This window comes from Schistocerca cancellata, chromosome 12 (genome assembly GCF_023864275.1).
Source record: "Schistocerca cancellata isolate TAMUIC-IGC-003103 chromosome 12, iqSchCanc2.1, whole genome shotgun sequence".
NCBI lineage: Eukaryota > Metazoa > Arthropoda > Insecta > Orthoptera > Acrididae > Schistocerca > Schistocerca cancellata.
The window spans coordinates 90,605,615-90,677,703 of NC_064637.1; positions in this window are offsets into that span (position 1 = coordinate 90,605,615).

The following is a 72,089-nucleotide window of genomic DNA, read 5'->3' on the forward strand; positions in this document are numbered from 1 at the left end:
GAACCTTGCAGAACTAGCACTCCTGAAAGAAAGGGTACTGCGGAGACATGGCTTAGCCACAGCCTGGGGGATGTTTCCAGAGTGAGATTTTCACTCTGCAGCGGAGTGTGCACTGATATGAAACTTCCTGGCAGATTACAACTGTGTGCCCGACCGAGACTCGAACTCGGGACCTTTGCCTTTTCTTACTTTTGTTATTGTGACTTTGAGAACTCGACTAGGATACTCTGCTTTTCTTTAATCAGTTGTTCCTGTTAACTTCGTCATGTTGTAGTCTGTATCAGCATTTTGGTCTCGTTTTTGTCCCTTTACTGATGAAAAATGAAAAATAAAGGAGCTGTTTCACCCTAACCTAGTGTGTCACGAGATCACTCTTCCCTCCCGGCCATTACTCACTCCTTTCGAAACCGGGACGGCTACTTCTACATCAAGCAGAATTTCATTTATCCTAGCCTGATTCCGTTGACTCCGCTCCATTCCTGACACCGCCTAAAACAATTATTAACACTTCTGGGATACAGTTACTCGGTTTTTCAAGAGTCGTGATAAATTTAGTTATCTCGTTTATTAGTACTCTTCGACAGCTAAGTGGTGAGAATATTAGTGTGGCACAACGAGGACCCCGATTAGAAGCACTATCAATGACTTTTTCCTTTTTTTCCACGCTGTATTTAGACAAATCGTGCCTGATGCTGGAGTTTTACTGCATGAAATGCGAAAAGTGCAGTGTGTGATTTTTTCTTTTCATATCACCTCCTCCCCCGCCCTCATTCCAAAATATATATATATAAGCATATGATTCTATTGATAGACCAACTCTGATTAACACATTAGAAGAATTTGGGATTGATGATAAAAGCAGAAGTCTAATCCAGGAAACCCTTACGGGAACAAAATCGCAAGTGAAGTTTTTGGGTAGATTGTCACAACCGTTTGTAATTGGAACAGGTGTTAGACAAGGGGATGGGCTCTCCCCACTGTTGTTTAACATTGTCCTTGAAAAAGTGGTCAGGGAATGGAGAAAGAAGATGGCAGAAGCTGGAGTGAAAAATGGGATAACGTTAGGAAGAAATAAAACAAAAATTGAATGTCTGGCATTTGCTGATGACATGGCAATATTGGCAGATGACATCGAAACAGCAAAGATTCAGATAGAAATGCTGCATGAGATCGCTGAGAAGACAGGTCTACAAATATCGTATGAAAAGACAGAACTGATGATACAGGACAAAACAGACCCAACACAGACATTGCAAACTAAATATGGAATAATTAAGAGAGTTCATAAATTTAAGTATCTAGGGGAATGGATTACACCGACAGGGTTACCAAATGTTTCACTACAGGAAAGAGCAATAAAGATGGAAACGGCATACCAGCTATGCCGAAATGTATACAATAAAAAGTCGATCTCCATCAATGCCAAGCTCAGGCACTACAATGCGGTAATAAAACCAGAAAGTTTGTATGCGATTGAATGCATCCCACTGAACAGAAAACGTCTGTTGGAGAAATTGGAAATAAAAGAGAGAAAAATATTGAGAAAGATCTTAGGACCTAAAAAGGATGGACAAGAATATAAATTGCGATCCAATAAAGAGTTATACGAGAAAATTGAAAAACTGACAACATCCTTTAAAAAGAGAAGACTGAGTTTCTATGGGCATGTCAAAAGAATGGCACCAGAAAGAACGGCAAAGAAAATCCTGGAATACATGGAAAGCAGAAAGACACAAATTAACTGGCTGAAAGAAGTAAAAGAAGACATTGCAGAAATGAACATTATACCAGAGACAGTTTACAACAGAATGGAATATAGGAATGCCATCAACAAAATACAGGGATTCAAAGACCGAACGCAATCAAAGAAGACGGGAACAACCTGGTCGCAAGAACGTAAAGAAGCCCACTCAGAAAAAATGAAGAAGTACTGGGAAGAACGCAAGAAAAAGCACAAGAAATGACTGATGCTTAGCGTAGTCCAAAGTTGACTGTAACGAATAATAATAATAATATATATATATATATATATATATATATATATATATATTGGAATGAGGGCGGGGGAGGAGGTGTGGGGGAGGGCGGTGGGGTAAGGATGTGAGGGGGGGGGGGGCTATGAGACAGAAAAAAAAAAATTCGAAGTGGTTTGAAATTATCTGTAAAATTCGTTGGAAGTTGCTACGTGGTCTCATTTTCGAATACTGGATGAGTATTGTCAGGGTAAATTGCTTACGTTGCTTCGACATCTACTCGGTTCCTAACTATAATACCCGAATTATTGTGTTAGAGTGTTAATGTAAAACTATACTTCTTAGTCAATATTGTGTGCGTATTGTGTATTGAACCGGGGACCTAAATCGACGGAGAGGCTTCGCCTCGCCATAGGCCTCGGTTGTTGACAACCCCCACAACAGGTCACAGCAGTCCACCCACCCCACCCCCACCGCACACCGACACAGGACGTCACAACAGTACCAGTTAGGACCATATTTCTTCGAAATGTGCGTATATGGAAATCCTCGTTTAGACATGTGACAGACGTGGTTAACACGTAACTTGATGACTCGTGTGTCTTGATTGGTTACAGCAGTACAGTGCTCTAGCAAAGGTTCGTGAGTTTCTTAATGAACAATTTGCAAGGCTGTTGTTAGGACACTGTTCAACAACATATGTATTCAGCCCCATTGAAACGGTGCTCAGGCAACGCCAGGCAACTGATTATGCGGAATAATAAAGTACCGTGGTCAGTTTCACTACAAGACTAACGAAGTAGTCCACAAATGCATCAAGGAAACCTTTTGAAGTATAATTCCTGAGACGCTGGTACTCCAGTACACAAAATGTAAAAAATGTTCAAATGTGTGTGAAATCTTATTGGACTTAACTGCTAAGGTCATCAGTCCCTAAGCTTACACACTACTTAACCTAAATTACCCTAAGGACAAACACACACACACACACACACACACACACACACACACACACACACACACACACGCCCAAGGGAGGACTCGGACGTCCGCCAGGACCACAAAATATAATTTTGACCAAAGAGTAAGAGGACCTCACGGACAGACTGTACATTAATGTTACCATCATTATCATCATCATCATCATCATCATCATCATCTTCTTCTTCTTCTTCTTCTTCTTCTTTTCTTCCAGCGATTTGGCCAACTGCCTGTTCCATACCAAAGGGTTATCCTTTAGCCCATCTCGCTTTGAACCTAACAGGGGTTCGTCTTCCTATCGGGTTGTATCTGACAATTGTTTCGCCAGTCTTTCTTTTCTTTTGGCATTCTGCTCACATGGTCTTTCTGCCTGTTTCTGAATTCAGCTATCGTGTTTAACATTCAATTCTTTCCTAATTTCCTCATTGTTAATGTGGTCTAGTTCCTAGCAACCTCATTTCAGGTGTCTGTATTTCGCTCTTATTCCTATTTGTGAGAACCTAGGTTTCACTCCCATACACCAGAGACTTCACAGACGTAGTCTAATAAAACCGTATTTTTGTTTTCTTCCTAACATTGTTATATGAGTTTCTGTCAATAGGCCGCATATACCGGCTGTGCTTCCTAAGAGTCGTCAGACGCATTTTATCTTCTGTTTCGGCAGATTTGTAATTTCTTTTTTTTGCGATATGTTGCTGAAATCAGGCCTAATAAGTACTGCTCATCATGTATTTCATGCAACGTCCAATGCAAAGCTTCAGTTTGTTTTCTCTCACAAACAAAATTATTTTTTGGGGAATTTTACGTTCTCATTCGACAGAGCGTTTCGAAATTAGTCTGGTGTGATATTAATTTTATCTTTTGTGTTAACAGGTACAGTGAATAAGAAGAGTGAGCTCTACCCCAGCAGCTACAGAGCAGCGTTGCTGCATGGCGGTAACACTCAGTGTTCGTTAGGGCGAAGCTCTCGCTGCTGAAGTATTAGTTATTCTTTGTGATTTACTGTCCCTGTTAATACATATCGATAAAACAAGTATCGTACTAGCCTAATTTGGAGTCGCTCTGTCGAATGGGCACGTAAAATCACGCATTAAAAATAATTTTGTTTGTGGCGGGAAACAAACCGAAGCTTTGCGTCGAGGCTGGGTGTCGCATTAAAGACGTGGTGAGCAGTATTGGTTTGTTTGTAACTCCACTTGTACATCGAAAATACGGAATTGCAAATATTTGCCGAAACACAAGAGAAAATGTACCTGACGGCTCTTTAGAGGGACATCCAGTATACTGAAACTGATGGAGTTCGTTGTTTGTGTCTCTACCAGAATGAAAAACGTTCCTACTGTAGCACAATAAAATGCGAATATGTTGCAACGTGCTCGTGGGGCACACATTACTCATTAAAGCCTGTACTATGGTAAGTGAGCGGGGTTCACCTTACGAGACAGGATTTTCGTATAGATATTGACCGCGTGTACCTGAATGGTGGCAAATCAGACTTACACCCACTCTGTAATAACAATGATCCGTCAAGTAAGTTCAAAAAGCAATTACACGTCAGTATGTACCAAAAGCAACACTGAAGACGCTACCAATTTGATAATAATACGGTCGCCAGCCTAATTAGGCATTAACTGAGTTTCTTCCCTGTACAAGTTGGTGTATATTCATGCAAAATAACAAGTAGTAACACTGCATAATATAGTAGAACTTTAGAACCAGAAAACTATTGAACTGATAGTTTCACGTTCTGTACTGATATGGAAAAACCATGAATACATAACGCTACACTATAATGTATACTACAAAGCTTCGTACTGTCTATTGATCTGATTAAAATCGGGCATAGGTTACCCTAGAAATAGCACTTTCAAGCCACACACAAAATGTCAATTTTGATAAAGATAAAACACTGATAAATTTTGACTTATATATTGACTTTAACTTTTGCTGGTCAAACCAATGTGGAACACTTCAGAATTCAAATGAATAAAGGGGGGGGGGGGGGGGGAGAGGGGACCCTGAAACTGTTAAGATCACTATATTTAAAAAATTGATTACTGAAATTATCATGCGTTCAAGATTTCCAGTATATGAGTTACTACTCTTTTTATCTTATTTACTTCTCATTTAAATACCTTTATATCTGTCTCGAAATAATTAAACTTCATTACTATATCAATATTAAAGTTACCTTTCAACTTCGTTAGACCTTCGTTATTCATTTACTGGTTCATTAACAAAACAGTTCTTTAAACACCATTCTAACATAACTAGGTCTGCAAGTAATTATTATTAACAAAAAATTTAATTTTTCATTTCGGGACACTCGGATTGCACAATATTTGGGAAGGACCCTGCCTGGGTTAGTTGTAAGGATAATTAAATGAGGGGAAAGTTCTGGTAAAATTTAGGTTATTATTGAACAGTTCACTCTATGGTCCATACGCATACAGTACTAAAAGTTTCAACCTGCTTGTACCGATGCGGCGGTTGGCGGGCGGCGAGATGGCGAGGCACAGAGCACACATACAACCACAGCTATGGCTCTTGACGTATCGGCACTTTAATTCTTCTTAGCGTCGCAATACTTTTCCATTTAGTGCCTATGGAATATTGCCATGCTGTGTGGTCGTTGGAACAGCATACCCGAGGCTCAGTGAAACTACGTCTTCCAGGAGAGCCTTCTCGCTCCAGAAGGTGTTGCTCACACCAGTGACCAACTCCGACTACCACTGCTGAGCCCGTTGTGCCGTGCAGTGCCCGTGCGCATTTTCCCGCGCTCGCCTGCCATCCACCTCTTACCGCTCCCTTACAGACAGGGTATTTACCCGAGGTTTTGCATTCTACATATCCTAACACATTGCCTACGTATGGACCAGACGCATAGTTACAATTTTAAACATCTTAGAACAGTCTCAACATTTGTTACATTTCAATTCTATTACAATATTGCTTGACATTTGACATAAACATTAATATTCACATTGAAAATTGTTTACAGTTTTCTTAACACAATGGCATGAAACAAAAAAGAAATGAAATCAGAACATCAATTACACTGATTTATCGAAAAATCAGATGGAAAAAAAATTACTTATATGTACAATAGTACAGCGTCATTGTTGTTACAATGTCCCGGGCAGAGTTAAGGATTTAAAGGAAGGGAATTAGCTCTTCAACTTACCTGGAAGCGTCAAAGACATTTAAATCAAGACATTCTGACATATCTGCCCTTTACTTGTTATTGTTAGTACCAAAGTCATGCAATATAATGCATCGTGTCAAGTAAAGTAACATGATACTTGATGTCATGTCGTATAACATGACACATATCATGTCATCCGCATGGCGTTTATCATGCTGTGCAATATGACTCCGGGATACTTCCTATTATAAATGCAAAATCACTCTCGATTACGTCGTATTGTAGAAGTATCCTGCTCTCTAGAAGCACATCAAGTTCAGTCTATCTGTTCTTACACCCTTCACCATACACTTAACGTGGGGTGGACCTAATACAGCTCACTGCGCTGTAGAAGTAGGGTTAACTTTTAAAATAGCGCGATCATATCAAGATGTTCTGATGTAAATGCGTATTTGATTTAAATATGTATGGCACATTGTAATTTTATTTCCGTGTCAGATGCAGTAAACTGATCGTTAGTAAGATAGCAGGTGTTTATGGTTCCATACTGTGGTATCTGCAACCCGGGATGGGTTTCTCGTTTCCATATTCATAAGATGTCAACAACTTATACATTTAATAATGCCGGTGGTAAGCTGCAGCCTCATATGGCACCCTGATTCACAAGTATTATACCTGAAATTCTTGCACTTGTTTCAATCATTGTTCTAGTGATTATGTGCATACTTTTCGGAACATTTATATTGTATTTAGGATATCCTCGTTTCTCTGGTACACTCCGGCGTACAAGTATGCCAGCCTATAAGACATGCAGTACAAAGATTGTCAAGAAACGGCTGGTTATAAACAAAACACATTATTGTTTTTCTGCTCTAGATTTAAATATATCGGTACGAAATACCAACGGAGGACGTAAATCGATTCTTTATATCTCTGGTTAAGTGGTGAAAAATTTCTGTTGCAGCATCGTGCATCCATTTTGGCTAAGGACAACGTTAATGTGGAGTAATGAATGTCATTTTTACGTCTGATACCGTAATTATGTACGTCATTATTCCTTTTGAACTGCAGTGGATTATTTACATCCTACATTTGGAAGGAATAAATATACTCTGAAGCAGTACTCAGAATTCCCAACTCCTTAAACAGAGTCTGCAAGGTGATCGTGGGTGAGCACCACATATGATTCTCACAACACGTTTTGCGCAATGAAGACTTTCTTTCTTAAAGAAGAACTACCCCAGTTCCTTATTCCATATAATATTATTGAATGGAAATGTACAAAAATGTCAACTTACAGATTTCGCTCTACTCAAGATTTGCAATGATTGTAAGTGCAAATGTGACAAAACTAAGTTGTTTTAAGAGTTCCAAAATGTGCATTTCCTGTTTAAATTCCCATCAATATGGACACCTAAAAATTTTGAAGTGTCCACTCTGTTTATTTTCTCGCCATGTGTTACACTTCTCATTGGTGTAGTACCCCTGGATGTGCAGAATGGCGTATTTTGTGTCTTTTTATAATTGAGGGTGATACCATTTGCAGAAAACCAGTCAATTACACTTTTAAGAACTCTGTTTAGCATTTCTTCAGTTTCTGTGTTTATGCTTGGACTGATTACAATATTCATGTTATGAACTTGTGAAAGTACTAACAACAGCCATAAAGCTGTTGTCCAGTGCACTCTCGATGGGTGAATACAACATTCCATTTCTGATAATGCTTCCATTTATGACATGTGAATGCTTATATTAAATGAATGAAATACCCAAGACGCATTGTGAAAGTACTAACAGTGAATTCTGCTTCTTGCATGTAAGACAGAAGATCGTTTACATCTATGAGGAACAATAGTGGACCTAAGATTGAGCCTTGGGGATGCCTATACGTGATTTCTCCCCAGTCAGAATTATGTCCCCAGACTATAATGGTTGAATTATTAAGTACAATTTTCTGCATTCTTTTGGTTAGATATGACATTCATTTGTTAACTATACCATCGGCCTCGTAAAACTGTACGAGACCGTGTCCCAAAGTGCAGGTGGATGTATATCTGGGCGCCGGTATCTGGCAGATCTCTGGGAAGCTCCCTGTGCTGAAGATTCCGTGCGCTGGCCAGGTCACTCTGGGTTATATAAATATCACGTACAGGTACAGTGGGACCAGACGGGACCGGGAGAAGGCCAGAACACGGAGCAGCCGCCTGGCGGACTGCGCTGATTTATGGCTGCCCGTAATGGAACATATAACGCGTGATAAATAATGCCTCGTTCCGTTCTCTCTGGCCTAGCCGCCGCCGCCAAGTTTTCGGGCCCAGGAAAGAGAGAACTTTGATTTAGAAGGCGTGCGTGCCGCGCCTTGGAAAGCCCGCGCCTCGGCGGTTCGTCTTTGTGGCGGTTGTGGAGGGGGCATGGCGGCTGGCGGGGTAGTGGGGGGGGGGAGGGTGGAGGAGAGCGTGCGACGTGCCCATGGTTGTACGAGGGTGCGGGTTGGGGGTGAGGGGGATGGGGAGCAGGTGAATAGAACAACGTAAGTCGGAGTTCGCGAGCGCTGTTTCATGCGTGAGATTACTTAGTAATCGATGTTCTGTAGGGATCAGTTCTGGGACCATTCTATTTTCGGTGACTCAAATCTAATGCTTCCCAAGAAAGATCAGGGCTTAGCTTCTGGTCGGCGACGTTGTGCTTAGAGACTGAGTACAAACTGGATTTTTTTGGGGGGGGGGATGAAGAGGACATTGGCTGTGTCTTTTCCATAGGAATCAGCCCAGCATTTGCAGTAAGCGGTTTTGAGAAAAAATATACAACGTTAATGATGATGGCTAGACATGGATCTCGACCGCTGCCATCCCAAATGCTAGTCCAGAGTGTTAACCAGTGTGCCAACTCATTCGATAACATATATTTCTAGTCAGGCAGGTGACAAAACATGTAAAGAACCTGATGTTCTACTTGCGCCAGTTCTGTGACCCTTACACTTTATTCGATTAATATTTAAAATATTTCTGATGTGGAGCAAATGCAAGCGGATTATACCATTAAAAGACCGCATTGTGGCACTGGAGGTACTAACTACTCCACTATTAATGATATATATCGTGTTTGAGAATATTAATATAATTTCTCGTATCTCCATTTCTGTAATGACTTTCTTTTTCTCATAGGACCGATACAACGTTATCACGCAATCGTGGCACATACAACTACTCCTACATTAAGTGAATAATAATAAGAGATAAACAGAGTGACAATATTTAACTACTCTTAAATAGATTCCTGGTGGTGAAAAGAAGACGGTTGCACATGGAAAGTCTTAAAACTGCAGTTTTCCTTACAGTTATCCAATACATGATCAGCATCTAGAGCGCGAATGAAAATTAAATAGCTTATAACTGAGACACTACCTCCAGGATTTTTGTCACTAGCTATTCCTGGTCCCCCACTTACGTTTTCGTCTCGGACGACGAGGTAGACGTACACGTACGGGCAGATGACCTCACTGCCCCGTAGGGAGCAGATGATTCTGGATAGTTTGCTTTTCGTTATCCAGCGGTAATTTGGTGCACTTCGGTCTGTATATACGCCGTTATAACCCGCGCTAGATGATGGTGACATATGTCGCCAAGACACGATTTCTCAGGGCAGCTGGCCGGCCGGAGTGGCCGAGCGGTTCTAGGCGCTACAGTCTGGAGCCGCACGACCGCTACGGTCGCAGGTTCGAATCCTGCCTCAGGCATGGATGTGTGTGGTGTCCTTAGGTTAGTTAGGTTTAAGTAGTTCTAAGTTCAAGGGGACTGCTGACCACAGCAGTTAAGTCCCATAGTGCTCAGAGCCATTTGAACCATTTCTCAGGGCAGCTGACTGGGAGAGGTGGTTTTGTCCGAGTCGAGATAGGACCTCTTCACCGCCCCCCCCTCCACCCCCACCCACATAACGTCACCGTATAGATTGAATACGATGCCACACAGGAAGCCCCAATATAGTAAGTTCACAGTGGTGACAGAAACGCTTTCTCTTAAACACAAAAGAGAACTGAGTAGTCTAAACTAGATTGCACTGGACGCTTAAGGTCCGAAGCTGCAACGTCTCCCTTGACAAGAGCAGCACGCAGCCACCTGAAAATTCCAGTACAGCTGCCACTTACGTATTGGCCGCGGAAGGAATCCAGCCCTTTCTCTCTCAAATGCCAAATAACTTAAGAATGACTCCAGCTAAATTGGTCATGAGTTTCTAACATGATGTCACAGTACTGTGGACCACTCGAAAATCGAAAATCAATCACATTTTATTTCGATAGAGCCTTGTACGATAGCAAGTAAACCACAATTAAAATTGTTTTATGTGTAACATTTAAAAAATTGTAAACTTGTGGTAAGATCTTATGGGACCAAGCTGCTTAGGTCATCGGTCCCTAAGCTTACACACTCCGTAATTTAACAAAATACTAACTTATGCTAAGGACAACACACACATCCATGCCCGAGGGAGGACTCGAAACTCCGACGGGGGGAGGTGGCGCAGTGGTTAGCACACTGGACTCGCATTCGGGAGGACGACGGTTCAATCCCGTCTCCGGCCATCCTGATTTAGGTTTTCCGTGATTTCCCCAAATCGCTTCAGGCAAATGCCGGGATGGTTCCTTTGAAAGGGCAGGGCCGATTTCCTTCCCCATCCTTCCCTCACCCGAGCTTGCGCTCCGTCTCTAATGACCTCGTTGTCGACGGGACGTTAAACACTAACCTCCTCCTCCTCCTCCTTCGACGGAGGGATCCGCGCAGTCGGTGACAAGACGCCTCTGACTGCGCGGCTACCTCGCACGGCTGCAACATTTAGGTACACCTTCCAGCTACTTCTTTACGTAGTCGCTTTTGCGACTTAGATATTTTTCTTAGCGTTCTGTCAAGTTTCCAACACCCTCGTGTATTCCTCCAATTCGCTATGCTAGTCTGCAGCTCGTTATCTGTGCAAAGTACTGTCGTCATTGCCAGCAGGTCATTTGGGCCAGGAGATGAATATCAGTCGGAGTCAAACCCAGGCTGTACGGTGGGTCATAAAAACCCTTCCCATCGAAAATGCTGCAGAAGCGTCTTTGTTGTAGCTGCAGTGTCCGGCCGAGTATTGTCCGTCTCTTCGCTTCTTATGAGCTGCTCTTCGTAGACGATGTTCTCGAATTCCCTGATCATTTGTTGATACTGTCTTCCATCTCTGACCACCTGCATCATCAAGGTCTGCACGTCCTACTTCAAAGTGCCTGCACCACTGCTGCACTTCGCTGTTATACACCATAGTTACGTTATTTGGGCTGCATGAAATCAAGGGGAACTCCTTCGTATGAAGACATTTTACGACAGCACGCATTTCATATTCAGCGGGAGACTGTTGTCTTAGGCTTCTTTACGCGCTCACTGGGCTTCAGAGCGCATCTGCGCAGTGTTTCATCGGATTTTCAATGTGGTTTTGATTTAGTAACCGATCGGAAGTAGCGAAAAAAAAGGGGAGTCTGAGAGAGAGAGAGAGATGACCTCATAGTTTGGTAGTTAGCAGTATTATGACATCTAATCGCTGAGTTACCTCGAACACTATGGTCTCCTTTGTGGCAACCAGCATAAATACAGAAAACGTCGATTACGCAAAACGCAGCTAGCGCTTTTCTCAAATGACGTCCTCGAACCCATGGGTCAAGAAAATTGGTTAGCGCGGTATTCCTTGACTTTCGAAAACCATTTTACTCTGTACCACACCACTGAATATAATTCTTAACGGAAGTACAACCATGTAGGCATGAGACGAAGTTGGTGACTTATTGGGTCTTTCTTGGTGGGGACCGCTTCATGTTATTTTGGATGGAGAGTCATCGACAAAATTAGAAGTAACTTCAGGTGCGCCGTAAGGATGTGTACTAGGGCCCTTGTTGTTCATGTTCTGTATTGAAGACCTTTCAGACAGTATTAACAGCAACCTCAGACTTTCAGCAGTTTATGCCGATACCGGTAACGAAGTAATATCTTGATAAGCTGTAGAACTTACGCAAGTGTGGCACGTTTGCTTCAGATGGGCACTATGTCAGTTTCTGAACTAAACAAAAACATACAGTATAAAGCTATAGCCTATAACAACGATATCAGTGAATCGAGGATGAAGCGAGTTAATTTAGACAAAAAGCGGAGTGTAAAAATTTATGGCGCTATGTAATGAAAAGATCATGTAGCCTCAGTTACGTGCAAACAACATAGCACAATTCGATTCACTGTCAGGTGTTCAATCTACATGGAAGATCGTGTTACCCATCTTAGAATACTGCTCAAGTGTATGGGACCTGTACTAAATAAGCCTAACACGGGGCACTGAATGTATTCAAGGGATAGTCACAGGTTTGTTTGACTCGCGGCAGGGAATCGCGGAAGTGATCTAAAAAAACTGATAGAATCCGTATTAACTAATGCTTCTGGGAATGTGTTACAATCATTCTTCGCATGCTCCATACCTGAATTACTGATACAGTGGGAAGTACCCATAGCCATACACTTCAGATTGTTTCAGAGTATGTGTGTGAATGGAGATACAGAATAGTGTGACGAGTAGATTTTCATATGATCTACACTCCTGCCATTTTCGTTGAATGTTGTAGCAACAAGCACAGTATGATCTACACTCCTGCCATTTTCGTTGAATGTTGTAGCAACAAGCACAGTATGCTACTGATAACCTTATAATAAGAGTCATTCATATTTATCAGTTTTATTATGTTCTACACTACTGGCCATTAAAATGGCTACACCACGAAGTTGACGTGCTACAGACGCGAAATTTGACCGACAGGAAGAAGATGCTGTGATATGCAAATGATTAGCTTTTCAGAGCATTTACACAAGGTTGGCGCCGGTGGCGACACCTACAACGTGATGACATGAGGAAAGTTTCCAACCGATTTCTCATACACAATCAGCAGTTGACTAGCGTTGCCTGGTGAAACGTTGTTGTGATGCCTCGTGTAAGGAGGAGAAATGCGTACCGTCACGTTTCCGACTTTGATAAACGTCGGATTGTAGCCTGAGCGATTGCGGTTTATCGTATCGCGACATTGCTGCTCGCATTGGTCGGGATCCAATGACTGTTAGCAGAATACGGAATCGGCGGGTTCAGGAGGGTAATACGGAACGCCGTGCTGGATCCCAGCGGCCTCGTATCACTAGCAGTCGAGATGACAGGCATCTTATCCGCATGGCTGTAACGCATCGTACAGCCACGTCTCGATCCTCTGAGTCAACAAATGGGGACGTTTGCAAGACAACAACCATCTGCACGAACAGATCGATGACGTTTGCAGCAGCATGGACTATCAGCTCTGAGACCATGGCTACGGTTACCGTTGACGCTACATCAGAGACAGGAGCGCCTGCGATGGTGTACTCAACGTCGAACCTGAGTGCACGAATGGCAAAACGTCATTTTTTCGGATGAATCCAGGTTCTGTTTACGGAATCATCATGGTCGCATCCGTGTTTGGCGACATCACGGTGAACGCACATTGGAAACGTGTATTCGTCATCGCCATACTGGCGTATCACCCGGGGTGATGGTATGGGGTGCCATTGGTTACACGTCTCTGTCACCTTTTGTTCGCATTGACGGCACTTTGAACAGTGGACGTGAAACGTCCCCTTTGAAAGATTATACAAGACTATGCTTAAACTGACACACAATATTTTTAGCGCAACGCAATCTGACTTTCAGAAATCTCTGCAAAAGAATGGCCCTGACTAACATTAACTTGTACCTTTCACAAATCACTTACCTCACCAAAAATCTTCGTTACTCCAACTACTGCAATACAGCGAGCGCCACTACTGCCAGCTAAATAAAAGATTCAAACTACTGAAGGCACTAACTACTGATAGGCATAGTTAGCAAAGGAAAGATTTTGATAGAGAACAAACAATGTATTTACCTTAATATTCATCACTGACATCCAGTCTTACAAATTTCAAAACTGCGCCATCTCTCTCCCCACATTCACCACTGCTGGCGGCTCACCTCCAACTGCGCAACGCTGCGCGCTGTTAACATCCAGCTGCCCAACACTACAATGGCAGACAACAATGCAACAATGCAAAACTAGCCACAGACTGCACACAGCACAGCCAGTGATTTTCATACAGAGCGCTACGTAACGTTGCCAATAAGAAAACAGAAACAGCCTACTTACAGACGTTACATTTCAGATGTGTTACGACCCGTGGTTCTACCCTTCATTCGATTCCTACGAAACCGTCCATTTCAGCAGGATAATGCACTACCGCATGTTGCAGGTCCTCTACGGGCGTTTCTGGATACAGGAAATGTTCGACTGCTGCGCTGGCCAGCACATTCTCCAGATCTCTCACCAATTGATAACGTCTGGTCACTGGTGGCCGAGCAACTGGCTCGTCACAATACGCCAGTCACTACTCCTGATGAACTGTGGTATGGCGATGAAGCTGCATGGGCAGCTGTACCTGTACACGCCATCCAAGCTCTGTTTGACTCAAAGCCCAGGCGTATCAAGGCCGTTATTACGGCTAGAGGTAGTTGTAAATAGTGCCAATTTTAAACAACGGGTCGTTGTGTCTTTGTCTCTGGGTTTGTCACACGTTATCAAGGACGACGGATTGTTCGAGTGGACGCCTGTGGTGTACGTCGCGCTGTGAACAGGAGACGGGCAAAACAGTTCCGTTTCGGTGTTTTATTTGGCATCTTCGCGCATCCCTGAGGCGCCGCGTGTCATATGCAAATAGCCGCGGGCCGGGAGGAGCCGCTTGGCTGGCTATTCACGCGAGGCGGCGGCCCTTTGATGGATGGCGCGTACCTGCGACCAGAGCTACATACCGGCGGGGCGGCGGGGCGTGTTCCTGACGATGCGCTCAAGGCAGAAACGTCGCACTCACACACACGGGCAGTCCGGCACCTCGCTCCGCACATACAGAGTGCTTGGCGGCTGTCTTGCGGTGTGTGTGTGTGTGTGTGTGTGTGTGTGTGTGTGTGTGTGTGCGTGCGTGCGTGTGCGGGTGTGAGCGCTGGCCCGCGCGCGCCTATGCATGCATAGGTGTTCCGGCTGCAGGTCGGATCGCCGTGTTGCCTTTCAAGATAATTTACGAGGCTACTTGTGTATTATTCCTTTACGGCGGCGCCCTGTTCCTCGCGCGCCCCTCCCCCCCTCCCCACTCCCTCTCCTGTGTCTGCCACGCCTTGCTCACATCCGTCGCCTCTCTTTTCTATGTACTTTTTTTTATATTTTTATTTGTCCGTCTTCCTTTTTTTTTTTCCTCCCACGGTTTCGGCCGGTCGTAGATTTATGTCGGCCTTATCTGGCGGCGCCCTACTCAGCTCATTTGTATGTTCATCTGCGAGCCGCGTTGCCAGTAGGGGGTGGGGGGGTGGGGGTGGGGAGAGAGATTCAGATGTTGCGAGATCGTATTACGCCGTCCGAAGGCCCGGCAGATAAATTAACCCCGGTGACCGGCGACGGGCGGCGAGTTATTCCCTCGGCCCGACTGACGGCGGTCGTGATGAATGCGAGAATTAGGCGTGATTTATGCAGCTGTCGGCGGACGCGCCGAATTTGGGGGAATCCCGTGACCCTTTTACGTTGCTCTCTTGTTGTTTGTGATGTTTTCTAGCATACGTGGGTGCTGGTAAGGCGAGTGTCAATGTGTGCTCATCATCTCACCGCGTCAGCGCTTATACTTTTATTGGAAGGACAATGTCACCTATATTACGTGGCGTTCAGTAAGTAATGAGACACATTTTTTTTATGTAGGATTCCAATACACCATATTATTCCTCAATCTTTCGGCTACAAAGTACTAGCTTTACAACATAATTTCCGTTCAGTGCGAAGCCCTAATGCCACTTGTCCAGGAATGCCTGTAGCCTGCGTGGTAGCACTATGCTGGTTCACGTCGGAGCCGATGCCTTTCTGTGTCAATAACCTCCCTATCATCCATGTACTGTTTCCTGCTGAGTGCAACCTTCATTTAGCCAAACAAGTTGGCAGCTGCGAGAGCCGGGCTGTAGTGTACAGTGTGTTAACTGTAAGACGGCAGAGTTGTGAGGGGAGTGCGGGCAGAGGAGGAAGCAACCATAGGATGGCGAGGGGTGAGGAGCCGTTGGAGAGAGGGGGGGGGGAGACAAGGCACGCCTACTAGTTACAGTGCTGGCACTGCAAATTTCCCGTCATGCTTACACGAAAGCAGGCGAAAGGCTTGGAAGTAAAACTCGCTTTAAATGTTGTTCGTAAACGAAACTGAAATCATCATGTACATTAAAATCTATAAATGAATGTATGTATGTTTGTCTACTATGCGCTCACAAACCATTCATCCGTTAATTTTGCGAGCATCGCTACGTAATACTCGTTTCCTTCTAACCGTAGGCCTACCGGTAGGGGTTGTTGGCGACTCCCGAGATGGGCCAGCAACTGCCTCTTCACTCATTTTGATAATATTTAGCACAACTGCACAATAAAAACACGCAGAACAGTACAGCGCAAAACAATAACGAAGCAGACGACAATGACTACCTTGTAAAACACAGTCAGCTACGTAATATTGGCAGCAGTCGAAACTGCGTGCCTACCGAAGCCTCCCGACGTTTACCGACTTCTACCGATTCAGGACTAGGGAGACGTCTGCCATCTAAAAGTTTACACACTGTAGATGAGGAAGAGGAGTCCAGTGAAGTTTTGTGAGCTCCTCACAGGTGCACTGCCAACAGAGACGTCCAAGTCGGGAGCGACGTGTTTGTGATACACTGGTCAGCTCGAATGAGAGTGTCCGCACGTTCCAACATTGCAGGAGTCACAGCCGTGTGCAGCATGCTGGAAGCCTCGGACATGGATGTGTGTGTTGTCCTTAGGTTAGTTAGGTTTAAGTAATTCTAAGTTCTAGGCAACTGATGACCTCAGAAGTTAAGTCCCATAGTGCTCAGAGCCATTTGAACCACACTCTCGAACACGGCGCGGAAGAAAAGAACATCTGTATCTTTCCATGCGAGCTCTGATTTCCGTTATTCTAATACGATGATCGTTTGTTCCTTCTTAGGGGGCCATTAGCAAAATATTTTCACATTCGGAGGAGAAAGTTGGTGATTGAAATTACGAGGCAAGATAGCGCCGAAAAGAAAAATCCCTTTGTTTTAACGATTTCCACCCCAATTCCTGTGTCATGTCGGTGACATTCTCTCCCCTGTTCCTCGATAATATAAAACGTGTTGCCCTTCTTTGAACTTTGTGGATGTACTACGTTTATCGTATCTGGTGAGGAACCCACACCATGCAGTACCACTTCAAAAGAGGATGGACAAGCGTTGTGCACGCTGTCCCTCTAGTAGATGTGTTACACCTATTAAGTGTCCTGCCAAGAAGTTGCAGTGTTCCGTTCACCATCCACTCAACACTTTGTGTTGTTCGTAATTTTCAGTTGTTCGTAATCGTAGGATAATCAACTAGTTCCAGGTTGTGGACACGCTGTAAGTGAAATCGACGTAACAATTGCTCTCGCAGGACTGTTCTTACATTCGTCTGATTTGTCCCCATGTTACGTGCAATTGCACGAGTGCTGATTGAAGGATCCCGCCTCACATCCTGCAAGACAGCTTCCTGAAATTGCAGCGTTCTTACCGTGCGACGGCGTCCCTGTCTAGGTAATCTGATAAATGACGCGGTCTCACGCAGACGTTGGTACACAGCAGCAAAGGTCGTATGATGCGGGATACGGCGATTAGGATATTGTTGTTCATAAACCCGCTGTGCAGCTCGTCCGTTGTGGTGCGCTACGTAGTGCGCACCAACCATATCAGTGTACTCACTCCAGGTGTATCGCTCCATTAGTAAACACAGACAATGCACTACTACACTGGTGGACAGCAGTTGCCTACAACTGAAGAGCGTAATACGGTCTCCACCGGTTTAAATAATTCTCATAGGAAAAAATGACATTAGGGGAAAATATTTGTTTTGATGTCCCCTACAACCTCCCAGAGTTTGTCGGTTTAAATACTTTTCACCTTGTATTATGACACTTCCTCCAAGAGAAAGTCCCTGTTTTTAGTTGTGTTCCCTTCCGTCGATTAGGCTTAATGAGTAGTCGCTTTTAAATCCATTTTCGTGTTCGTGCTCTACAATTCCGCGTGGTAGCACTATGCTGGTTCACGTCGGAGCCGATGCCTTTCTGTGTCAATAACCTCCCTGTCATCCACGTACTGTTTCCTGCTGAGTGCAACCTTCATTTAGCCAAACAAGTCGGCAGCTGCGAGATCCGGGCTGTAGCGTAGATGAGGAAGAGGAGTCCAGTGAAGTTTTGTGAGCTCCTCACAGGTGCACTGCCAACAGAGACGTCCAAGTCGGGAGCGACGTGTTTGTGATACACTGGTCTACTCGAATGAGAGTGTCCGCACGTTCCAACACTGCAGGAGTCACAGCCGTGTGCAGCATGCTGGAGACCGGACGGGTTTGTGCGACCTTGTTGCGATGAAGCCAGACGTCTTGCCCAACGATTCACCGTACTTTTGTTACCAGCCTGGTCTCCGCAGACATGCTGAAATATCTGCGATGCTCAGTTTTTCCGTAAAAAATAAGCTCTGCTTGGAGCGTACCTCCGTTACAGACGCCACTTCGAAGGCTACGTACTGCGCCGCCACCTATCGTAACTTAAAAAAGCTATAGGGGCTGAAGCTGGAATATTCCACAATATCATACAACAAACGCCCGTCCTATATGGGGTACGGGCGAAATTGCATTGTAATCCTATCGTCTCTTCATGCCTCTTTTAGTGGCTTCCAGTAACTATTTTGCAGCTGCGTGGAATGTTCACTAAGCAGAAGTGATTTATGCACCTTGGGTGTAAGCCAGATACAAAAACGTAAGGGCACATGTTACGGAGAAGCGGAGGGAAATTTTCAGGATGAGCAGAGAAAATCAAGGAGCTTAATCGAAGACACACATTTTGTTTATAACTCACTGTAAATGTTACTGAAACAGCCACAGCTGTATTTCAGGTACGTTTATTATACGACAACCGGTTTCCTTCTAAATGAACGTCCTCAGGTGACACCCAAAGGTCACAAACAGTTGTAAGCTTCCTGTGTAGTTCTGGAAGCAGATTACCTACAAAAGTAAGTCCGAAAATATGTGCGGAAGTGAAGTGCTCTCTCACATACAAAATTCATACCCACGAACCTATACAGTACTGTGAAGTGGCAGCAGCATGTAGAAAACATGATCTGGAAATGGAAATCCGTACTTGACGCCAACGTATCTATAACGGATATAGCAAATAGTTGATTTGCTTGAGCCTGACAATTCGTATCAAGGTACGAAATTTACATGAAAAACGTGTAAACATCAGTGCTTATACGAGTACCGCCGTTGCGTGCGTTGGTCATGGTTTACGCAGACTGTTATCGTAGCTCAGAAATATAAGACGTAAAATGTTTAAATTTCATGCGGACTGATGAACTACCACTCCACCAACTCCTTCAACTCCGTCTGGAAAGAATGACGATGCGCATTGTTCACCGTGACTGCTAAATACTTAGATGTTGATCCTACAAATAATTTAATAGCATACCGATCCCTGCAACGACATGTAACAACACTAACTCTATCCTACTGTATATGTAATAAATTTTTGTCTTCTGAATTTCGATAAATTAGTATAATCGATATCCTGGTTTCATTTCTTTTTTGTTTCATGCCATTATGTTGAAGAAGCTATAAACAATTTTCGATGTAAATTTTAATATTTATGTCAAATTTCAAGCAATGTTGTAATCGAAGGGAAGTGTACCTAATGTTGAAACTATTGTAAGATGTGAAAGTTGTATTTGTACGCCTGGTCCATACGTAGGCAATGTATTAGATTATGTGGAATGTAAAACCTTTGGCGAATACCCTGTCTGTAGGGCAGCGGTAAAAGGTGGAGGCAGGCGAGCGCGGGAAAATGCACACGGGCGCTGCACGGCACAACGGGCTCAGCAGCCGAAGTAGTCGGAGTTGGACATCGATCTGAGAAACACGTGCTGGATCGAGGAGGCTCTCCTGGAAAAAGTGGTTTCGTTGAGCCTCGGATGCGCTGTTTCTGACGTCCATACAGCATGGCAATATTCCATAGGCACTAAATGGAAAAGAATTGCGACGCTATGAAGAAGTAAAGTGCCGATATTTCATGAGCCGTTGCTGTAATTGCATGTGTGCTTTGTGCCTCGCCATCTCGCCGCCTGCCGACCGCTTCATCGATACGAACAGGTTGAAACTTTCAGTACTGTATTCGTGTGGACCAGTGTCACTTTTGCTACATACTGTTCAATAATAACTTAAATTTTACCTGAACTGTCCTATCAATTAATTATCCTCACAACTAACCTAGACAGGGTCCTTTCCGCATGTTGTGCAATCCGAGTGTCCCAAGATGAAGATTTAAAGTTTATGTTAATAATAATTACCTGCAGACCTATCTATGTTAGAATGATGTTTAAAGAACTTTGTTGTTAATGAAATACCGGACGAATAATATAGGTCTGACCAAGTTGGAACATAATATTGAAATTGGTTTAGTAATGAAGTTTATTTAAATTGAGACAAAAATAACGGTAGTTAAATGAGCAGGAAATAAGACAAAAAGAGTGGTAAATCATATATTGGAAACCTAGAATGCTTAAGGCTCTCAGTGATCAAACTTTCACTACAGTGATCATAACAGTTTCAGGGTCCCCCTCCCTTCTCCTTTCTTTCTTTTCTATTCATTTGAATCCCGAAGTGTACTGAACTGCTTTGACCAGCAAAGTTAAAGTCAATATAAAACCTAAATTTATCAGTGTTTTACCCTTCTTAAAATTGACATTGTATGTGCTATTTCTAGGGTAACCTATGCCCGATTTCAGTCGGATCAATAGACAAAACGCAGGTTGTAGTAAACATTATAGTGTATTGTTGTGTATTTATGGTGTGTCCATATTAGTACAAAAAGTGAGATTCTTAGTTCAGTAGATTTTTCTGGTTCTAAAATTTACCATATAATGCAGTATTACTACGTGTTGTTATGCTTGAACGCACTTCCTCTTGTACAAGGAAAAAACTCACTTAATGCCTAATTAGGCTGGCGACCGTATTATTAACAATTGGTAGCATCTACTGGGTATGTTTCTTGCCCGTCCTAACGTGTAGTTGCACTTTAGACTTGCTTGACGTATCATTGTTGTTACTGAGTGAGTGTAAGTCTGATTTTGCCTCCATTCAGGTACACGCGGTCAACATATTTACTAAAATCCTTTCTTATAAGGTGAAGCCCGTCAACTTACCATAGTACAGGCTTTAAAGAGTTAACGTACGCGAGAGCGGAGACGTTACAGACAGACGTCCACCCTATGTTGAGCGCTACTATGCACACTGCATCTGTGCGTACATTCGTCTGAACAGGGAAACGATAGTGAGGAAAGTCAATTTACTTACAAAATATTTGAGTGGAAGAGCATACAATTACTTCAAAAAGCTAGTCAAGCCACGACGGCATTCACATAGTTAGAGCTCAGAACACGACGTATGAAGACTTGAGGAGAGACAGGACCACGCATACTGGCAATGCTAATTTCTGTTAATATTTTGAGAGGCACCCACATGCCTTGCTCATACTGTGGCATCAAGCAGTCAGGCCTGCAAGATGAGTGGTGTGCCAAGCGAGTGGATTCATTCTTATCTGTCGAGTAACATGAATTCTAGTACTCACAATAAAGTTACAAGTTATTCTCCTGTTTGAATATTACGCAACGGAAACGCACATCTGACTGTTCACATTTACACAACTCTGACTGTTCACTGGCAATACCACATTTTCGTTCTTATTCAACGGCTTTGATCAACACGTGGCCATCGCACTGCATATGAATGGCGCACACATTATAAATTCTGGGTATCATGGCAACACACTATTCGAACGAAAAGGCCACCAATATTTTTCTTTTCGCTATCTTATTTATTCCGATAAATTCTATAACCTAAACACACAAATTCTATAACCTACAACAATAACACATGAGAAATTCCGCCCAGAGGGCATGGCATTGGTGATTCTCTATCTTATGGTCTCGTAATTATTTAACGCTACAGTGCACTTTCTGGATAGGATGGTGGATCTTTTGCTATATCTCACACTTCGACTCTCACAACCATCGTTACGAAACTTCCCTCCAGACCGAGCGGTACAGAAGGAACAAGCATAACCCACTACCTCTGAAGCTACCTTGCTACTCTCCCATGCAAAACACACATACTTAAACTACATGACGTACACCACACTGCAACATGGAATACAACACAAGGAATAGTCACAACATTATCACATCACTTTCAGCTTTTCCACTTCAATTAGTATTCATCCCAGTTTCACATGACACTGCCCCACTTCGTAACTTTTCTTTCCTACTACGAACTCTGGAGGATATATGCACGTCTTCCTGTGCAATGCAAGCCAAGTGGCGTTGCTGGATAGACGGCTGACTCACCTTGCTTCTCTCTCAGAGTATTATAGTTTGAATCAAGCGTCACACGGAAACATAACACGCAAAGTAATATTAAGAACATATTCATCACACATGCGAGTCCTCAACTGATACCATGGACGAGTACTTCTCTTTATCCTTTGTCTCATACACAGATTGACACTCACACAGTACTCACCACGTGGAAGTACTCGTCTCTAATTTCAAGTCCTGCACACGCCATTTCTTAAATATTGGTCACTTCCGAAGATTACTACGATTCCCTTAATATTACCTGCCTGACATTTAATTCTCCCCACAAAAGTTCCTGAAATAGAGAAATTATTATTCCATACTACTCTTAAGTATTTCACATGCATACCACGTCTCCACTCTTTTGTCTTTACAGAGCACACCTAAGACAGGTCTTAACAACACAAGATCCAGCGGCAGAGTGCTGAAACAAGGCCGTTCTTCAGGTCCTCTCGCACCTCTGCCGAAGTGGGGGAGCACCTTGCTACCGTATTGGTCAGCCACATTTCAGGCGCTCAAAGCTCCGGTAAATTTCATCTCTTTGGCTCCACCAAAGGTGGCCAAAGGATCGTCTCAAAGATGATCATATATTCACATTCACTATCTGCGGTTAGCAGACGACCATACATTCATTCATTTCACAGATCTCACCAAACTGGATGTAGGGACTTATTTTGTGGGAGTGCACTTGTGATCAATTAAATAAATAAATTGTCATTCTTTCCCACACTGGTAACCGGCTTCGCTGTATTAATTGAAATTGAGTTATTATTAGAAAAAATATGTTGTACTGACAAGAATAACGAAGAATGTTGTACCTATTTTCAATTTCGGGCGGTACTGTACCCTTTCACTTTAACCCATTATTTCTGACACCATTGAAGATATTATCACCAAATTTTTGCCATTTTAACATCTCGGTCGGTCTTCACTGATTTAGAGCGGGGAAGGTACATGTATTGGCATTGAGATACAGTTTTTTCTTCATTTGTCTGTGTTTTGGAAAAAATAATTGCTTTTTATAAAACACAGCATGAATTATATCACTCTCAAACACTAACTGTATATCCATATAACGACGACCATCATATGTATGTAAGTTTCTATGGCCAATGGCCTTGCCGCAGTGGTAACACCAGTTCCCGTCAGATCACCGAAGTTAAGTATTGTCGGGTGTGGGTGGCACTTTGACGGGTGAACGTCCGAATCTGTCGAGCACCATTGGCGAACAGGCTGCACTCAACCCTTGTGTGGCCAACTGAGGAGATATTTTATGGCGAAGTAGAAGCTGGGAGAGTGGTGTGCTGACCACATGCTCCTCCATATCCACATCAGGCGACGCCTATGGACTGAGGATGAGACGGCAATCGGGCTGTTATCATGGGGTCTCAAGGCCTGTTCAAAGTTTAGTTTCGTTTTATGTTTGTATGTCTATTGGTTCCTGAGAAAATGAAAAGGGGGGGGGGGTGTTATCAGAAAATTTACTGTTTTTAGATAATTCAAGTTAAAGCAGTAAGCCTGTGGAAACACATCACACTCCCTGAAAAACTAGTTAAAAGCAGCGTGGTTCTTAGTCTGGTCCTTCCTCATCACTTAACTTATTCCATCTTCTCTTCTTTCTTCCCTCCTTGCTGCCGGCTGGATTGGCCGTGCGGTTCTAGGCACTACAGTCCGGAGCCGAGCGACCGCTCCGGTCGCAGGTTCGAATCCTGCCTCGGGCATGGGTGTGTGTGATGTCCTTAGGTTAGTTAGGTTTAATTAGTTCTAAGTTCTAGGCGACTGATGATAGTGCTCAGAGCCATTTTTTTCCCTCCTTGCTGAACAGAAATTTTAGCCTTCCGGACTCTTTATCGGTCCATGTTTTCCAATGTTCCTTCTGCATTATGCACTATATTTATTTTCAGCTGACCCAGGGCTTTTACTTTTCCATGATTCCTGTCGTGAAGCAGATCGATGCATCCCACATGCCTAGCCTTAAAATTCTTATGCCTATGAAGACATTTTTCTGGAATGAGAGTCCACACAGTCTTCTTAAAGGCCTCGTTAACTTTTTGTGTCTTTCCATGGAGGCATTCCCTCAGAAAGTATAGATTTGCTATGTCTCTGAATTGTAAAGCACTTTTCGCCAGTGGTGAAGAATAGTGGTGAAGAGTGCACTGCATATTGGATAAGCAGTGACATTAACTCAAATTTGCTCAGTCTGTGCATAGACACCTTGAGGCAGCTTCGGCAGTCAGTACTTCAGACGGACGTTGAAGGTTACCAGTTGTTGCAAAGACTTACATTTTGTGATTCCGGAAACTCGCTCCTAAGCACCGCAAATCACAAAGAAGCGTGCAAAGAGCTTGTGGAATCGATGGTTCACTATACTAGCTTTTGTGAGACACATACTTGAGGTAAAGATGTCAAGTAAATGACATCAAAAGCATTGCATACCTTTAGAAATATTTTCGTTAACAGTAATTCGAAAACAAAGGAAAAAAACCTTTGTAAACAACAGTACAGAGATATTACATTATCAAAGTACACTGTCCAGTTACAGTCGTCCACCTCTTGCTGGACTGCCCACTTTTAGCCGCTCTGCGGCAGACTTTTAACTTTCCCAGCACCCTGCCTTCGGTGTTGGCCGACAATGCCTCCATAGCAGCTTTAGTTTTACGTTTCATCCGTGAGAGCAGGTTTTATACCTCTGTGTAGGTTTTAGCGCATGTCCTTTGTCCTTCTGTGTCTTCCACCCTAGTGCTTTTAGTGTGGAGGTTTTAGTGTGTTGCAGAGTGGCTGGCTTTCCCTTTTTATTCTCGTGGTTGGCTAGCCAATGTAATTTGCTTTCATGTTTTACTCTCTCCTGTTTCTATCGTCTCTCTGTTGTTTCTTGTCCTTTTTTGTTCCTTTTAGAGTTCGTTGCCTTCCCTTCGTTCATGTGGCTTTTCCTTTCTTTCCGTTTAGTGTTATATGTTTCGTCCGTTTTATTCTCACACTTGTGGTATTGTTTTATTAGGAACAAGGGATCGATGACCTCGTAGTTCGGTCCCTTCTCCCACCTTTAAACCAACCAACCTACCGCTGTCCAGTCACATTAATATGACCACCTTTCAGAATTTTGTATAACCACCTTCTGCGACGTGAGACGTAAAGGAAGAGAACCAGTGAGTTTCTGGGACGTGGAGCCATGCCAATTCAATTGTCGTGGCCAGCTGCGCTAGATCTGTCGATTTAGGATCCATGGTGCAAACAGCGTGATCCACATGGTCCCACTGACTGTCGATTCTTTTTAAATCCTCGGAGTTCGGTGGCCAAGGGAGTACATAAACTCCCCTAACCACACCAGTACACTTCAAGCTGCGAGACACCTTGCATTGTCCTGCTGGTAGACACCATCGTGCCGAGGACAAACAAACTGCATTTAGGGCAGGAAATGGTCCCCAAGGATGGCTGCATACTTTTGTTCATTCATATTGCCTTCCAGAATGACGAAATATTCCAGGGAATGCCATGAAAACACTCCCCAGACCATAATGATTCCTCCTCCGGCCTAGACCCATCCGATGATGGTTGCAGGCCTGTACATGCCAACGGCATCTGAAAAGAGCACCCGTCGACAACCAATGGACATGCAGATGCGTACTGGCGTGCAGATTCCAGCCTTTGTCGCCGATGAAAACAGCTGTCAGCATGGCTGTATGAGCCAGGCGCAAGCTGCGGAGGCCCATTTGCAGCAACCTTCGCTGAACGGTCGATGAGGAAACACTTTTGGTAGCCGCTTGGTTCATACCGGCAGTCTGTTGCTGAACATTTGCGCCTCTATTCGCCCGTACAGATCTCCACAGCTGTCATCTGTGGTCCGTGGTACGCGCCAGTGTTGCCTCGGCGCCGGCTTAGAATAGCGCCAGTTTGCCACGCACGGTGTGCTTTCACGACGGCGGTACGCGAACAGTTTACGAACTTAGACCTTTAGGAAATGCTTCCACCCTTTGCCCGAAAGGCAGTCATCACCCCCTTTCGGACATCGGGTAAACAGCACAGTTTCCGCATTACAACGACTGCACTGTTTTCCGCTTTATATACCCTTCTCTGCTACTGCAGCCAATTGCCGTCTGTGAGTGGTAATTGCACGCTGGAATGGTTCAAATGGCTCTGAGCACTATGGGACTTTAAATCTGTGGTCATCAGTCCCCTAGAACTTAGAAATACTTAAACCTAACTAACCTAAGGACATCACACACATCCATGCCCGAGGCAGGATTCGAACCTGCGACCGCAGCAGTCTCGCACGGTTCCGGACTGAGCGCCTAGAACCGCTAGACCACCGCGGCCGGCCGCTGGAGTGGAACAAAGGCATTGTTCACATTAGTGTGACTGGACCTCGCAAATGAAGTTTTTTATTATTTTTTATTTTGTTTATTTTTTTATTTTTTGCAGCGACATATTATTTTCGTTACTACTTTTACCTCCTAAATATTTTTTTTTTCAGTCATCAAAGCTGTATATTTGGTGTCTGACCAAGCCGTAAGGAGTACACATATTGCAAATCTCGAAAACGATGCAAGTAATCCCCTTGAAAGCAATTTTTATCTAATGTAATGTTGGTGGAGTGTGCTCATATTTTTTGAACCCTCATGTCTGCTCCTCTAGGGCGTACTGTTATCTGCGTCACATGCGCAAAATATGACGGTTTATAAGTCTGCGTTAAAGTTTCATGCTGGAATTCACACCGAGAAACGCTAGCACAGTATATGTCTGCGCCTGTACGTAGCACTTAGTCTATAACATGACTAGATGTATCACAGGCCTCATTTCACGAAGCCTCTGTCGATGTCACTACACCCTGAATAAAGAAAAGTGCGAAGTTATTCACATGAGTACTAAAAGAAATAAACTAAATTTCGATTACACGATAAGTCACACAAATCTGAGGGCTGTAAATTCAACTAAATACTTAGAGATTATAATTACAAATAACCTAAATTGGAACGATCGCATAGATAATATTGTGGGTAGAGCAAAGCAAAGACTGCGATTCATTGGCAGAACACTTAGAAGGTGCAACAGGTCTACCAAAGAGACTGCTTACGCCACGCTTGTCCGCCCTATTCCGGAGTACTGCTGTGCGTAGTGGGATCCGCATCAGGTGGGACTGACGGATGAGATCGAAAAAGAACAAAGAAGGGCAGCTCGTTTTGTATTATCGCGAAATAGAGGAGATAGTGTCACAGACATGATACGTGAATTGGAGTGGCAATTATTAAAAAAAAGACACGTGGAGTGGCACTCATTAAAACAAAGGCGTTTTTCGTTGCGACGGGATCTTCTCATGAAATTTCAGTCACCAGTTTTCTCCTCCGAATGCGAAAACATTCTGTTGGCACCCACCTACACAGGGAGAAATGATAATCACGACAAAATAAGACAAATCAGGGCTCGCGCAGAAAAATTTTAATGTTCGTTTTTCCCGCGTGCCATTGGAGAGTGGTACGGTACAGAGACAGCTTGAAGGTGGTTCATTGAACCCTCTGCCAGGCACTTTATTGTGAATAGCAGAGTAATCACGTAGATGTAGATGTAGAAAAAAGATACGACAGTCACGTATGGTGATTAGACATTTTTGAGTCATAGCACCAGCACATTTCTCCCATTCGTGAGAATTAATAAGGAAAACTGTTGATATCGCCCGAAGACGTTCACCTAACACTGAACAGGCTGTGGCCGAATAAACGTACCTAAAATATGACTGTGGTGGTTTTTAGTGACGGTAGCGAGCCAGTGGGTGTGTTGGACATTCCATCGAACTACGGAGCTCCTTGAAGATGTCTCCCGCAGTCGGAGACGAAACGTTGGGAATTGAGACAAAATTCATCAACCGATCACGGCATAACAGCCCGGATAACTATAATGGACATGATATTTCCGGCCGTGAAAGTCTACATTTTAGTATCAAACAATGTATTTACCTTAATAATGTTCAAAAGTCATAATATATATATATATCAGGTCATGACATCCAGTCTTACAAATTTCCTTTTTCTGACGGACGCCCGTCCAGATCGTCCGCTCTCAAAACTCCACCATTTCTCTCCCCACATCCACCACTGATGGCGGCTCATCTCCAACTGCGCAACGCTACGCGCTGTTCACATCCAACAGCCCAACACTACAATAGCGAATATTCCAACAATGAGTCCAACCAGCCCGAGACTGCACACAGCACAGTCAGTGATATTCATAAAGAGCGCTACGTGGCGCTACCAACATAAAAACGTAAACAGCCTGCTTAGAGCCTGCGTCAGTTATCTGTTACCATAGCCCATTAACACCAAATTTTGCCGCACTCTCGTAACGGTTACGTTCGTCGTACGTCCCCCATTGATTTCTATGGTTATTTCACACAGTGGTGCTTGTCTGCCGTTTGTATATGTGCATATCTCTATTCCCTGGCATTTGTTATCCCCAGTGGGTAATATTCACACATAGTACTTCCATCCCTTTGGCGATAGGAAAGACGTCCTGCGCAAAGCTGTCCTGCACGCTGATATCCTCAAGTAATGCCCTATCGTCCTGTCCTTTCTTCTCGCCAATGTCGCCATATGTTCCTTCCCTCGCCTATTCTGCAGAGCGCCTCCTCGTTTATAATCTTATCAGTCCACCTAATTATCAAAAATTTTTGTAGCACCACATCTCAAATGCTCCAGCTCTCTTCTTCTTTGGTTTTCCCATAATCCATGATCCAGTTGCAAACAATGCAGTATTTCAAATGTATGTTGTCTGAATTTTTTTCTTATTAAGGCCTTTGTTTTATGACAGCAGAGTTCTTTTGACGAGAAATACCCTCTGTGCCTGTGGTTTCTGCTTATTGTATCCATAGTTTTTTATTTCGTTTTCCGGTTCATCTACAATTTTTGCGTTAAGTTTGTCGATAGTCGTGTGCTTTTTGTCGCTCATTACTGTCGTCTTGCTTTCTTTTCTTATCCCAGTCTATATTTTGTGCTAATCAGACAATTTTATTCAATAGTTGCAACTACGTATTATTCATCACGTTTAGTAAGGATCTACATCTACATCGATACTCCGCAAATCGCATTTAAGTGCCTGGCAGAGGGTTCATCGAACCACCTTCACGATTCTCTCTTATTCCAATCTCGTATAGCGCGCGGAAAGAAAGAACACCTATATCTTTCCGTACGAGCTCTGATTTCCCTTATTTTATCGTGGTGATCGTTCCGCCCTATGTAGGTCGGTGTCAACAAAATATTTTCGCATTCGGAGGAGAAAGTTCGTGACTGGAATTTCGTGAGAAGATTCCGTCGCAACGGAAAACGTCTTTCTTCTAATGATTTCCAGTCCAAATCCTGTATCATTTCTGTGACACTCTCTCCCATATTTCGCGATAATAAAAAACGTGTTGCCTTTATTTGAACTTTTTCGATGTACTCCGTCAGTCCTATCTGGTAAGGATCCCACACCGCGCAGCAGTAGTCTAAAAGAGGACGGACAAGCGTAGTGTAGGCAGTCTCCTTTGGTTAGCCTTCCCAACAACATTTTCTATGTGTCCTTTCCAATTTAAGTTGTTCGTAATTGTAATACCTAGGTATCTAGTTGAATTTACGGCTTTTAGATTAGACTGATTTATCGTGTAAGCGAAGTTTAACGAGTTCCTTTAAGTACTCATGTTGATGACGGCTCACATTTCCATATTTAGGTTCAAATGGTTCTGAGCACTATGGGACTCAACTGCTGACGTCATTAGTCCCCTAGAACTTAGAACTAGTTAAACCTAACTAACCTAAGGACATCACAAACATCCATGCCCGAGGCAGGATTCGAACCTGCGACCGTAGCGGTCTTGCGGTTCCAGACTGCAGCGCCTTTAACCGCACGGCCACTTCGGCCGGCCCTTATTTAGGGTCAACTGCTATTTTCGCACCATTCAGATATTTTTTCTAAATCGCTCTGCAGTTTGTTTTGATCTTCTGATGACTTTATTAGTCGATAAACGACAACGTCATCTGCAAACAACCGAAGACGGCTGCTCAGATTGTCTCCAAAATCGTTTATATAGATAAGGAACAGCAAAGGGTCTATAACACTACCTTGGGGAACGCCTGAAATCCCTTCTGTTTACTCGATGACTTTCCGTCAATTACTACGAACTGTGACCTTTCTGACAGGAAATAGCAGATCCAGTCACATAACTGAGACGATATTCCATAAGCACGCAATTTTACTACAAGCCACTTGTGTGGTACAGTGCCAAAAGCCTTCCGGAAATCCAGAAATAGGGAATAGATCTGAAATCCCTTGTCAGTAGCACTCAGCACTTCATGTGAATAAAGAGCTAGTTGTGTTTCACAGGAACGATGTTTTCTAAACCCATGTTGACTGTGTTAAGAGACCGATTCCTTCGAGGAAATTCATAATGTTCGAACACACTATATGTTCTAAAAGCGTGCTGCATATCGACGTTAACGATATGGGTCTGTAATAATAATACTACCTATAATAATACTATCAGCGGATCTTACTGATATTATTTTACCCTACATTTTCATCACACTCACGAATCTTTCATTCCTATTATTCCTTCTTGGATGTGTAATTTGAATGTTAGTGAAGAAACACTGCATCCCTATCTTATACCCATTTTAATGCTTTGTTGGCCTTTTACTCTGATTGTTCCCGCCTGGTTTTTGTACAAGTTGCATATTACCCGACATCTCCTGTTGCTTCCAGTATTTTACTGAGAATTTAAAACCTCTTGCACCATTTTACGTTCCGAACGCTTTTACTCGGTCGACACATACTGTGAATGTGTCTCGAGTTTCCTGTACATCTGGCCTCCATTATGAAGCGCAACCTCAGAATACCCTAGTCGCCCAAATACTGGACGCTTGTACTCTATGTACCGCAACAACCGTTGAAGAAGCAGATACGTACGGTGCGTGGCAGCGAGCGGGGATTGGAAGGAGACTGGAGCCACTGAGGCTGGATAAGCTGTCTTCATCAGCGCCGGTGACCGCACTCGTATTTCTTCTCTCTCTCTCCCTCTCTCTCTCTCTCTCTCTCTCTCTCTCTCTCTCTCTCTCTCCACTGTCCCTCTCCGCCTTTTCCCCCTTCTCCCCCACTCCGCCCCCCTTACCGCTAGCCACCAGTGTCAGCTCATTGTACACAAGTCACGTTTAACAAAGACTGATTGGGGTTCTGCGAGATTTTTAATTTACCGGCCCGCTGCGGGCTGGAACAACTTTAGTCGCCCGAAACGCAACGCTGAGAAAGCGCTCGCTTTCTTGTTGCTCGCAGGCAAGGCAGTCGAGAAACACGGCTGTCCAGGCGTCTCTCGTCCAATACGTTTACTTCCATTATTCTCTTTGTCAGGTCATCTGATACCACCATGGAGGTAAGAATAAGGGCAGATGGCGCTACGTATCCCAGCCGTACAACGTTTTGAAGCCAAAGGGGGCGTGGCTCGTTGCCATGACACTCTGACCAAAACAGTGCCAGTGTGCTATAGCGCTGCGTGTATTACAGTCGCTAATTGCACCATATACGCATGTAACGTCATCAGATTGCTTGTTTCAAAGTTTTTGTTTAAAATAAAATCTCGTAAAGGCGAAATTCCGCGTTTCTTCTGATTAAAAATAGTTTTTAATGTAATATTACGAATAGCTAGCCTTCAATGTAAACGATACAATTTTGTTACTTCAGTAATAAACGTGTATCACAAACTAAATAGTAGAAACTGAAAGCTAAGTTAGCTATACCCTCCCTCCAAAGCCCCATAAATACATCTTGCTTGTAATACGTACTGGGACATTTCAGTTACGTTACACTACTGGGAAACACTGTTCATTACCACCAATATTTAGTGAAATACGGTACATAGAATGGCAAATCTACACAGTGTCCTGTTTAGGCCTATACTTTACGCCAGTTAATGTAGTGTTAGCTTTTAATTTTGTACATGATGAAGACAAAATGAGTTACTCAACACTTCGATTATCGACGATACGTACGTATTATACTGAACCGTGAACTTGAAAACTAAGAATTTAATTCTTTGAATTAACATAACTTTTGCAAATATTTTGGGTGTGTAGGTAAAACTGATGGTACAGCATTTTCTCGGAGCCTTACTTTTGAAAGGAAAGTTCGGTCTATGTCCTCTTCTCGGAAATGCTGAGAACATACAGTGCTCCATTTAGACGCACGCCAATTCTTCCTCCTCACGGCATTCTCCCACAGAGCTTTCCGACTTCCATTTTTAGGAAATCTAAAATCATACAGGAGAAAAACACGCTAAAGTACAAGTACCGATGTAGCACACGTTCATTCACAATGAAGTTGTAAAATCACACTTAACGAGACAACTTACACATGAAATGTTATTCCCTTCGATTTCGCATCACAATCAGAACGATTCGTACATCCGAACACCACACAAGTCACCATAATAGCGCAAAGTCCTTCCAAAAGCGAGCGACAAGCCTATGCACACAAGCTTACAGCAGCAAGGTTTTGGTCGGATTGAGATGGCTACTCTCGGCTTCACATAGCTTCACAGCTGTGACGTCACGGCGTCTCCCTCTATTCTTACCTCCATGGATATCACACTGCTCTCGCTAAGCTTTGGTGGCATTGTGAACCGCCATGACGGCGCTGTACTTGGAAGTTACGTTCGTACGAAGAGCAGTAAAGAAATTCTTATTATCACCACGAAAAAAATGCAGGAACGAAATAATTTTTTTTGTTTTCTTTGCAGGTGAATGTCTACAGTTCCCGTTGCATACTGAAATCCCAGAGGCTTAGTAACACAGCACACTGCCACAAGAGCCGAAGGAAAATGGCGCCGCCCACTTACGAAGTTGAGATGACGTCTGCCATATTGTCTTGTATGATCTAGCGGCTTGTTACGGTATTCTGCTGCGGAGATTTCAGTGTGTGACGGGAACTGAAGCTATGTAGCTGCAAATAAAACAAAAGGTTAATATCGTAACTTTAGCTTTTCGAGTTGATAATTAGAATGTCAAGAATGTCGCTCGTAGTGGTTCGAAATCTGTTGCAACCATCCTGGATTACTGATTTCATCAATCAGCAATTCATTAACCGCTGCAGTTCTTAGTGCTGTGACAATTTCTCCGGTAAGTAAGATAGCACACGACAGTGTATATTGTTCGCTTCGATACGTTGCTATATTGTATATGTTTCAACTACTCACTTCAACATTTTTATATTTATACATACAGGGTGGTCCATCTGAAGTTTCGGATGAGATTATCTCGAAAACTATACATCGGGTAAAAATAGTGGGTAAGACAAGTTTGTAAGCTCAAAGGGGGACATCAAATTATACTACACGTGACCTCCAGCCACCACCACCCCCTTGGGTGGGGTGGGGGCAACTTTTAAATCTTAAATGGAAACCCCCATTTTTTATTGCAGTTTCGGATTCTCCATAAGAAAGTAATCAAGTCTGGTCTGAAACGTTTTTTAAAACCATTGACAGATGGCCCTGAAATTGAGAAAAACGAAAATTTGGCATGAACTCTGATTTACTTATAATTATTCGAGAAAGACACATCAAATCGATAAAAAATGTGCACCAATTCTTTCGTTACGCCAAATTAAGATATTTTTGTACCAAATGTACTGTACTGTATCCTACTTCTAGCGTTACCTAGGAACAAAGACATGGACGTAGTAGAATGATGTTCTCATGGTGTGCTTCATTAGTGTGAGTCCCCTTGCCTCTCACAATTAGGGGTGCTTAGTTAATGAAATTAACCTCAAAGAAATTTTTCAAAATTATCCCCATTTGCTTCAATGCATAAAGTTCATCGTCTGTGAAATTGGCCCACGGGTTTCAACAGCACATCCTGTGGTATGACTGCACACACTCTTCGAATGCATTACTCCATATCTTTTCTGATTGTGGGCTGTCTTTCATAAACAGTATTTTTTAAGTTACCCCACAAGAAAAAAATCGGGACATATTAGGTCCGGTGAACGTGGAGGCCACCGAATTGTTCCGTCGGATCCTATCCACCGACCAGGGTCCCGAAAATTTAAAACGTTCCACACATTTTTAGCATAATGGGGAGCTGCTCCATCCTGTTGGAACCACATTCGTTGCGTAGTTTCTAAATCGACATCTTTCATTAGGTCCAACAAATCATCGCGGAGAAATTGTAAATAAGATTCCCCAGTAACATTTTAGTAAAAAAAATACGGTCATATCAAGTAACCGTTCCACACTACACCATTAACGACCGTTTGTGTTGATTGTCAACGGGTCTGTGCCAGTGTGGATTGACAGCGGACCAATAATGACAGTCATGACGATTTAATTCGCCATTGTTTTTGAATGTGGCCTCATCGGTGAACATAACGTATCTAAAAAAAAGTCATTGACACCTTTTATCATTTCCAAGGCCCACTGGCAGAAATGCACTTATATTTGCATATCTTTCGGCGTTAATGCCGGTGTCAGTGTGATTTGATACACGTGATATTTATGTGCCTTCAAAAACCTCAAAACAGTTGATTTCGGTATTCCAGTTGAACACAGGCAGGAACTATAAGAGCACGAGCGACATTTTCATTGTATTCGAGATGACGAGGTTATTTATTTATTTATTTAGCGTATGGCAAGTACAAATCACGTATGAAAAATCTAAAAGTACATAACACACAAAACAGTTACAATATCACAAACAAACATCTAGGTTAGAAATATAATCGATTGCACTGTTAGTCGCATCCATGAAGTCCCTTGTTGGCCCAGGGTCGGCCCTCAGAGGGCATTCTACCACGATATGGTGAATTGTCTGCCTGTCAGCGCCGCAGTCGCACTGTGGTGATGGCATTATGCTCCATTTGTACAAGGAGTCCGCACAACAGCAGTGGCTCGTCCTGATCCTGTTAAGGGTAGACCAGATTTTGCGGGGCAAGTCAAAGCCCCGAGGTCTGTTAGATGTTCCCAATAAGGTGTTAACCTGAGGCGGTGTCTTTTCCTCCCATTCTTCTCTCCAGCGGTCCTCAAGAATAAAAGCGTTCTTTACCAGATCTTTGGCACTTGCGAGAGGGGGGTGTCTGGATTTCAATCTATTTTGCTCAGTTCCATTACTCAGGGTGTGGATAGGAAGATCTGGGCTATTTTGGATTTTTCGACACTCCCTGACAAGTGCGTGTTCTCTGCGCAAATGTGGCGGCGGGATATGGCTCAATACAGGCAGCCATTGGACAGGAGTTGACCTGATCGTTCCAGAGATAATCCTCATCGTTTGGTTCGAGACTGCATCCACCTTCTTGATGTGAGAACTATTTAACCATATTGGGGAACAGTACTCTGCTGCAGAATAGACAAGTCCTAGCGCAGAGCTACGCAGAACGGAGGCAGTGGACCCCCAACTAGTGCCACAAAGCTTTTGGACAATGTTGTTTCTAGTTCTGACTTTTTCAGCAGTGTTTACAAGGTGTTGTTTATAGCTCAATGTTCTATCGAGTGTCACGCCCAGATACTTTGGTGTTCTATTATATGGAAGAATGCCGCCATCAAAGCGGATCTTGAGCTCTTTGTTTGCTAATTTGTTATTCAGATGGAAACAAGTGGCCTCTGTTTTGGATGGGCTGGGTTGGTGCCTCCAGTCACGGAAGTATTTTCCTAGCGTGGTCAAATCGCTGGATAGTGTGATCTCAGTTTCCTCCATCACTCGATGTTGTGTGGCCAAGGCCCAGTCGTCCGCATATCCGAACATTTTGGATCTCGTCCTAGGCATATCGGCTATATACATGCTGAAAAGCAGTGGAGCCAGTACTGAACCTTGGGGCAGGCCATTATTAAGTTTCATGAATTTACTTCTGTTGTTACCGATGACAACCTGGAATGGTCTATTGCAGAGCATTTCGTTGATAATGTTAGCCGTTTTTAGACATGGCACGATGCGGAGGAGCTTATAAATCAGGCCCTGTCTCCAGACAGTGTCGATCGCCGCCGTCAGGTCGACAAATACCACTGATGTTTTTAGCTGTCTTTGGAAGCCCGCCTTGATGTAGGTTGTTAGAGCGAGGACCTGATCCGTGCAGCTTCTTTTCGGCCGGAAGCCCGCCTGCCTCCAGGATGACTTCGCTCATTCTGTTGTACATAAGTCTCTCCAGTAATTTATAGATCATGCTGAGTAAGGCGATTGGGCGGTAGCTCTGAGGTTGGTCACTCGGTTTGCCCGGTTTTAATATGGCAACAATTTTAGCCTTTTTGAGAGTGTGCGGAATTTTTCCAGTTTGCAACACGTTAGAGAAGAATCGCGCAAGCCATAATCTTGCAGATTTACCACAGTGGAGCAGAAATTCTGGGTGAATCCCATCAAACCCTGGGGCCTTTCCTGGTTTTATATCGTTCAGGGCCATATTTAACTCTTCGACTGAAAAGGGTTGGGAATAAGATGTATTGTTCTCTGCTGTCGATTTTAGCTCTTTAAGTTCCTTTTTAATTTTTATAGTATGGGCTCGTTCCTTTGGGGCCCTGGACGTCTTGCTGATGTGAACCGCAACTGTATTTGGGGACATAGCACTGGTCATTCGCAGATTTTTACCTCCACCTCCAAGTCTCCGAAGCAAAGACCACGCCCTTCTGCTTGATCTTGTAAAATCCATTTGTTCCACGGTCTCCATCCACTTAGCACGCCTGGCCGCGTCTAGGCTATGTAATAGATCGTCTGCAATTTCTTTATCCCCTTTGTCCAGAAACTGTCTATAAAGCCGTTCACTTTCCTCGCTCCATCCTGGCACATATTCTTTTCTGAATCCTCTGGGCATACTAACTTTAGCTGAGCTGATGACGGCTCCAACAAATCTTTCGTAGTTCTTATACGTTGGGGGTATCCATCCAAGGCATTTATCAAGTTTCTCCGAGAAAGCAGCCCAATCTGCCCTCCCAAAGTTCCATCTAGGACGAGGATAAGAGGATATCAGGGGAATAGTAAGACCTATTTCTAAGAGCACTGGGCGATGCTGAGAGTGGGGGAAATCCTCAAGTACCCTGCGAGAGACCGGCAGGGGTTTGTTGTTCTTGTCAGTTGTAACAAAACTGAGGTCAGGGCAGGTCTCAGTTAGCCAAGCGGCTGATTTAAATGTACCTCGGTCTTTGGCGTCAAAGATTAGTTGAGTATTATGATGACGAGGTGGACAGTGCATATATCCATTTCGAGCTCATTGAGTGCAATTTCGAATAACGTTTTCGCTTGGATGTCGTCTGTTTGGGAAACGATCCGCATACAATTGCGCAACTGCAGCGTAATTGTTATGGTATTCACCTAAAATTAACATCATATCAATAATCTCTGTAGGAGGATAGTGAGCCATGTTTCGCTAAAGAATAAATTACTTTTTTCAATTGATGTTTACGGTTCACAATCTGAAAGTTAAGTGACATCTCTTCGCATTGCACCGACCTTTATACTGAGCAATTGTTCGCAGTCTGGCCATGGTAACGCCACATTCGGATGAGTAATGCAGTTGTGAAGAGTTCCCCAACGAGATTTTAATACCTTCCGCCTCCTTCCATCAAAAACTGTGGCGGGTAGGATATATTTTGTAAAAAATAGCTTAATTTGGCGTAATGAAGGAATTGGTGCACAGTTTGTATCAATTTGATGCGTCCTTCTCGGATCTCTCTAATTAAATCGGAGTTCTTCCCCAATTTTACGTTTTTCTCGATTTCAGCGCCATCTGCCAATAGTTTAAAAAATGTTTGAGACAAAACTTGATTACTTTTTTATGGAGAACCCGAATCTGCAAAAAAAAGGGGGTTCCATTTAAGATTTAAAAACTGCCCCCACCCCGCCCAAGTAGTATCATTCGATGACCTCCTTTGAGCTTACGAACTTGTCTTACCCACTATTTTTACCCGATGTGCAGTTCTCGAGATAATCTCATCCTAAACTTCAGATGGACCACCCTGTATAGATCTCACACACTGAGTGACACAAAACCATGGGAAGCCTCTGAAAACTAGTCTACCATCATTTGCTCAAGGTTATGGGGTGCATTTTGTCTCGGTACCATTGTGGCAGAAATGGCCTTCTGGTGCCCCATAAATGAATCGGTGGCAATTTGATCCACACTAGATCGTCAACCGCCTCATATTCACAGATGCGAAGAAAGGAAGAAAACTATTTATTTTTTTCAAAAGCCATAACTGTTACCGCATTTATGCCACTGTGTGACAAGACGGTCAATGGCTTCATGGAAAAATGTTTGCGGTCGCCTGCGGAACCACGATTGTTCCCAAGCGTGCACCTGTTCGACACAAATCGACAGCCGTCTTCAGGGCTCCGAAAATACCGAAATCGCGTGGGGAGCGATCGTGACTGTATGTAGGATGTGTGAGGGCTTCCCAGCGGAATCGCTGCATCGTAGTCCGCTTGGCATCATGCGGCGGGCATATTGTCGGCAGGTTGTTTTGAATACGCTGGAAAGAACTTACACATCCTGCATACAATCCCCATCTGTCCCGATGCGATTTCGATATTTTTGGAACCGTGAAGAAAGACGTCGATTCACTTCGGACGAAGAGGTGCAATGCTGGGTACACTCTTGGTCCCGAATATAACCGCAAACATCTTTCCATGAACGCATTGTCCGTTTTGTCTCACAGTGGGATAAATGTATTAATAACTACAGCGATTACTTTTGGAATAATAAACGGCTTACTTATTTATGTTCATCTGTCTTGTTGACTTTGTGAACGATAACTGGCCTTCAGTTAATCCCTTCCGTCTGCAGGCACAAGTGGCTCTTCCTCCCGCTGCGACTGAGTAAGTCAAAAAGAGTGAAATCCGTTGGTTCTGGCGATCGTCTGTCTGATGGCGTTGAAGCCACTCCAGAACCGTTCATTGCTATGAAAGGAAGACTGTAAGAGATCCCTCTTTTATCGCGTGCAAACGTAAATCAGTTTGTTTTCCTTATCAAATGATATTCATGCAAGGAATTATCCGGCAGACCAGCAGCAACGGACGGGCGTTATCATTCACCACATACAAAAATTGACCTATATGCACCACTAAAGAAAGCGCACATATGCCTTTGTATGACGTTACCCTTACACACTCCTGTACACGACGAGCCTCCACAGTCTCGCTAGTGACATTGGCAACTTATTTCTAAGAGTTTGTAACGTAACGTCACTGCATACTTCTGTACTGGCTGGGCCGTAATATCTTGCCAAGGACGAGAGTGGGAAGGAAATTGCGTAACATTATCCCTCTCTATAGGAGTAATTTTGGGCCAAATTAATTCTATGACAGCGCTTTCAATCCGTAATTATGTTTGTTTATAAATACCTTTTGTTCTAACAGTCATTATTTTATTTTATTTATATTTTACGCAACGCATTTTTGGAAGTGATTCCTATCTTCAACTGTGTTTCTCACTGTGAACTATTCCATTTTATTTTAATGTTTTTTTATGTGAAGGTTCTCCATTGTTCTGTTGACTTTGCTGCAATATATTAAAGAACGTGAAATTTTTAGTTGATTGTCGACTTTCATACGTAGTTGCTGGGGAAATTAGGAAGGACATGTACTTGAAGTTTTCTTATAGTGCATATGCACAGAGTCTATCACATGTTTGACATCACATACCATTTTCTGTGCGCTTTATACATCGATACTTGCGTACTTACATAAACAAACAGTTACAAAGATGTAATTAGATATGGTAAACATAAATTACATTATAGAACTTTCGTAGAGTATGATACTGTTTTCAACAGAGGATTTTTATCTTAACGATCTGAATCATAATTTTCTTATATCAGTTTCCAATGGTGCTTATTTCTGTTTCTTAGTATTTTTAATTAAGTATATTGTCGAACCTTCTGAAGAAATTCACTGGTTCACTTTAAAGACGTTTAATGTCCTATCTTCATGTTACCTGTAATGTGAATATATTTCCAGTTCTTCTAACAGATCCATTTTATGCCCTTTATTTAGCCGATGGAGTACTTTATTTTGTTCTGTCCGGTATTGTGCATGTGTGTTGCTATTGCTGGTATGTGTGAGAAGGGTTTAATGTGCTCTGTGTACATCTAAAAACATCTTTGCAGCTGTTTGTGTAAGTTCGTTATTCTCGATGTGTATTGCGCACAGAATGTTGTTTGTGATGTTACATATGTGTGAGACTCCAAATTTGGCCCCTAACTATGTATAAAGATCGATGATCAACCAGAAATAGCTCCTTTTTTTCGGATATTTGGAAATTGGAAATTTTTTGTAAGGTCTTATGGGTCCAAACTGCTGAGGTCATAGGTCCCTAAGCTTACATACTACTTAATCTAACTTAAACTAACTTACGCTAAGAACAACACACACAAGCATGCCCGAGGGAGGACTCGTACCTCCGAGCGGGGGAGGGTGGAGGGGGCGGGGAGGAGGAGGGGGGCGGGGAGGAGAGGGGGGGAGCCGCGCGGACCGTGAGAACACGTCTCAGACCGCTCGGCTAACCCCCGCGGTTTTGGATATTGCAGTAAAGTCAGCAGAACAATGCAGAACCTCGCACATCTAAAAAATTTATAGAAGAATGGAACAGCGCACAGAGAAAAACGCACTTGAAAATGGAAATCTTTCCCAGAACGCTTCGTGTAAAATATAAACAAAAGGAAATCGTGACTGATAGAAAAAAAGTTATTATAAACAAAGACATAGTTTTCAAAGTCGCATGTTTTTACAAACAATTTCTTATGGATCAAAATGGTTCAAATGGCTCTGGGCACAGTGGGACTCAACTGCTGTGGTCATCAGTCCCCGAGAACTTAGAACTACTTAAACCTAACTAACCTAAGGACATCACACACATCCATGCCCGAGGCAGGATTCGAACCTGCGCCCGTAGCAGTCACGCGGTTCCGGGCTGAAGTGCCTAGAACTGAACGGCCACCGCGGCCGGCATTCAGACTATAGCTGGACTCGTCCGTGAAGATAACTTGCGACCACTGTTCCAATCACCATGTACTGTGTTCTTGACACCAGGTTTTACGGAGTCTCCTGTGACGAGGAGTCAGTGGAATGCACCTTGCAGATCTCCGGGTGAATAAACCATGTCTGTTCAGTCGTCTGTAGACTGTGTGTCTGGAGACAACTGTTCCAGTGGCTGCGGTAAGGTCCCGAGTAAGGCTACCTGGAGTACTCCGTGGCGATCTGCGGACACTTATGGTGAGATATCGGTCTTTTTGTGGTGCTGTACACTGTGGACGTCCCGTATTGTAGCGCCTGGACACGTTTCCTGTCTACTGAAATCGTTGCCATAATCCTGAGATCACACTTTGTGGCACACGGAGGGCCCGTGCTACGACCGGCTGTGTTTGACCAGCCTCCAGTCGCGCTGGTACTCTACCCCTCATAACGTAATCAATATGTGTTCTTTGCGCCATTTTCAACACACAGTCACCATCAGCAACGTCTGAAGACGCCTGCACACTTACTCGCTGCACCGTACTCTGACATGCACCAACACACCTCTGCGTATGTGGACTGCTCCCAGCGCCACCGTGTGACGACCGCAGGTCAAATGCACCACATGTTCATACCCCGAGGTGATTTAAACCCGAAAACCGCCCACCAGAGCGTTGTTTCACGATGTATCAGCATTATCCTCAATTTATGAAGCTGAGTGTACATACGTCGATATCCTCCAGACGTGTCGCCTTCCGCTTGTTGGGAAACCTCAATCCATTCAGAAAGGTACGATATTCCTTAACCTCTTGTCTTCAGGAACTTCAAAAACCCAAAGCCATAAAATTTATAGTTTTGGTGCTTCCCGCCTCTTTGATCTCTCCACAGCGTGAACGTGAATCCAACAGACAAAATTTAGGAGGTTGTCCATGGATGTTCTAACAGTGTTTTGTTGTCGGGGACCAGTGATCTTTGGTGGGGTCGTAACCGCATTTCATTTGTTACCTGACTCCAATTTCTCATTTTGTCACTATTGCACAGAAAATGTCCACACAACAGCGGAAATCAGGGTCTGCTCGGTCTGTCCCCTTTGGGAACTAACTTACTCTTTTCGCGCACGATAATTCCTCTTGACAACAGTAATGCACATTTTGCAGTTCGTCCTCAAGGTTGCATTCAGTTCTGAACCACTCTTTGTCTGGTTAGTTTTTCTGGCAGTGTAGTTGTAGATTAATGGTAACACACGTCGCTGCGGATAATTTTACTGATGAAGAGCTGACTGCTATTTAACGCGTGTGTGGCTTCACTGAATGCAATGAAATAACGACACAAAGACGAATGCTGAACTGTTCCCGCAGCGACGGCGTTGTACGTCTCGTTGACTGACGAGTAAACACTTTTTCACTGGTAACCAGTGTAGCACACAGAAAAGATCATAACTGCATTATTAGCCTGTAACGAACCACCGAAGACCACGAGTCGCATAAGCCGAAATTCGCACAAAGTACCCCTGTGTAACATCCGAAATTTACTCGGTGGCTTTCGGTCTCATATTGTGTAAAAATTGAAACTATGTCCTCGAGAATATTTTATCAATGAAATTCGCAGAGGACGTTTGCATTCCCACACACTCCCGTGTTACTTGCGACGATTTTCATTTTCTCACTCAGTCATGGAACAATAGTTTCTTTCACCTCGTTCTACATAGTGAACCGAAAGGTCTTCTTAACGATGTGTTACACAGTAGCTACCTATCTTTACTGACATATTAGCTACAAGCGTATGTGCACTAAGCAGGCAACTGGTAAGTGGTCTGTGTTCTGACAGAATTTATACAATTTATGTTCCCGTTCGCAGTTACGTAGTTGTTTCCCAGTTTCTGTTATTCAGTTAGCATCCAGTTGGTTAATTTTCTGCCAGAATCACTAGGATTCCCAGACTTGTGCTGCCCCGACAACGTAAATGATGTTATTCAGTTACAGAGTTACAGACGAAATTTCCCCTCGGAGGTCTAAAGTCTCGAACGCAGGACCGCCGCAGCTGCGGCCGCCGGAACCCTCTCTAATTACTTCTTATAAATACATAAAGTTTGGCCGGCGCGTAAATCACGCGGCTAGGGGGAGGCTCCATATTTTTCGCCAGCATCCGCGCCGCAGAAGGCATTAAATTCCGCTTTGCATCTTATTACAGAAGCCTCTATCCTAAATGAAGCCGCGGTTAATCAGCGCGAGTCGTAGGCACCGCTGTTGCGAGGTGGCGGGTGGGGGTGAGGGGTTTTTGGGGGAGGGGGGAGGACAGAAGGGGAGGATGAGGATGGACCGGCTTTCTGCTAGGCTCAGCTGGTTAGGAGGGAGGAGAAGCTGGGAGGAGGGTGGAGAAGTTTTCAGGGGCTCCGGAGTTAAGAGGAGAAACCCCCTTCTCGCACGCGCGCGCCTGTGACTTAGTACAGATTAATCTCCGCCAGAGGCGCTGGCGTCCGCGTCTCTCCGCGCCGCTACCAGTATTAGCAACGTTAATTATGTGGCCGCCATATTGAAGGGAGGGGAAAGGGGTTTCCTTTGCGCCCCTTTTCTCTATCTAAGCCTTCTCTCTCTCTCTCTCTCTCTCTCTCTAACTCTTCTCCCCCGCTGTGGATGATTTGCCCGCAACTCCTCGTCATAATTACGGGCCATTTGTTCTCACTGCCAACTGCCGAGGGTGACAGCGAGCTGTGGAGACAGGCTGTGCTCCATGTCGGAAGCCCCAGCATTGAAATTTGTAAATTGATGAGTAATCGCTCCTGTTGCTAAAAAGCTGTGCAGGGTGCCGACAAAATGCCGCTATCATTTAAAAAAATCGTATCTTGGAAACTTACAGACACAGCATTGTGGCTTGCTGCAAAACGTTTATCAACTCGCAAAGCTACTTTGTTTTCTGTTTCGCAGGAATTTCGATATGTGCCCGACTCGTTGCTCCTAGAGGATCAAGGCAATAATAAGAGTTCTAGCCATGTGTGGGTCAGCACTGCAGGTTCAACAGTTCTGCGCGAAGGGTAACGGTGCCAATGATTGGTTTTATGTACACGGATCCTAAGCGTAATCCCACAAGAGGTGGTCTAGTGGTGTGAGGACACAGGGAGAGCGTGGGAATGAGCGATGGGACCATAAAGACCCCTTCGAATTTCAGCAAATATCAGTCAGAGGCCGGCCCCTGTGGCCGAGCGCTTCTAGGCGCTGCAGTCCGGAAGTGCGTTGCTGCTACGGTCGCAGGTTCGAATCCTGCCTCGGGCACGGATGTGTGTGATGTCCTCAGGTTACTTAGGTTTAAGTAGTTCTAAGTTCTAAGGGACTGATGACCTCAAGATGTTAAGTCCCACAGTGCTCAGAGCCATTTGAAAAAATCTACGCCCTGTTTAGTTGCTGTTCATGGCAAGCCATCCTGAGTTTACATTTCAGCAAGATAATGCCGAACCTCTCATGGCGAGAATTTCTGCTGCTTGTCTTCGAGCTCTCCAAACCCTACCGTGACCAACAAGTTAGCAACATCTCACCCCAGTTCAGAACGTTCGGAGTATTATGGGTAAGAACCCTGATCAGATTAAGATTTTGACCATCTAACGTGGCAACTGGACAGAGTTTGGTACGATACCACTCAGGATGACATCCAACAAAGTGTCAATCTGTGTTAAGCCGAATAACTGCTTTCATGATTGCCAGAGGTGGACCAATGCAGTATTGATTGCTTAATTTGTGAAGTCCTTTCTCCTGATTAAATCATCCAGTTTTTCTGTAACTGTAATCATTTGTTTGTCAGTACATGTATATCAAATCTACCTGTTTCCGTCCAATTCTAATAATTCCTTCGTGTTTCCTCCTGAGAAAACTGTTCAATCGAAATTACCTATATCTTATCACGTTATGTTTCTCTTCAGTACTCTGCTCCACTGAGAGCTAACATAGGAGAAAATTTCAACAGATATATTGAAACGAAAAATAACAGGCATTCGTTAATGCTGATTGCCTAATACTCTCCGAAATGGAGGCTGCTAGTAGCTCCGAACGTTATCACACCGACGATAGCACTAGTCTCAGAGACAAGTAGGTATCTGATTTTACCCAACTTCCCCCTACCATTTTATGCGATTAGAATATTGTGCATCCACTGGAGTGAAGATAGTCATTACCGACCGAAATCAGTTATCAGATTAAAAAAAATAGTTCAAATGGCTCTGAGCACTATGGGACTTAACATCTGAGGTCATCAGTCCCCTAGAAGTTAGAACTACTTAAACCTAACTAACCTAAGGACAGCAGGACTCGAACCTGCGACCGTAGCGGTCGCGCGGTTCCTGACTGATAGAACCACTCGGCCACTGCGGCGGCAGTTATCAGATTATTAAATTTTTTGTGATCTGTGGTTGTAATGAGAAAAATATATAAATTTTTCCACTTTGTCACCATCATTCGTTGTGCAGTTTCTCCGTCGATGAATAGAGCCTGCTTGCCCCTGTGGTTGATACCTGAACTAAATGAGGTGAGCCAGTTCCTTACAGCTTTGATGACAAAATCTGAGTCCAGAGTATGTTAACTACGCAGTCCTTTTTCACTGGCACAGAGAGACGGAAGTCTGAAAGTGCTAAATCTGATCTCTGCGGTGGACGTGGAAAACAGTCCAGCCAAATTTGGCAATAACTTCCATGGTTGCAAAGCTGGGGCCTGCCGTTGCCGTGATACAAGCCGAAGTTTGTCTACATCTCTGACCTGAATTTCGACATGTGTGCTTTCAGTCTGGCTAGTGTCGTCTTCAAAACTTCTGAAGTGATAGCTGCTTTAGACTCCAAGACGTACAAAGTTACCACACCATGCCTATCCTAGAAGACCGCGCACATATTTCCCCTACAGATGGCTGTGATTCGAACGGCTTTATTGATGGAGAATTTGGGGGTTGGCACTCGTTGGACCGTTTTGGACTTTGGCCCTTAATGGTGACACCACGTCTCACCTCCGTTTATGATGGTGCCCAGAAAATTATCACCTTCAGACTCGTACTGGTCACGCAGGTCGCCTAAGCATCCGCCGTCTCGCACTCTCTTTGCTATAACCGGAGTTGTAATGGTAATCCACCTGTCATCATTTAGACACTGTTCATTATGAAAGGTGGCAACCGTGAAGGTTTGATCAGGACGTGGCTTCAATTGTACACATCCTTTTCACATTACTGAATCACAGCATTGACTGTTTCACATTACTCAAGCATAGTGTATCGTCTCCATACACAGTTAGAAGGCGTCGATGGACTTCTATTTGCGCAGTTTAGTCCGCATTGAGAAATTCAGTGATACATTTCTGTGTTGTACACTTGTCGATATCAGACACAGTTTTGGAATGTTCCTCTCCTGCTGGTGTCTGTTACAGGACAACGAAAACAATAGAAATAAGCGGAAAGATTCAAAAAAATTAGTACTACATCAACTTACATCAACGTAATCCGTCTCGGTCATACAAATAATAAGTCATTATTTCGGGAATGACCCTCGTATTTAGCGGCTCACTGGTATTTGTACTTTACTGGTACAAGGAAATGGCTTAAACAAAACGTTATCACAAACTAAGCTTGACGAGAAACGGACGAATTGGTCTGTAGATGTTCATTACAACTGACGGCTTTCGCGAATGGATGGCTTTGCTGGTGGTTAACTTCCGGGCTGTACGTTCGCGGTCAACGAAATTTTTCCGTTCGTGATGTTAATTCAGAAATGCGCTGGATATATTCAAGGGTGCACCTCTCAAGATGTTCAGCGGAGCTGTGGACGAAAAGTTAAGAACGGAAAAGTTCCATGCATCACCACCATACAATCCGGAAGAATTACTAGCAAATACGTTCAGTACTACTGCCTGCCGGTTCTGGTAGCAGAGTCCAGGGTGCTGTTTTAGGTGCTGCAGCCTCTCCAGAGCTCGTCTTGGGAGGACGACGATGTCCAGTATTATCACAGGAACGATATGAATACATACAGACCTCTGCTTCCACATTTCTTTGGCCCAATATTTCAGATCCCTGTGTTTGGACAGACCAGTTTAGCTGGTTTGCAGATTGTGTGTGTTGGATTCAACAGTCTCATTTGATGGGCCCCACACAGGGTGAAATCTTGGAATTTTCAATGTTTTTTTCACTGATCCTAATTTATGAAGTTTTCCCTTTTCAATGATATACAGTACATATATTAGTGCCTTATTTCTGGTTTATTCGTTCAACTAAACAGAACATTGTGATTGCGTGAGAATGAGCATTACACATTACTCAACAAATTTGATTTTTTTTAGTCACCAACCTCCGAGGGCAGTTACTTAGAAGATGTTGATTCAAAAGAAGCAGTTGAGGAAGACAAGCCATATGGAGAAATGCAACGGTCACTGAACTGGAGAGCCTAGATCATGTACAAAAGCGAATGGGTACGAGGCTGCTACCACTAAAAACTGCTTACAATGGAAAGTGTGGTGTCACCGCCAGACACCACACTTGCTAGGTGGTAGCCTTTAAATCAGCCGCGGTCTGTTAGTATACGTCGGACCCGCGTGTCGCCACTATCAGTGATTGCAGACCGAGCGCCGCCACACGGCAGGTCTAGAGACACTTCCTAGCACTCGCCCCAGTTGTACAGCCGACTTTGCTAGCGATGGTTCACTGACAAATTACGCTCTCATTTGCCGAGACGATAGTTAGCATAGCCTTCAGCTACGTCATTTGCTACGACCTATCAAGGCGCCATTATCATTTGCTATTTATCTTGTGATGCATGTACCGTCAGACCGATGTTCACCAATTATGGATTAAAGTTACGTATTCCAGAAGCTACGTACCTTTTTTACTAGACTCAACTCCTACAACTGTTCCAGACCTTACGCCAGCCTGCATGAGCTTAAACGAGTGCCTTTCGGCTTCCTCATAGTGGCTTGGCTGTCTTGCCAAGTCACAACAGAAAGAAATAGGAAAATGACAGAGAATTGCATGGTAAGAATATATTTACAGCGTAGATAAAATTCAAAATTACTATTGCACAGTCATCAGGCAAAATGTTACTAACATTGAATACACGAGAAAAGCTGCATGAGCGGTTTCGTTTCCCCTCTCAACAGACGGTAATCCCATTCATGGCCTGTGCCCTCCAGGAAGTGATTGATGGTACAAATACACCAGAGCACAACAAAATGCCGATAAACTTGTTGACAAACCATCTATACATTTTGTCATAGTGGAAGTCTTGAAAGAAACTTCAGGAATTTGTCAGATGTTAGACTACTGAAGAAATGTCTACACGGCGATACCCCGAAACCTAACGATTCCATCACCAGCATAATATCGGCCAGAATTGCTAAGACAGTGTTTTTTTTTTCAAAATATAATTTTGATGTCTTTAATGCAGTGTCAATGGTCGTTGAAGGAAATGTTGCAAAGCTCTGAAAAACGACTACGAACTGTTGGTCGTTTCACAGTGAAGTAAATGTTAACTTTAGATAAAGAGACTTAGGGCATAAATGGGAGTTGTTACAAACCTTGAAGTAAGGGCTAGACAGCGAAGACAATGAGGAAAAAGGATTTTGCGAGATGAGATGGAAGAGGGTGCAGACAACCCATCATATGGAGTTCGGATGCACTGACGTCTTTAATGGGGGTTTCCCACAAGTTTCTTTTTTTTAAAAAAAAATAGTGTACTTTTTCTCATCTTCTTCTTGTCAGAATTAGGCCATAATTATTGTATGTACTCAATGAAGTATTGGCATATATTAACACAAGAAATTTCTTATTTTGTAAGTATGAATGATGTCAGTCTTAGACACACAGGAAGATGAATATTTTTTTTTATTTTATGTCCATTTTTTACGAAAATAATATGTCTTAAAAATAATCAGTACTTCTAGAAATCCCTCTGTTGAAGTGGCTATAAATGTGTGACCTACAAAATATTTTTTTTCAAATTTTTATTCCCAATAGCTTCAGAGAAAAAGTATATTTTATACGAATAAATTTTATATCGTTTAAGATACAGGTGTCCCAACCTGTCCGGAGCCCCTAAAAATCTTTACTGATTATTGTCCGTTCCAGTGCAACGGATTGTTTATTTGCTGCGGTTCCAGTAAATGCTGAATTTTGCATTTCCTACGACATGGAGAAGATCGAAGAAACTTTTTCATTAACTGATACTGTTGTCCCAAGCTTTGGTTCTGACCTCGCCATTTCTTTTCAAACATTCCGCGGTTACCACGGTCTGTAGTTATAACAATTACTACCTTTGTTACCCAAAACAGAGATTACATTTTTTGATAAAGTCAGGTGTACTCCAGGATATAGCCGGCCGCGGTGGTCTAGCGGTTCTGGCGCTGCAGTCCGGAACCGCGGGTCTGCTACGGTCGCAGGTTCGAATCCTGCCTCGGGCATGGGTGTGTGTGATGTCCTTAGGTTAGTTAGCTTTAAGTAGTTCTAAGTTCTAGGGGACTTATGACCTAAGATGTTGAGTCCCATAGTGCTCAGAGCCATTTTTTTGTACTCCAGGATACTTGCAGAGTCCTGAGTAGTGCGCCTGATGACCTACCAACACTTCATCCGAGATCCGTAAGGTTTCAGCCAGCAGCACTTTCATTCCATTTCCTTTAATATGTCCTGGGGTCCTTCACTGAGTGCTCTCCAAGTTAAGCGGCATTAGTCCCAGCGCGACAGTGACTACTAGCGTGAATGACACTAATTTGCCTATTCCTCATTAGACTGACCTCGAGGCTCAGATTCTTAAGCCGGCCGCGGTGGTCTAGCGGTTCTAGGCGCTCAGTCCGGAACCGCGCGACTGCTACGGTCGCAGGTTCGAATCCTGCCTCGGGCATGGATGTGTGTGATGTCCTTAGGTTAGTTAGGTTTAAGTAGTTCTAAGTTCCAGGGGACTGATGACCACAGATGTTAAGTCCCATAGTGCTCAGAGCCATTCAGATTCTTAAATTTCAAATTCTTGTTTGTCGCCTTACAATTAACGCTTCGGGCACATGGAACTGATACGTTTATTAAGAGTGATGATTTCTTTTTCTCTTTCTGTCTGACGTAGAACGATGTCAGGTACACTGAAGCGCCAAAGAAACGTGTATAGGCATGCGTATTCAAACACAGGGATAAGGAACCAGGCAGAATACGGCCTGAGGTTGCACCGCCTGTATGAGACGACAAGTGTCTGGCGCAGTTGTTAGATCGGTTACAGCTGCTACAATGGCAGATGATCAAGATTTAAGTGAGTCTGAACGCGGTGTTATAGTCGGCGCATGAGCGATGGGACACACAATCTCCGAGGTAGCGATCAAGTGGGGATTTTCCCGTACGACCATTTCAAAAATACACCGTGAATATCCGGTAAAACATCAATTCTCCGACATCGCTGAGGCCGGTAAAAGATCCTGCAAGAACGAGGCCAACGACGACTGAAGAGAACCGTTCAGTGTGACAGAAGTGCAACCCCTCCACAAATTGCTCCAGATTTCAATGCTGGGCCATCAACAAGTGTCAGTGTGCGAAACATTCTAAGAAACTCCATCGATATGGACTTCCGGAGCCGAAGGCTTACTCGTGTACCCTTGATGACTGCACCACACAAAGCTTTACACCTCGCCTGGGCGCACCAACACCAACATTGGACTGTTGATGACTGGAAACATGTTGCTTGGTCTCGTTTCGTATTGTATCGAGCGGATTGACGTGTACGGGCATGGAGACAACATCATGAATCCATGGACCCTGCGTGTCAGCAGCGGACTGTTCAAGCTTGTGGAGGCTCTGTAATGGTGTGGGCGTGTGCAGTTGGAATGATATGGGACCGCTGTTTCGTCTCGATACAACTCTGACAGGTGATACGTAAGTAAGCATCCTGTCTGATCACCTGATCCATTCACGTCCATTGTGCATTCCGACGGACTTGAGCAATTCCAGCGGGACAATGTGACACCCCATCCACCCAGAATTGCTACAGAATGCCTCCTGGAACACTGTTCTTAGTTTAAACACCTCCGCTCCCCAGACGTGAACATTATTGAACACATCTGGGATGCCCTGCAACATGCTGTTCAGAAGAGGTCTCCACCCACTCGTACTATTACGGATTTGTGGAAAGCCCTGCATGATTCATTGTGTCACTTCCTTCCAGCACTACTTCAGACATTAGTCGAGTCCACGCCACGTCGTGTTGCGGCACTTCTGCGTGCTCGAGGGGGCCCTGCACTATATTAGGCAGGAGTACCAGTTTGTTTGGCTCTTCAGTGTTCATTGTATGGTGCAGGTGATACGCATTTGTTGATCTTACAGCATAGCGCAATGACCAACTACCGTGGCCTCTTCAGGTGTGAGGTCGTACCATTTGCTCTGCCTATTTGTTACTGGAGGTATGAGTGCATCTTGAGATTCTTCGCCAAAATAGGGCTTTCGTAGTTCTTCAAGGACTGATTTTGGACAGGGAATATTAGTATTGATATTATTATTATTATTTATTACTATTATTACTAGGAATCTTTGGTCTATGCACACTGTAAATTCCACTGCATTGCGAGTTTCTAAATACGCCTGGTTGGAACTAAGTGAAGTCTCAAAGTCCTACATTCTCTAAGGAAAAGAAATCTAGTATGAATCTAATATTAAATTATAAACCTGATAAATTAAAAATATTAGGAAGGAGAATGATACGTAAAATGTTAAGTCCACAGGAAAACGCAACATTTTGAAAATTAAGATGTAATGACGATATTTATCAGAGCATAAAAAAATATCAGAAACAATAACGAAGAGGAAATCACTATTTTTCTACAGAATTGATGATAATAGACTCACCAAGCTGGTTTTCAAATATCTTGGGGAAACGAAATTAACAACGAACTGGATTCCACAAGTTAGGAAAGAACTGGAAATGAAAACTTAAACAGAATAAGAAATACTGTAAGAGGGATTTTTTAGGGAAAATGTTTTATAACTGGAAATATGTAAGATAGAAGGGAACGAAAAAGTAGCACAAAGTTAGGAAAAGGTAGAAAAGAAAACAACAACAAACGAAGCATAAACAATTGAACAAAGTTCTTTGTAGGGCTCTACGCAAGTGGAAGAAGAAACGAATGAACTACTATTTGCACTGAAAGTCTCGGTTAGTGTGTTTTCCATTATAGTGGCTGGAGCCGTTTGTTGTGGTAAAGCCGGTGTATAGGGGCGTGTATATTATCTCACAACGTACACCTGATTACATGTAATAGTTGATTTTTCTGGACGTTCAGTCACTTCGTTGGGGAATTGTCTACGTTCTCGTAGAAGAGATTGTACCCGCTCAAACGCTTCACTGTGTGTTTGAGCTGGAGTGTAAGAATTCAGGAGTGGGCGGAGTGTAGTCGGTTTGCGCCAGAGAAGACAAGGAGCCCGGGCAGGCATAAAAACGCTTTCGCGGGGATAAATCCGGCCGGAATTGGACCAATAAACCATCGGAAGGCCAGCCCGGACACGATAGGATAGGGTAGAGGCCACGGGTAGGGGCGAGGGGGGAGGGGAGCGTGTTTTATTGCCGCGCTGCGCGGGGAAAGTCTTTCAATTGGGAGCCGCCTTCGTTAAGTCTCACCTCAGCCGGGCTCTGCCCAGCTGCGTCCTAGCAGATGAGCTTCGAGAGATTTAGGCTGGGGAATTCCTCAGTGGACGTCAGCCGACACGTGAGGCAGTCCTAGCACCTTGCACCCTTTCCGTCTGGTAAGTACGAACCAAGCACACTGGGGTGTCAAAAGTCATGGGGTAGGGATATGCGCACATACAGACAGCAGCAGTATCGCGCACACTAGATGCGAAAGGGCAGGGCTTTGGAGGAGCTGTCGTTTGTACTCAGCTGATTCGTATGAAAGGATACCGACGTATGAACGCACCGCAGGAATTAAGAGACTTTGAATGCGGAATAGTAGCTGGAGCTACTCCTAGATGCATGGACGTTCCATTTCGGAAGTCGTCAGGGAGTTCAGTATTTCGAATTCTACTGTGTCATGAGCGTGCCGAGAATATCAAATTTCTGTCATTACCGTTCAGCACGGACAATGCACTGACCGACGGCTTTTACTTAACGACCGAGAGCAGCGGTGTTCGCGTAGAGTTGTCACAGGCAAGCAACATTGCCTGGAATAACCGCAGAACTTAATGTTGGACGTACGACGAAGGTATCCGTTAGGGCAGTGCGCCGAAATCTGCAGTTAATGGAATGTGGCAGCAGGCGACCGACGCGAGTGCCTTTGCTACCAGCACGACATCGCCTGCAGCGTCTGTCCTGGGCCCGTGACACGATTGGTTGGACAGTAGGCGATTGGAAAATCTTGGCGTGCTCAGATCTGTCGCGATTTCGGTTGGTGGCAGCAGATGGTAGTGTTTGAATGTGTCGCAGACTCGACGAAGCCATGAATCCAAGTTGTCAACAAGGCACTGTAAAAACTGGTAGTGGCTCCATAACGATGTGGGCTGTGTTTACATGGAATGGACTGGGCCCTCTGGTCCAGCTGTACTGATCATCGACTGGATGTGGTTATGTTCGTCTACATGAAGGAGAGATAGTGAGATAGTGAGATAGTGGGAATTAGTGAAGTTCGGTGGCAGGAGGAACAAGACTTCTTGTCAGGTGACTACAGGGTTATAAACACAAAGTCAAATAGGGGTAATGCAGGAGTAGGTTTAATAATGAATAGGAAAATAGGAATGCGGGTAAGCTACTACAAACAGCATAGTGAACGCATTATTGGGGCCAAGATAGATACGAAGCCCACAGCTACTACAGTAGTACAAGTTTATATGCCAACTTGCTCTGCAGATGACGAAGAAATTGAAGAAATGTATGATGAAATAAAAGAAATTATTCAGACAGTGAAGGGAGACGAAAATTTAATAGTAATTGGTGACTGGAATTCGAGTGTAGGAAAAGGGAGAGAAGGAAACGTAGTAGGTGAATATGGATTGGGGCTGAGAAATGAAAGAGGAAGCCGCCTGGTAGAATTTTGCACAGAGTACAACTTAATCATAGCTAACACTTGGTTTAAGAATCATGATAGAAGGTTGTATACATGGAAGAACCCTGGAGACACTAAAAGGTATCAGATAGATTATATAATGGTAAGACAGAGATTAAGGAACCAGGTTTTAAATTGTAAGACATTTCCAGGGGCAGATGTGGACTCTGACCACAATCTATTGGTTATGACCTGTAGATTAAAACTGAAGAAACTACAAAAAGGTGGGAATTTAAGGAGATGGGACCTGGATAAACTGAAAGAACCAGAGGTTGTACAGAGTTTCAGGGAGAGAATAAGGGAACAATTGAGAGGAATGGGGGAAAGAAATACAGTAGAAGAAGAATGGGTAGCTTTGAGGGATGAAGTAGTGAAGGCAGCAGAGGATCAAGTAGGTAAAAAGACGAGGGCTAGTAGAAATCCTTGGGTAACAGAAGAAATATTGAATTTCATTGATGAAAGGAGAAAATATAAAAATGCAGTAAATGAAGCAGGCAAAAAGGAATACAAACGTCTCAAAAATGAGATCGACAGGAAGTGCACAATGGCTAAGCAGGGATGGCTAGAGGACAAATGTAAGGATGTAGAGGCTTGTCTCACTAGGGGTAAGATAGATACTGCCTACAGGAAAATTAAAGAGACTTTTGGAGATAACCACTTGCATGAACATCAAGAGCTCAGATGGAAACCCAGTTCTAAGCAAAGAAGGGAAGGAAGAAAGGTGGAAGGAGTACATAGAGGGCCTATACAAGGGCGATGCACTTGAGGACAATATTATGGAAATGGAAGAGGATGTAGATGAAGATGAAATGGGAGATACGATACTGCGTGAAGAGTTTGACAGAGCACTGAAAGACCTGTGTCGAAACAAGGCCCCGGAGTAGACAACATTCCATTGGAACTACTGACGGCCTTCGGAGAGCCAGTCCTGACAAAACTCTACCATCTGGTGAGCAAGATGTATGAAACAGGCGAAATACCCTCAGATTTCAAGAAGAATATAATAATTCCAATCCCAAAGAAAGCAGGTGTTGACAGATGTGAAAATTACCGAACAATCAGTTTAATAAGCCACAGCTGCAAAATACTGACACGAATTCTTTACAGACGAATGAAAAAATTAGTAGAAGCCGACCTCGGGGAAGATCAGTTTGGATTCCGTAGAAATACTGGAACACGTGAGGCAATACTGACCTTACGACTTATCTTAGAAGAAAGATTAAGGAAAGGCAAACCTACGTTTCTAGCATTTGTAGACTTAGAGAAAGCTTTTGACAATGTTGACTGGAATACTCTCTTTCAAATTCTAAAGGTGGCAGGGGTAAAATACAGGGAGCGAAAGGCTATTTACAATTTGTACAGAAACCAGATGGCAGTTATAAGAGTCGAGGGACATGAAAGGGAAGCAGTGGTTGGGAAGGGAGTAAGACAGGGTTGTAGCCCCTCCCCGATGTTATTCAATCTGTATATTGAGCAAGCAGTAAAGGAAACAAAAGAAAAATTCGGGGTAGGTATTAAAATCCATGGAGAAGAAATAAAAACTTTGAGGTTCGCCGATGACATTGTAATTCTGTCAGAGACAGCAAAGGACTTGGAAGAGCAGTTGAACGGAATGAATGGTGTCTTGAAGGGAGGATATTAGATGAACATCAACAAAAACAAAACGAGAATAATGGAATGTAGTCGAATTAAGTCGGGTGATGTTCAGGGTATTAGATTAGGAAATGAAACACTTAAAGTAGTAAAGGAGTTTTGCTATTTGGGGAGCAAAATAACTGATGATGATCGAAGTAGAGAAGATATAAAATGTAGACTGGCAATGGCAAGGAAAGCGTTTCTGAAGAAGAGAAATTTGTTAACATTGAGTATAGATTTAAATGTCAGGAAGTCGTTTCTGAAAGTATTTGTTGGAGTGTAGCCATGTATGGAAGTGAAACATGGACGATAAATAGTTTGGACAAGAAGAGAATAGAAGCTTTCGAAATGTGGTGCTACAGAAGAATGCTAAAGATTAGATGGATAGATCACATAACTAATGAGGAGGTATTGAATAGGATTGGGGAGAAGAGAAGTTTGTGGCGCAACTTGACCAGAAGAAGGGATCGGTTGGTAGGACATGTTCTGAGGCATCAAGGGATCACCAATTTGGTATTGGAGGGCAGCGTGGAGGGTAGAAATCGTAGGGGAAGACCCAGAGATGAATACACTAAGCAGATTCAGAAGGATGTAGGTTGCAGTAGGTACTGGGAGATGAAGAAGCTTGCACAGGATAGAGTAGCATGGAGAGCTGCATCAAACCAGTCTCAGGACTGAAGACCACAACAACAACAACAACAACATGAAGGAGGTTTGCAGCCGTTTATGGCCTACGTGTACCCAAACAACGATGGAATTTTTATGCATGATAATTGATCACGACTGATTTGAAGAACATTCTGGACAAGTCAAGCATACGATTTGGCCTCCCAGGCTGCCCAACATTTAAAGGACGCAATTGAGAGGTCAGTTAGTGTACAAAATCCTGTACCGGCAACACTTTCGCAATTATGAACGGGTATATGCATGGTTCAATATTTCTGCAGGGACCGTCCAACGATTTGTTGAGTCCATGCTACGTTGAGCTCCTGCACTACGCAGACACGATGTTAGGAGATATCCCCTGACCTTCGTCACCTCTAGTACACACACACACACACACACACACACACACACACACACACACACACACACACACACACACACGTTCATAGGATGTGTCGACATACAAAAAGTGTTCCACAATGTAAATCACTGCAAATAAGGAAAGACGCTATACTAGCTAATTTGACAGTGCTTCGCAGTTGCTAAATATGGGAATTGGATACATGTCCTGACTGCCTTCACATCCCCCCCCCTCTCTCTCTCCACCCCCCGCCCCCTCTCTCTCTCACTCTTATCTTTAGTCTTGTTTGACGTTATTGAAAATGATCCTTGATTGAGATCTAAAGCCGCCTTAAATGAATGGATAAATGGGTTGGGGATCATTCGCATACAGGGTTTTTGAGATACCTCTCCTGGTGCTGGGAGTGTCAGGCTAGTAGCCTCACTTATAGTATTTTGTATAACTTTAATTTGCCAACTTGTAGAATTACAAAGTTTCCGATCATGCAGATTTCTTAGTAGTACAGGCACAACGTCAACAATTTCTGTTTAAAATTACCTATAAGAAGAAAGGATATATGTTGGAGAAACATTTTTTCTAATTCTTTAATACCCTGCTACAGCTGTTAAAAGTGACTGCAAGAAAGAAAACGAAACCGCACATTTTGACAGCGCAGCAAAGCATTTTCCTTACCGCATTTCGTTTTTGACAGAAAACCTATAGACTGTTGTTTAAAAAAATATGTAACCTATAGCCGTCTGTACCTTTATTGCAGTACCGTGTAAAAATTTGAAGTAGAACTTTCCAAGATTTTTGTAAACAACTTAAGTAACTTCTCGACTGTATATAGTAGCGTAGACCTACAAGAACAATAAGAATCGAAGACCAAGAACGGACTGCTCGGATTAAAAGTGGTGTAAGACTGGGATGTAGTCTGTCGCATCTAATGTCAAGCTATACATCGAAGGAGAATGACGGAAATAAAAAGGAAGGTTCAGGAGTGGGGTTACAATTCAGGGTGGAAGGATATCAGTGGCCGGCCGGAGTGGCCGTGCGGTTCTAGGCGCTACAGTCTGGAACCGCGTGACCGCTACGGTCGCAGGTTCGAATCCTGCCTCGGGCATGGATGTGTGTGATGTCCTTATGTTAGTTAGGTTTAAGTAGTTCTAAGTTCTAGGGGACTGATGACCACAGCAGGTAAGTCCCATAGTGCTCAGAACCATTTGAACCATTTTTGATATCAGTAATTCGCTGTTGATGGTCCTACTTCCTGTGACACTGAAAGAAAATTCCAAACCTATTGAATAGCAGGTATCGTCTACTGAGCGCGCAGTATGGATTGAGAATAATTCTTTTTAATGAGTGTGTAAGGATTGCCGCCAACGTACATTTCGCGAACGTAAGACACTACAAATACTGACACAGATACTGACGCGTTCATTCAGCTCCACGGCAGTTTCTGGCATTTGACAACAAACGAGCTTTTGCATTGGTGATCGTTTTTCAGATCAAGCTGTTAAATGATATACTTAACATAGGTTGGACCTCCACCTTTGTTCACACAGAAATTTAGAAGCAGATTTGACTTCACACGTTATGAGCTTGAGATACACAATAGACTGTTTATACGTATGCTTACCACGTGCTTTGTGGTCTGATTATTACTTTGTACATTGAAACTGGTAGATCTACAAAGACATTCACTTAACAACTATCGATTTTCTTTCCAACACTGATGGTACATTATCCGTTTACTTCTGCAGTGGTTATAGAAATTACAGCTTTGTAGGGTTTAGTGCTGTTTATTGGTGCGGTTCTAATCTTAATCATGTGAACGAACTGGCAAGTTGAATGATTCTGTTAATACGTTAACAGGGACTTATCAGGTATTGTGTGAGATATGTCAAATGATGAAAATGTTATAGTGGTTCAGTACCGTCGTCTCTGATGAGGTTGTGAAATCTGGACAGTGTTTCAACGAGACAGCTGCTCCTCATCTTGAGGAACTTACTGACGTGTTGCTGTAATGGCTCGCCAATATATGCACGGGCCCACTAGAAAAGCGCAGGTGCCGAGGAGTGAAGCCACAACGGTATCGTAGACTGCCGGCGCGCGCTTTGGCCCGCGATTTGAGGCCGCGCTTTTCCCGTTTCGCACATGCGAAGACCGTTGCCTGTTCCTCCGGCAGGGGGCACTAGAGAGCCTGTATACGGAGAGAGTGGCCATAGGTGGAGTTGCCCGTGATTGGTTGATTAGCTTTGGCGCCATTTTTCTGCCAAACGTCTCTCGCGCTTCCTATGTTCACCGTGCTTTTGAGTTGAAGTTCAAAGGACTTTTCGAAACGATTAAAAGGTATTTGAATTATTGAGAGACTTGTTATCCGTTGTGCATGCATGTTAGATTTAGTTGTATATCGTTTTTAGTACGTAATTAGCGTTTGCGATCTTAAATACGAGTTGAAATAATGAAGCGTTTTGTGATGAAGTCGGTAGGCCTACATGTTTGAAGTAAACATGTTAGTAATTGTACAGTATTGTTTTGACATCTGTAATTCGTTCTGCAGCCGTTCGTAGACGATGCCAGGTTGTGCTGCATTTGGTTGTTCCAATAGAGGTAGGGTGGATTTCGCATGTTTGCATTTTCACGCAATGAAGAAAGTCACGCAAAACAGGAAGGCCTATTACAATTTACTGTATTTTTAAGCTCTTATTTTGTAGTGGACTGACAAGACAGCCAGTCCACAGTGACGGGTAACCGAAAGGCACGCGTACACACACGCCGACTGGCGTGAAGTCTGGAACAGGATACGTTATTAATACACTAAAGAAAAGTACGTAGCGTCTGTTTACTTAACTTTAATTCATCCTTGTGGTACATCGCTCTTGACTATACAAATGAGAGTCTCTCCAGATATGGTTAATGGCGCCTTGCTAGGTCATAGTCATGGACTTAGCTGAAGGCTATTCTAACTGTCTCTCGGCAAATGAGAGAAAGGCTTCGTCAATGTAGTCGCTAGTAAAGTCGTCGTACAACTGGGGCGAGTGCTAGTCCGTCTTTCTAGACCTGCCTAGTGGTGGCGCTAGGTCTGCGATTACTGACAGTGGCGACACGCGGGTCCGACATGTACTAATGGACCGCGGCCGATTTAAAGCTACCACCTAGCAAGTGTGGTGTCTGGCGGTGACACCACATATTTCTTTAACAGTTCGTGCATACTGGTAGCATCACAAGCTTTTCTGAAGCCAATATCTGACAATCCTTGCTGGAAACGGAATGTTCCTGTAATTGTTGTTCCATGCTCATTCGACTTTATAGCGTCGAACTTTATTTCGTTCCGAATCAGAACACTAGGCATTACTTTGGTTTCAGTATTATTGCCTGACAGTTGACGTAGGCAAGTTGTAAGCGCGTTTTTCGCAGTTGTCGTGGTTGCTGAAACATTATTCGTAGTAAATAATTGTAGGTGCTATTGAAGACAGCTGTTAATAGGCCTACGTGCTGTGGGGTAGAAGGGATACGGTATTTCTTGTTATATTTGGTCGTTATTACAGTAGCCTACATTTAACAGTACCAGATTTTTTTTCCGTTTGTTATCTACGAGCGGTATTCAGTATGAAAGATAGTCGTAAGCAGTTGTTTACTTGTGACATGCAAAAAGTTTGAAGACGTGACAAGAAGTACTAATACGTCTCACACTTTTTACATGTCACAAGTAAACAACTGCTTACGACTTTCATTCATTTGGCGTAATACAGGTACGTTAAATCTTCAGCGTTATGCACTTCCGATACAAAACAAATGCTATGCACTATATTTTTTTTATTTACGTTACTTTCATTGCAATATATCTAGTAAGCGAACTTAAAAGGAGATAAATGCAAGTAACGAATGATTTTTACTGTCACTGTATCAAATTTTCCTGTGCTGCACTTAGTAGGCTGCTAAGAGTATATTATAGCTGTAAAGAAAGGCATTTAACGAATGATTTCGCCATATTGTCTTGTGCTTTTGATTCGGTGAGTGTGTACTCCACTACTGGCCATTCAAAAGTCCCGCCCGCGGTTTGGCAGAAAAATGGCCGCCGTATCGTCCGATTGGTCACTCTCTCCCTATATACAGGCTCTCTAGGGGGCACCGGATGTCGACGTCCTGTGGGACTCCTCTACGATGACGTTACAGCCCCAGCCCTTGGCCCCTGCGCGTATATTGGCTAGCCACTTCAGCATCGCGTCAATAAGCACCTGAAGGTGACGAGCAGCTGTCTCTTTGAAATACTGTGCAGCTTTTAATTATCCGTCGCTACACCCGTGAAGAACTAAAGGAGTTGTTACGTCGAGAAAGTCTCAAAAACCCCAACACTGCGTTGATTTGTATCCTTTATAATCGACGGCCTAATTAAAGGACCTATTTTAAGTCTTTCTCGCTGTGGCCGAGCGGTTCTAGGCGCTTCAGTCCGGAACTGCGCTGCTGCTATGGTCGGAGGTTCGAATCCTGTCTCGGGCATGGGTGTGTGAGATGTCCTTAGGTTTGTTAGGTTTACGTAGTTGTAAGTTCTAGGGGACTGATGACCTCAGGTGTTAAGTCCTATAGTGCTCAGAGCCATTTGAACCATTTTTAAATCTTTCTACAGGTGGTAAATTTTCATTCCGTCACTCGTGGATCGGCCCGGTTTTGAAGTAGAAGACAGAAAGTAGGAATATAAGTTTTGACATCTAAAAATTCGTAAATCCTGCTGTCATACCACTATGTGACTGCCAGACAAACGCGCAGATGCGTGGTACTGAAACAAGCACTCCCACTGTTGAAAAACAAGTGAATCTATTGAAACCAAAATGCGCAGCAGGCGTAATTGAATTGTTATAAGATTTTACACCGAAAAAGAGGGAGAGTTTCCAATACTGCAACTCAAATGTATCGAGAATCACACCATGCCTAGTCCACCAAAGTAGAAAAAGAGCGCAGGGCACGCCTATTTCTAGAGTGGGTAAAAGAAAGGATATGTAACATTACGGACCAGTTCCACTAACGTCTGTCCTTTATACGCTATAACGTGTAACGCTATAGCATTATTTAAGCACAGATATAATGGCGTCGTCCGCCTTCGTAGCTCAGTGGCCAGTGTTTCCGACCGCTCTGTGGAGGTCCGGGTTCGATTCGCTACTCTGCCAGGGATTATTTCTTGGCGGGAGGACTGGAACGGAGCACAGTTACCGCAGAGATACTAACTGATGAACAACTTGAGCGAAAAATAGCGGCTCGAGGGTCTGCCACTCCATACCTCATCCGAGCGACACCTTTGGAGGAGGATGACACGGCGGCCGGTCGGTCGGTACCGAATGGGAATGGTCCGACAGGACTAGTGGTCGGAGCCATAGCGCGATGCAATGACGTCCCCCTCTTTCAACTTGGGCCAGGAATATCCACCTGTGTGACACACCGTTCCATTTTTTCACACACTATTTCCCATAAAAACACTGTGTGACACAAAACGAAGGCAGTACCCACAAGGGGAGGAGCAAACAAAATGAAACTTTTTAGGTCGGGAGGGTACGTGATGTTATTTCAGTAATTACGAGTACAAAACAAAGTGAAATTTACAAAGAACATGGCAGCATGAACACATTGGTAAGTGTGACGTTGCAGCTCATCTGGCCTGGCCACTTGTTCTGATCAGTTGGGAAGGGTATCGCACAGCCGCTGCATCCCTTCTTGATACAAGCTGTCCCACAGCTGTGCTAACTGAACCTTGATATGCCAGATACTGACTGGTACCGTGACGGAGTTGACGTGTGATCTGTTCTCACATAAGTTCTGTCAGCGACAGGGACAGATCTGTGGATTTTGCTGGCCACTTATTTCCCCGTCCTTCCCTAATCCCATGAGACCGATGACCTCGATGTATGCTCTCCTCTCCCGAATCAACCAACCAGTAATGTGATCTAATGTTACGGTTTAAATTTTCTCAGTCCCTTTTTTATGGGGTACCTCTTATAGGGAAGTTCGGTAGTGAGCTGTTCTGTTGAAAACCAACGAAAAATGTCTACCATAAGCACTGATAGTTGAAAAAATATTCGTTTTCGTAAATGTCGAGTTTAGAAAAAATTCACTATCTTGTGAGCAATACTAAACAGCCATATAGTACATTTTCATAACTTCTCTGTACTGCAACGGATTCGTCTCATTTAAAAGTAAACGAATAAGTGTACAACTTATCTTTTGCTAATTTTGTAGTTCTTGAGTAACATGAAAACGGTCCTCAATTATAGTAGATGCACGGCCTTATAGTAATAATGTTTCGTTCAATAATTATTCCACAAAACATGAAAAAGCATTCGCATTGATGATGGCAAAAATATGCCGAAAAATGTTTGTACTGTAACAATATTTCGTGGTTTACTTTATGACGCGGAGCGCAGTTCACATTATTTAGTCTTCAAAAACTAGTCTTGTTAGAGTGAAATGTAGGCTTTCTACGAGAAAATCATTTGACCACAGCATTAGAGTTCGAAGTATATTAATGGGTCTATCATATGAGACATGTAAATAAAGGTCCTGGCAGTACCTTCCTGCCAAACAAGATGGTGAATACTACAGAGATACGAATATTCAAAAATGGTTCAAATGGCTCTGAGCACTATGGGACTCAACATCTTAGGTCATAAGTCCCCTAGAACTTAGAACTACTTAAACCTAACTAACCTAAGGACATCACACACACCTATGCCCGAGGCAGGATTCGAACCTGCGACCGCAGCAGTGCCGGACTGCAGCGCCAGAACCGCACGGCCACCGCGGCCGGCTACGAATATTCAGATTGAGAGTACATTCATTTTATGTTTATCTCGTGTTCAGAATTTTACACTGATTTACGTGTTGCAAACGTTGTTTATTCACTTACGACGTTTTACAGAGGCTCTCTTAAGAACTTCCGTTCCGCCTGCCTCTCTCTGTCTAGCATGTTCTGCCGGGCGAATTGGAATTGAAACCAACTGCAGTTAAATCTGCCCTGCGGACTGCAAGCTGTCCTAACACATCGTGTATTGCTTGAAAATCGCACATTGCTCCCAGCATTCTCAACCATGCCAACATTAGTTTCTTCAACAATTTGTACCGCAATTGACCGTCGGCTTCTGCCAGGAACAATTATGGAAATCACCAGTTCATCCCAGCTTCTGAATCACGTTCTTCAACCCCGATGCGGAAAGTGGACCTGCTGTTGTTTTGATAAAACAGATTTACCAGTAACGTCCTGCTCACTTGGCCCATACCCAGGTTGACTGTCTGCGGCTGTAATGCATACTGATGCTCGTCTTTCAGCCCAGCGTCGCCGTACCAGAACAGTACCAGCGCTTAATGGCTAGGCATGACACTAATGCTGGTGCTGCTACCGACAAGACGACTCTCGTGCTGGCGCAGATTTTGTGTTTAGCATTTGACGATGCCACCATGACCTCAGTGTATTAGGACATGTTTTTATAAAACAGATCTGAAGATGGTCATTAGAGACCGAAACCGGTGGTTTGAGGACATTAAAAAAAATTGTGACCATAGACGTGAAGTAAAGGAAATTTATTCCATTTTCGGATCACTGTTCCCAACCATGTCGCAGCTTGTGAAACTAACACTTGTAACAACGCAAATGTTGCAGCACTATGTCTGAGCGCCTTTCCCATAATGTTGGGTACCCATCCCATAAATAGTTTTCCGTCTACTCTGGCTCAAGTAGCGGAACTTTAATTATAACCAAATGGCTCTGAGCACTATGGGACTTAACATCTGAGGTTATCAGTGCCCTAGAACTTAGAACTACTTAAACCTAACGAACCTAAGGACATCACACACATCCATGCCCGAGGCAGGATTCGATCGTGCGACCGTAGCGTTCGCGAGGTTCCAGACTGAAGCGCCCAGAACCGTACGGCCACCACGGCCGGCGTTTAATTATAACCACCCTGTATGATTGATATCTTTCTCGCACCACCGTAGACATCTGCACACATCCTGCAAACTCAGTGTGTCTCTTTCGCTGCGCATTTTCTCGCGCGAACCTTTCCAGTGATTCAGCCTTCCTTTATTTTCCCATATAGAGTGGCATTCTTGCAAATGTCACGGATTACTTTGGTATATCTGTAGTCAATGCGGGCACTGTGCATAGCTCTCATTACCTGCCCACGTTCCGATCGTGAAGATTTATACCAGCGGTTTGTACAAGACAGATAAAAGACCAATGGGCATGAAATTCTCGAGGTTCGTGTTAACACCTTTCTCGAAGGGGGGAATGTCTTCTGCATATTTCCACGAGTGGAATGTTCCCTCGTTTGTGAAGGCCACGTCAGTTAACATCGGGGCAGTGCAGACGCCGACGTCACGAAGAGCCGGCGGTGGGTTTCTGCGGTTTGGCAGCGGACCACTGCCCGCAGGAATGTTCCCGTGCGGTAGGCCGCCGCCCCTGCAGCGCCGCTTCTGGAGGGCTTATCTGTATTGCGGCGCCGGCGCCCCCGTGTAGCAAAGCAATTGGATATAAAACTCCACCCCCGACGCCGCCAGAGGAGGGAGGAGGAGGGTGGAAGAGGAGGAGGAGGAGGAGGAGGAGGAGGAGCACTGTGGGCCCTTTGTCTCCGCCGCGCCCAGTTCTTCTTCTTCTCCTTCTTCTGGCCGCGGGGGTGCGCTCGTAAATCTCGCCGCCGCCCCCACTGCCGCCATCCCCGCCACACACACACACACACACACACACACACACACACACACACACACAGGTCCACCCACACGCGTGCGGCCCGGAGGAGCTCCGCCACTGCTGGCGCTGTCTTTTAAGCCCTGGAAAACGGCAGATCTCATTCCGCGGCCTCGGAATTCCCCAGGGTGGAATTGGGTGGGATTACACCGCCCCCTTCCTTCTCTACCACCCGCAGACCCGCCTCCTGTACGCACACATACACACACACACACACACACGGCCTCTCCTAGACTCCTCCTCCCCGTTCTTCCTCCAGTTCCTCTCCCGCCCGGAGGCGTTCATTTCGCGAGTTTCCATACATCTCGAGCGGCGGCCATCCGTCACGCGGGGGAGCTGTCGCAGTTTTTAGATTAGACTTGGGCGCAGCGCCGCCGCTGCCGCCGGCTGTGTGTGTTCCCGCCGTCTCCCCGGCGGAGGCGCGGGCCGGGAGAAAAGAAGAGAAATGTGGAAGAATAGCGGGAGCGCGCACGTGGGGGGTAAAGGAGTGGAGCGGCGAAGGAAAAATACGAGAGAGGCGAAGAAATTACTGGGGAGGCCCTTTTTCTAGACGCGGGTCCCCGGTATGTGTCCACCGTCCTCCTGCGGCCGTCTCACGAGCTGGAAGACTGGGTGCCTAGCAGGTGGAAAATGAGCTTCAGATGTGGCGACCGTGACAGGACGTCGCCCGAGTCGCGGAGGGAAAACTCTTTGGGAGTCCCCCTGAGCTTGAAAATGGAGTCACTTTGGGGGTGAATAGCATCTTAACTTCCCTCTTACTTAATTTCAGCAAATCTTTTGTAGGCAGTTCTCTGAATGAGTCATAACTCAGAGTGTTAGAGATAAGGCAGATACTGTACCGAAGCACATGCAAAATATCTTACAACTTCATTATTAAAGGATGGACAACCAGCATATTACACTTGTTATGTTGTTGAAATTCAAAATGGTTCAAATGGCTCTGAGCACTATGGGACTCAACATCTGTGGTCATAAGTCCCCTAGAACTTAGAACTACTTAAACCTAACTAACCTAAGGAGATCATACACATCCATGCCCGAGGCAGGATTCGAACCTGCGACCGTAGCGGTCACGCGGTTCCAGACTGAAGCGGCTTTAACCGCACGGCCACACCGGCCGGCTTATGTTGTTGCAGCTTTTTCCTCTCTACAACAGTTCAACCCTCTTTCTCTCTCTCTTTCTCCCTCCTCCCTCCCATTTTGCAGCTTGAAATTGATTATAGGTGTAAGCAACATTATGAACTGTAGCTTTTGGTAAAGGAGGGGAGAAAATTAAAAAAAATACATTTTGTTTGTTACATATGTTTCTGTTTGATACAGGGCATAACGATAGTCACGTGGTGCCTGATATAGGGAGTCCATAAATTAATAACCTGAAACCTATACTAGGTATTAACAAATGGTTATCATTATGTGCTTAGATAAATCATAGTGTTTTGTTTCCTCATTCATACACATCAACGAGTGCACTTTTAAAGGCACGTATAATGACTAGTTGGAATTTCATTTCTCTCCAAGTATGGTTCAGGATCTCCTCGGTCATATGTTCAAATGCATTGCGAATACATGTCTTCATGTCTTGTAGGTCTCTAACCTTGGTTCGGTACAACAAATCATTTACAAGTATGCGTCAGACATCATCTGTTAGTATTCTTGGTCGGCTTCTCTTCTACGTGACGAAGTACGTCCTTTTCAAAGTGGAGAGTGCGACACGACCGCGGAGACCAGAGTCAACCCAACTATTTGCGAACGTACCAGTTTCTCGCAGCAGTTGCTTTAGTGACAAAAAAGACGGGCACTAACTTCGACGACCTCCTCTCAGTTTGTGTGCGCACAGTGAAGTGGGAGAACTGAAAAAGATCCGATCTTCAAAGTTTTTTCTTCTTTAAGTCTTCGTGTGACATGGGTTCCTTCTCAAAACTTTGTCTACTAAGTCTCCTGCACAATCCGTAGAACCTATAATTGGAACTGTAAAACAGCCTGTATATGTATACAGTATGTGTTTGGTGCCAATGAAACAGTAGCCCAAGTGCTTTTCAACTGAGGGAGATCAGCGTCTCGATTCTGTTTCGATACGCCATTCAGACACTTCGAAAAACGTTGGATTGACATTCGAGAACCGATGTTCCCCATAGGCGAACGCCAAACTGTCAGCTCCCAGAGAATATGTAGGTGCGATTTCATAGTACAGTTTGGCTGCAAGCCGCCATTCGTATTGTCAACTGGAAATTACATGTACATCCAAAGGTTTGTATTGAAGTGGTCCTGAAATTTGTGCTCTATCTATTCACCATGCAATAAGGCGTTACTTTTTAAAACAGAAATTCCTTGTCGACATTTGTAGTCCATTTATGTGCCGAAACGGTAGTGTAGGGTTAAGGGCCCTCATCTTTCAAATCTCTATAGGGAGTCGCGTATGGGGCCGCTCTGTCGTGTACTATTGGCCGCGCTAGTGAATCCGCCGCATCTTCATGTCCAGTCGACGAGTGCGCGATGTTTGTTTGCAGCAGTTTCCCAGTTTCGATAATGTCCAACGCTATTGTGAGTAGCAAGAGGATCTCTTTCGCGAACTCATTCATCTGTTCGTAAAAAGATGACACGATGTTCTTCAAAACATTATCTTCATGCCTTCAAGGAAGTCGCCTCCTGTGTTTCGAGGATGACATGAAGGTAATCAATGAGTGACGGCACAACTGCGTGTGTGTTGTCCAGGATCGTACGCAACCGACTGCATTTACTGGGGCTCCCAAAGGTGAAGCGTGCCAGAGTGGGAATGTTATTCAGTATCGAAATTGACTATCCTGATACCTTAAGGGGACGCGTGCGTACCGTTCTTTGTTCTAATTAATCAGATAGAAAATAAAAGAAAAGTTTTACGTTACGTTTTCGGAATGTATGTTGGGGTAACAGACAGAAGGCACGGGACACCTCCTAGTATCGTGTCGGACCTCCTTTAGGCTGGCGTAGTGCGACAATTCGACGTGGCACGGACTGAACAAGTCGTCGTGAGTCCCCTGCAGAAACACAGCGCCGTGCTGCCACTATAACTGTCCACAATTCCCTAAGTGTTTCGGTGGAATATTTTGTGCACCAACTGACCTATCGACTATGTCCCATAAATGTTCGAGGAGACTCGTCTTGGGCTATCTGGGTGGCGAAATCATTCACTCGAATTGCCCACAGTGTTCTCCAAAAACGAGTAGCGAACGTAAACCATCCCGCGCAGTGGCCATGGTGCAGCAACCGCTATATATTTCCAGTAGGAAAATGTTCACGCTGCAAAACCTCATAGGCTTAATGGACGCGTTTCGCCTTTTTGAGGCATCTTCAGAATGCGTATAGGAAGTACAGGTAACGCATTAGACATAAGAAGTCGCTATTTCCATTACTTACGACAAGTGTGTTACCCGCAGTTCCTTCACGAATTCTGAAGACGCGTCAAAAAAGCGAAACGCGTCACTAAAAGTTATGTTGTTTTTGCAACCTAGATTATTTTTTCCGCTGACAGTAGCAAACAATTGTGGCCCAGTAAGATGGCGTATTATCGTCCACAAAAATTCTATTTTTGTTTTGGAACATAAAATCGATGAATAGGTGCAAAAGGTCACTAGGTAGCTAAAATGGTTCAAATGGCTCTGAGCACTGTGGGACTTAACATCTCATGTCATCAGTCCCCTGGGAGTTAGACCTAATTAAAACTAAGTAACCTGAGGACATCACACACATCCATGCTCGAGGCAGGATACGAATCTGTCGCACGGTTCCAGACTGAAGCGTCTAGAACCGCTCGGCAACAGAGGCCGACCACTAGCTAGCCCGACATAATGATTTCTAGTCAATGATCGGTTCAGTTGGGCCAGAAGACCCAATACATTCCACGTAGACGTAACCCACACCATTATGGAGCCATCATCAGCTTGCACAGTCCCTTGTTGACAACTTACATCCATCAGTTCATGGTGTCCGCGCCACACTCGAAACCTACCATCAGCTCTTACCAGCTGAAATCGAGACTCATCTTACCACGCCACAGTTTTCCAGTCGTGTAGGGTCCAACCGATATGGTCATGAGCCCAGGAGATACGTTGCAGGCAGTATTCATGCTGTTAGCAAAAACAGTCGCATCGTTCGTCTGCTGCCACAGCGCATGAACCCCAAATTTCACCGCACTGTCATAAAAGATACGTCGATGGCGTTATTTCAGTGTTACTTGTCTGTTAGCACTGACAACTCTGCGCCCTCGCCGCTACTCTCGGACCTTAAGTGACGACCATCGGCCACTGCATTGTCCGCAGCGAGAAGAAATGCCCCAAACGTATTCTCGACACGCTCTTGACATTGTGGATCTCGGAATATTGAATTCCATAACGACTTCCGAAATGGTATGTCCCATGCGAATAGCTCCAATAACCATTCCGCGATCAAAGTGTGTTAATTCCGGTCTTGCAGCCATAATCACCTCGGAAGCCCTTTCACATGAATCACCTGATTACAGATGACAGCTCCGACAGTGCACCGCCCCTTTATACCTCGTGTACGCGATACTACCGCCTCCTGTATATGTGCGTATCGTTATTCCATGACCTCCGTCAATTCAGTCTAGGCAGAGGTCTAGGTTGGGTTGAAAAGTGACAGTTTGCTTATGAGTTGACGAAACCGACGATTTGATGTTATGAGGATAACATAAGCTTCTATTACACTGGAATTTTTTTTATGCAGAATGGATCTCAGTGAGTGTTTAACGTCCGTCATATTTGTGAGATCGTGGGTCAAAGCAGACATATGGTATCGGTAGGTTCAATAATTCCGTGTCTTGTATGGTGAAGATTAATCATTCCCACTCCAACTCCGTTTTCACTGTACCTTCTCTTGCTTTCCCTGTCAATGTGTGAATCACCATGGATTCCTTTTAATACGTCTTAGCAAGGTGAGACGATAGTTCCGTGGTTTTAACTTCTGGAGGAGGTCGAAGAACTTTGACGATAATACACTCTGCTTGCATACGGTCCATAGGTGGGTCAAAGTGTTACTGAGTTTCTCAATTAGTGAAGCCCTCTTTCCTGAATAAATGATCCAGTTTCCTGAAGTTATAATAATTTGTTCGTCTGTTCATGTCCACATCAAATCTATTTTCCTTACATTCCGCCGGCCGGAGTGGCCGAGCGGTTCTAGGCGCTACAGTCTGGAACCGCGCGACGGCTACGGTCGCAGGTTCGAATCCTGCCTCGGGCATGGATGTGTGTGATGTCCTTAGGTTAGTTAGGTTTAAGTAGTTCTAAGTTCTAGGGGACTGATGACCTGAGAAGTTAAGTCACCTAGTGCTAAGAGCCATTTGAACCATCCTTGCATTCCGGTAATTCCTTCTCTATCTACCTCTTTTTCCCTTTCTTCTTCTTCTTCTTCTTCTTCTTCTTGGAGTATGTATAATAGAATCTCGGAACATACTCAGTTGAAAGCTGTAGTTCCCCGCAGATAATCATCTTGAGGTTAAAGCTCTTCTGGCTGTGTAAGCTTTAAGAGTAATATACATTTTTGGGTGGGGTCGGTCTTTAGCAAAACCCAATTTTATTTTTTGTCCCAGACATTTTTCACTGGAGTTGGTTTTTTATTATTATGGCTGTTAAACATAAGGAGTGTTCTCTCTCTCTCTCTCTCTCTCTCTCTCTCTCTCTATATATATATATATATATATATATATATATATATATATATATATATATCGCAATCACAGATTTTTGAAGAGCATATAAAACTTCTTATCACATGGTGTGGTTTTCCTGCTGTATTACGATTTTACAGTGTCTGTTTTTCCTTACATTTTTTCATTAGAGTTTGTTAAAGCAAACACAGACAAAAGAGCTTCTACCTCAAGATGATTATGTTGACGCCCTGCCAGGCATTCCCAAACAAGCTGTACAACAAATTCCGGAGCACCATAGCTAAGTTACATCAAACTATTCTAAATACAAAATTCAACAGAATTTGTCGTTCACATAAATGATTTGCCTACATTAAGTTGCATATATTTGCAGGTGACAAACTGCAATGAAAAACTGTAAAAAAAAACAAAACAGACACTGTATAAACGTAATACAGCAGGAAAACCGCACCATGTGGTAAGAAGG